The sequence below is a fragment of the Cervus canadensis genome, chromosome 3, assembly GCF_019320065.1.
Source record: "Cervus canadensis isolate Bull #8, Minnesota chromosome 3, ASM1932006v1, whole genome shotgun sequence".
NCBI lineage: Eukaryota > Metazoa > Chordata > Mammalia > Artiodactyla > Cervidae > Cervus > Cervus canadensis.
Genome location: NC_057388.1, coordinates 87550264 through 87618325, shown reverse-complemented (window position 1 = coordinate 87618325; position 68062 = coordinate 87550264). Strand labels below are relative to the sequence as shown.

At 48.5% G+C, this 68062-nt stretch overlaps 1 protein-coding gene across 2 annotated transcripts; it reads right to left on the bottom strand.

Moving 5' to 3' along the window:
- Nucleotides 1-23753: 23753 nt before the first annotated feature.
- On the bottom strand, nucleotides 23754-40375 carry LOC122438607 (leptin). Of its 2 annotated transcripts, none has more exons than XM_043463646.1 (3): nucleotides 40026-40375; nucleotides 28248-28419; nucleotides 23754-26476 (listed from the first exon to the last, which is right to left on the bottom strand). In XM_043463646.1, exons 2-3 carry the CDS (start codon nucleotides 28389-28391, stop codon nucleotides 26120-26122), a joined length of 501 nt encoding a protein of 166 aa, XP_043319581.1. In that variant the 5' UTR covers nucleotides 28392-28419; nucleotides 40026-40375; the 3' UTR covers nucleotides 23754-26119. The 2 variants fall into 2 exon arrangements, with proteins under 2 accessions (XP_043319581.1, XP_043319579.1); XM_043463644.1 differs by having other exon boundaries at nucleotides 23754-26479; nucleotides 40026-40341.
- Between the last annotated feature and the right edge of the window lie 27687 nt (nucleotides 40376-68062).

The following is a 68062-nucleotide window of genomic DNA, read 5'->3' as shown; positions in this document are numbered from 1 at the left end:
AAACTATCACAACATTGTTAACTGGCTATATTCCATTAGAAAATAAAAAGTTTTTAAAAAAAGGGTTAAAGTAAAAAAAAAAAAAAAATGTGCTCTGAGTCGCCTTCGCTGCCTCTGAGCAAACTGCCCTCCCAGCAGCTCTTCTGTCTGCCCTGTCAGTTCAGCCGCTCCCTGGGCCAATGCCCTCTGCTCATAAGAAATTTTTCATTCCCTTGGCACAGCTTCATTAAAAAATATATACTTCTGTGCAGTGTCCGAGAGATTCTTCTGCCATTCTTCTAAGTTCAGCTGTTTCTGAGTCATTTCCTCCACTTCTCTCCACCTTCCACCCCTGCCTGGCCCCCCTGCTGAAGCTCTTCTGGCAGTGAAATCTGGCTTTTTCCATCTCCGGCCTCAACCTCCAGAACCAGAATGTGATTTGGCACAAGTTTTGGGACAAGAGTGTTTATCCAAAGGATCACAGCGACTGAGCTCTGAGTTGGCGAGAGGAGAGCCACGTGCTGTGACTTCAGCCCTAGGGTCCGTGGGGGACAGGTGTGGAGTGACAGGCTCAAACTCTGCGGGTGAAGAAGGGTGGGTGGCCCATGCCCACCACTTGGCCAGTGGTATCATGCAGGGGCCTCTGGGAACCCAAAGATCTTGACTGATACAGTGGACATAACAGCATCCCTCCCTCCAAGGGCTGTGATGCAGCTGGAGCGGGTCCCGGGGTCGGCTCATTGGACAGTGCTAGTTTTGGGGGCCTGCACTCCTAGCTGCAGGATTAACTGAGTGGTGGCAAGCTCAAAGGCTCATTGAACTGACTGGTGGAGCAGCCACGCCCCTTGGGGTAATTCGAGAAGCAAAGGAAATGTTCTTTCCACCTTTTCTCCACCAACCAGAAAACTTTCCATTGAGAGCTGGAAGTCCACTGATGAAGACTTCATTGTGCTCATATCGCCTTCCCTTTCCCATTTGAAATTTAAAATCTATCTGGAAGGGAAACACATCAACCAATCGGTGGAAACTCTTTTTATTAATAATTATTAGTCATTAACAAATAAAATGTGCTTAATTCTACAAACACTGAGTGAGCACCTGCTGACTTACTATATATGAGACACTGGGCCAGGCACCATAAATTTGAGTGAGTAAGATATGGTTTCAGTGGGAAGGAGGCTCAAGAGGGAGGGAATATATGTATATTTATGGCTGATTCACATTGTTGTATGGTAGAAACCAACACAACATTGTACAGCAAGTATGCTCCAATTAGAAATAAATTTTTAAAAAAAGAAAGATATGGTTTCTGCAACTTGGCAGAACTTCCCACCATTCCTTCACTCCCAGAGCTTGAGGAGGGGTTCCTGGGTCCCTGTTTGGGTCCTTGGAGGAGTCAGACTTGTCTCCTTGAGATTCTGTCCCAGATCCTACCTTCTGGTTGATGCTCCCCTTTGAAGCCTCCTGCCTCATTGTAGCCCAGAGAGCAGACACTCACGCCTGGGAGCTGTGGTCCCAGTGCACTGATAGAATGGCCCTTTTCACTCCTCATTTTCTTGCTTACCCTTTGTCCTGTGATTTGGGACACATTCTGAAGCCTCTGATAATTTCCGACTTCTATGACTATTTACGAATTGCAAAGGCAGCAATTAAGCCTGGTCCCTGGGGTAATTTAGATTCTCAATCAAGCCTTTTAGGCTTTTTGATTAAAATAGAGACATTTAATATCATTAAATGATGCCCCCAAACATCCTCCAGCTTTACACATTAGTCTTCCTTTCTTGCCTTCTCAAAGAATACTTTTATTTTCTCTCTTGGGTCCTTTTCTCCCTCCCTCCCTCTCCATTTTCCTTTCTCTTTCTTCTCCATGTCCTGCCACAATCCTGGGAGACACCAGCGTCCAAGGAAATGACCTGTTGCACTCCTGGCCTCTCACATCCTTGACTCCTCACCCGCAGGGCCCTCTCCTCCATTCCAGCCCCTGCTGTGGATTTTGGTTGTCCCCTGATAACACCTGCAGTCAATGTGCCCACTGGCGGCAGCTCCCGCCCTTTCAGCTCACCTGCTTGGTCACCTGTAACACCCTACTCCTTAGGTCCTTTGGGGCCACCAGCCCATAATGCCTCTGTGCTATCTCCATCTCCCCATCCCCACTGTCTTCACATGCCTCCCTTCCCAGCTCAGATCCCACACTCCAGCTCCAAGCGCCAGACTCCCTCTCTCTTTTGTCCTTCCCTTGAAAGCTCCTGGCAAACCTCCAACCGTCAACAAAGATAGCCAAAGACTTTCCATAACGCTTGGCAGGCAGGCCGTGAAGACCTGGTCTCCATCACAACGGGGCCCAGCAGTCTCACTAGCCCATATTTCCAGTCAACTGTTGCTTCTGTCCTCCAGAAAGACTACTTCACCCCCTCAGACTCTGACAAGCTGGCCAGCCCAGTGGTATGCCAGCAGACTTTTGAAAAGGGGCTCTGGAGGGGGCAGGGAAAGCCCTGGTTTGTAGTGTTTCCTGACTCCCACTGTATAAATACTCCCATGGTGGCCTATTTCAAGCTACTGACAGGACACCATTTACCATAAATGTAAGATCCTTAAGAGCTGAGTATGTGTGTGCTTCGTCACTTAGTCATGTCCTACTCTTTGCGACCCCATGGGCTGTAGCCCACCAGGCTCCTCTGGCCATGGGATCCTCCAGGCAAGAATACTGGATTCCCTTCTCCAGAGGATCTTCCCAAACCAGGGATCGAACCTAGATCTCCTGCACTGCTGGCAGATTCTCTCCTGAAATGGAGTAAAATAATTAGGAAGTGATGAGTTTATAGTATTTATCTTTAAAAATATAGCTTATTTAATTGTAATATATATAATTTAATTTTTAATTATTTTTATTTTAAAACCCATCTGTCTATTTTTTATTCTTTGGTCACGCTGAACAGCATGTGGGACCTTAGTTCCTTGTCCAGGGATAAAAACCTCGCCTCCTACATGGGCAGCATGGAGTCTTAACCACTGGACCCCCAGGAAAGTCTTGATTTAATTTTTAAAATATTTTATTAAAAAAATTTTTATTTTGCAATAATTGTACATTCACACACAGCTGTAGGAAATAATACAGAGAGAACCCTTATACCTTATACCCTTCACCTACCTTGGCCCTGCTTCTTCTTCCTTTCTGTTTCGCATCCCTCCTCCCATCTGAGGCCAGAATACCAGATGCCATGAATTCTGGCTCCACCCAGTTCCTTAGAAATCTCTGCACAACTTTTATCTCTTGCCTCTTGGGGATCTCAGAATTCCCTACTTCCCTTAGTCCTCTCTTGGGTTCTCCCTGCTCCCTCAAACTTTTCCCAAGAATCACTTCCATGTCTTCCTCCTCCGTCTACTCCGGTCTTCAGGTCGTGGTGCCAATCTGACCTTCTCAGGGTCACCTGTTACTGACCTCTCCCGGGACCCTGTGGATACACGCATGTGCCCACTGGCTGGGCCCCCAGTAGTGTTCACATGGCTGATCACTCCCTCTTCTCAAGACACGCCCTCCCTTAGACCCCCATGTGCCCCTCACATCTAGTTGGCTCCTGATTTCCCCTTCTCAGGCTCCCTGAAAGGCCTCTTCCTCATTTAGTGCTCAGGTACTGGGTTCCCAAAGGCTCTGGCTGGCCTCTCCCTCTCCTTGGAGTGGGGTGGCTCCCTCACTCCCAAGGCCTCAGGACCTCGCATGCTGCTGCCTTCAGGGTCTTCCTGCCAGCCCAGGTTGCCTCCTGAATGCTGTTCTCCGAGAGCCGGTTGTCCCCCTGAGGACCTTGCAGGCTCCACCTGCTCCAAGTGGGTGGAATGCGGTTCCTCTGCCCCTGCTCCCCCAGGCTTCCTCCTCCCAATAAATGACCCTAATCTCACCTGCCCTGGCACCTCACCCTCAACTCCTTCCTCTCCTCATCCCTCCCTTCACAATCCCCAAGCTCTGTCAGCTCTGCCCCTCTCTCCCCCTCAAATCCTGCTTTTCTCCTTCCCTGCTGCTCCTGGGTCAGGTTCCCACAGTCCCTCATCTGGGCCGCAGCAGCCTCCTAACTGGTCTTCCCAGCCTCCATTCAATGCATCCTCCACTGCGGCCAGAGCCATCTTCCCAAAGCACCGATGGACCATGTCACTCTCCAGCTTCAAACCTTTGGCTGGTTTCCATGGTCCTCTGATCAAGCCCCTCTGAAGGTGGTTCTGCAAGGCTCTGGTCTTGTCCAACTCCCCCTTTTGTCTCATGGGAGCTGAGCTTCATTCAGATGCTCAGTGGGCCTCAGGCTGCCCCTCACCTTAAAAAACATTGAGACATAATTCACATACCTTACAATTCACCATTTTAAAGTGTAAAATTCAGTGGCTTTTCGTATATAAGTATCTCCTGTTTTTTGAAAGTTTGCTTTAGTCACCTCACCTTTATGAAAGAGTTGTGTTAGTACCTGTTTTCACTAATGGAAAGTAATCCCAAGTGGATGAAAAGAGGTGAAAAACAAAAACGGGGCTCAGCGTTGGTTTTGCAGCGGGTGGTTAGAGAGGCAGCGCACACCCTGAGCAGTGAGAGAGGCCCTGCCAACTCCCTTCCTGGCAACTACACTCAGCATCAAGCTGCCATAGCTCTACATTGTGTCTGTGAGCATCTGTGCTTTAACCTGATTTATTCTATGCATCCATTAGCTGGATGTGTCCTAAGGTAATTGCTTCTTTGCTTTATGCCATCTTGGCTAGCAAAAGGTTTCATAGGAACACTTTACTTTTGGATGTTGGGGGACACCTGCATTCACAAGGGTGTGTGATCATCCTCACTGTTTAATTTTACGACATTTTTATCACCCCAGAAAGAAACCTGAACCTCTCAGCAGTCGTTCTTTATAAGCCCCATCATCCCAACCACTAATATGCTTTCTTTCTCCATGAATTTGTCAATTCTGAACATTTTATGTCAATGGAATCATACAGGCATCATGTTTTCAAGGTTCTAGAGTCTCTCTCCTGCACTGGGAATTTCAGAACACTTACTCTGTCTCCTCCTCTGCTTGTAGACTCCCTCCTCAGCCTTCGGTTCTCTCTCACCTCGTCTTTGGGGGAGCCCTTCTCTCTCTCTTTTTTTAAAAATTATTTGCTTGGCCATGCCAGGTCTTAGTTGTGGCACTCAGGCTCTTCAATTTTCATTGCAGCATGAAGATCTTTAGTTGTGGTATGTGAACACTCAGTTGTGGTGTGAGGGATCTGGTTCCCTGACCAGGGATTGAAACTGGGCCCCTTGCTTTGGGCGCATGAATTCTTAGCCACTGGACCACCAGGGAAGTCCCTGGGGAGCCCTTTTCTGCCCCAGATACCAGACCCCTAGGTTTGATTGAGACCCCTGCTTTATGCCACAGTAGTTTCACTTCTCTTAGCATAATCCTCATCATGTTGTAATTACTTATCTAACTGTTATGACCTATATTGTTATTATTACCTAATTTATTATTAGATCATTATTACTTATCTGTTCTCACACTAGATCCACTGTAAGTTCCATCAGGGCAAGGATCGCTGTCCTGTTTACTCCTATAGCCCTAGGGCCTGGGACATAAAAGCCCTCAATAGACACGTGCTACATATAAAAAGTTAGTCCAGGTCTCTGGGGTCTTTGGCAGAGTCCATTGGTGAGTTAGCCTCACTGTGCAGCCATTTGCTCTTTTCCTGCCTTTCTCCTCCCTGACATCTGGATGGAATTAGGGGTGTGTAGGGAAGGGCTTTGGACAAGACCCCGTATCTCAGAGAATCTGGGGCAGGGGGAGGGAAAGCTGCCAGCCCCAGAGCTGCAGCAGGTTTTGTGAAGAGACGTTCAGGAGAGACAAAGCACGAGGGACCGGGCTGTAAGCTCCTGTGCGTCTTTGCCTCCCCATCTGCTGTGCTGGGGGAGAAGGAAGTGCCCAATATGTGTCTGGTGAATGAATTAATGGAGACAGACAGGTCTCGGCTTTGGGATTTGCAGCTCAGAGCACCCTGATTCCCTCTGTTTCTACAGAGCCAGGATGAGGTTCTACCCAGAGCCTGGCATATTGCACTGTATCTACCCTTCCTGCCCATGCTGGCACCGTGTGGGCCTCAAGGCAGTCCCCCAAAAGGGAGCTGTGCCCCAAGAGCTGTGTTGGGCCCAAGGAGGAGGGGAGGGAATCCTAGAGGCTGGGCTAAAGACTGCTGGATCCTAGGCTGAAAAGGCAGCCGTCACCCTGGGGAGGTTTACAGGATGTAGTCCGCCCCAAAAGCTCCCTTACAGGAGGAGGCATCTGCCCTTCACATCAGCGATGGCTCAGAAAGCAAAGCTGGGGACCTTGTTTCCAGAAGGTTCAGTTTTGTGGCCCATTTGAATCTTGATCACCGTTATTTAGGGTTCTGTCAAATGATCACTGGGGGATATTTCTTTAAAAGGTGTAAATGCTGCTCAAACAGTCCCTGAATTGGAAGGTGGGGGTGAGAGAGAAGGAATGGTGAAGATCTGCATGTTTGGTCAGTTATTCATTCCTGAGGCTTGTGCATCTCTCCTCTGACTCTCAGGCCAGTGGGGTGAGCTGTGTATTATCAGCTCTGTTGCAGATGAGGCAATGGAGGCTCCAAATGCCTGGAGTTGCTGAGAAGGCTGGGAACAGTATTCGACTGAGTGAGTGAGTGAAAGTTGCTCAGTCATGTCCGATTCTTTGCGACCCCATGGACTATACAGTCCATGGAATTCTCCAGGCCAGAATACTGGAGTGGGTAGCCTTTCCCTTCTCCAGTGGATCTTCTTGACCCAGGAATCGAACCGAGGTCTCCCACAGTGCAGGTGGAGTCTTTACCAACTGAGCTATCAGGGAAGCCCTTGTATTCAACTGGGATGGAATCAAAGTTTCCAGACTCTAAGTCCTTTTCACTTCTCTCTAGCAGCCCCTTTCCAATGTTGCTATGAGAGGGGGACCCCCTTGTCTTCCAGTGGGGCAAGAAAGAGGGTCTTAGGAAGTAGCCCAAACTGCAGAAGTCCAAGCTGGAGGGATTGGTTTTCTCAGCACCCTCACCCCCACCCCCAGCTCTTTGCAGATTACTGTCTACTGGGCAAGTTGCTCACCTGGGCAGGTTGGGCTGGGGTTTTGTGAGCCTGGGAAGAGGCTGCAGCACTGAAGGAGGAGAAAGAAGAGATCCTAGGTGAGCCTACTCAGTTGAATGAAAGAGAAACAAAGCCCACGTAGGGGGGCATCCCCCGCAGCTGGGGTGCTGTGGCTGTGCCTGGAGTGAGCATTTCTTGAAAAGGATGCTCTTCTACAGTGTTAGTTTAGGGCTCATGAGGCTAAGATTATATACCAAATATAGCAGATGAAAACCAGGGGGCCCAGTTACATTTGAATTTCAGATAAAATGGATCATTTTTAGTACAAGTATATCCCAGATAAACAATAGATAAATCTTTAGTATAAGTAAGTCCCAAATAGTGCATGGGACATAGACTTTTAGACCTAAGTGTAGGGTAGTATTTTTGTGGGCAGGATTCTTCCAAATGTCCCTTCAAATCTTCATGCTCAGATGAAAAATCACTGGTTTATTGTTACTATTTTATTACTATTGCTCAGTTGGGCTGCTGACGGTAACAAGTCGGGTAATAGGACCTACTGAGAGTTTTAGTAAGAACAAAGCGCATTGTAAAGCACTGTGTTAAAGGGTCCGAAGTGATCCAAGTCCAAAGAGCTGGAAATGAGCTTCAGAAAAGGGAGCCACGGGGCTGGCAAGCAGGCAGGCAGGCGGGGCGCCCGGGAGACCACAGGTGACTCGTGCCTGCTCTCCCCCGCCAGCGCCCTTGCACCAGCCCCGGGCAGGGGCAGATGTTTACTTGTCTGGGCAGAAAAGGGGGCCCAAAGCACAGGTCGCCATATCGCAGAGCTGGCCTGGGTGAAGGGAAAGTCGCTCAGTCGTCTCCAACTCTTTGGGACCCCATGGACTCTATAGTCCATGGAATTCTCCAGGCCAGAATACTGGAGTGCGTAGCCATTTCCTTCTCCAGGGGATCTTCCCAACCCAGGGATCGAACCCTGATCTCTCATATTGCAGGCCTATTCTTTACCAGCTGAACCACCAGGGAAGCTGGCCTGGGGGATGCAGTTATAGGGATCTGGGTGCGCCCCAGACAGTCTCTCTTTCTCTTCACTCCATCTGCATCGCTGGGCTCAACATCGCTGACTCAAGGGAAGAAGGAAAAAGAGAACGTGGGGGAAAGCCAGCAGACAAAACCAACAAGAAAAGGAAATTTGCTGATCGAGTGAAATTCTCTCCTGACACCCAGCAAGTTGAGCACGTGACTGGGCACCAGCGGGGGCCCGTGGCGGGGCATTTTTTTTGCGGTAAACCTGGCCATTCTCCTTGTTGCCTCCCGAGGCCCGGGGCAGGAATCTGGAAGACTCCTATAGAAGACAGGCCTGAGACCCTCCAGGACCAAGTCAGAGGAGGGGTGACGGCAACCAGTCTCCTGTCTATGGCCAGAGAAACGGGTACAGGGTGGGCTCCCCGAAGAGCAGGGGGCGGGGGTCACAAAGGCATTTCTGGAAATAAATTCCATCCAGGACAAAAGGAAAACAAAAGGGGCAGCTCAAAGTCTCACGAGGATTTGGGGGTGGGCTGTCTACTCCGACTCCGCTCTCCCTCTGTGAGGTGCCTAATCTCCCTCTGAGAGAAACGGCGCCCTCATCGCCATAAATGAGACCTGGGAAGGGAGAGAAAAGATAACGTGGCTGGTAAAGCCCCTCTGTCTTGCTCCCCACCCCCCTGTTCCATGCCCACTCCAGGCAGCCCTGGCTCTTCCTAGCAGGGCACTGATTATGCACCAGAGCCCATGAGAGCAGTTTTCCACGCATTATCTCATTCATCAGCACAACCAACCCTGGGAAGCAGGCAGTTACCACCCCCTGGGCTGGGGGAGATGGAGTAACTTGCCCGATTCACACAACTGGCAAAGGCGCCTGCCTGTGAGCCCAGCTTTTAACCCTCAACCATCCCGTTTCTCGTTGGACCCAGATGAAGCTTCAGCTTCCTTCTCAGCACAGCAGTGTGGATGGCCACTACCCACAGACCTAAGCTGGCACAAGAAATACAACTGTTTTCCAGATCTGTTATATTGGTGTGTTGGCTCAGATGCAAGTTGTGGCTGCTGGATGATTGGACCCAGGCTGTAGAAGGGCCTCACCTCTCACCTCTAAGTTTACGTATGGAATCATAGAATAATAAACCCAGAATAGACCTAAAATATGGACTGTAGCATGTGGATTTTTCAGATCAGGAAGCTGAGGCCCAGAGACGCGAATAGGCTTGCCCAGGGACGCCCAGCCTCAAGATTAGAATCTGGTATCTGGCATCCCAGGGCGGGGCCCTTGATTAACTCTTCCCGAAGTCTACACTGCTGCCTACGAGCCCAGACCTCACTTCCGGCCAGCCCCTTTTCAGCGGGGTTTGGAAGTCTGCAGGCAGAGCCGGAGCCCAGCGCCTCGAGCCCGCGGCGGCGCGGTTTCTGGACGGGCACAGGCCAGCGGGAGACGCGGTGGAGGAGCTCCCGGGGCCGAGCTCGGGTCTTGAAGGACCAGGTCGGACGACCCCGGCCAAACGCCCCCTGGCGGTGAGAACCGAGGGAGGGCGCTGGGCCTCGCCCGGCCCCAACATCTGGGCATGTTTGAGAGAGGAGAATGAGGCACCGTTTGTTGGGCAGCCACCAGGCGCTGGCCAAAAATCCATGTCAGATCAGCTTAGAGGATTGACAGCCAGACATCGTAGACCCACAGCCTTCCCAGCCCAGGTCCCAGGGCAACCTGGTTCCTGTCCAGCCAGGGTTAGATGGCCCCGAAGCTGCCTTTTCAGATGCTTGACACTAGATTACAAAATGTGTCAGACCTCCGTTCCACTCAAACTTCCTCATAAAAGCCCCTTCTCTGCTGTTTACCCTCATCAGATATTGTATTATTTCAACAACTTTTTACATATAAGGAAATGTGAACAGTGATCATATAAACCTCAGTAGCAGGCATACCAGAGAACGCAATGACACCCCACTCCAGTACTCTTGCCTGGAAAATCCCATGGACGGAGGAGCCTGGTAGGCTGCAGTCCGTGGGGTCACTAAGAGTCGGACACGACTGAGCGATTTCACTTTCCTTTTTCACTTTCATGCATTGGAGAAGGAAATGGCAACCCACTCCAGTGTTCTTGCCTGGAGAATCCCTGGGACAGGGGAGCCTGGTGGGCTGCCATCTATGGGGTCGCACAGAGTCGGACACGACTGACGTGACTTGGCAGCAGCAGCAGCAGCAGGCATACATCTGGGTATGTGAGAAGGGGGTGCTCAGGCTTGGGGTGAGGATAGGAAAGGCTCCCATGGGTGGGACCTCCAGTGGTTCCCCAGGTCTGTGGTTTCCTCTTTCTCACTATAGTGGGAGCAGTGAGTAGGCTGGAGAGCTGCTCTGACTTGACCCCGCTCACCCCAGCTAACGTGAAAGGGGACCATGAACCAGATATCAATATCCTGATTCAGGCCAGCCTGTGATTTATTGAGGGCTACTCCTCAGATTCTTCCCCCTAGATCCATCAATATTCCTAAAACATTGCTCTTATAGGCCCCCAACCCCATCTACTGCTGGAGGGTTTGGGTGTTTCCAGAATGTCCTCTTTAATCATTCTGGAAGGAACTCTTCACTTGTCACTATTACTTGTAGAGGATTCTGGCACCTGCAGAGGTGAGGGAGTGGGGGAGTTCTGGCAGGGACACTGGGACCCCAGAGATCATCTTGGTGTGTTTCCTACAGCTCTGGGAGGCTCTTCTTCCTTCTGTGCAGCTGTCTGCCCAGCTAGAGTAGGAGCTCCTCTGCTTGCTACTATTTGCTGTTGTTTCCCTTGAGTCTGCAACAGTGCCTGGCACATAGTAGGCAGTCAGGAAATGTTTGCCGAACAACTCCTTTTACCCCAGCTCCTCACATTTAATTTAATTGGTTTGACCCAGAATTTAATTGGCCTGACCCAGAACCTGCCAAGAGTGGCTAAAGAGCTGCCCTTCACATTCCTCCGCCAACCCTCCCACCCCGCCCCACCCCCACCCCAGGTAGCCCAAGGATGAGCCCAGTGGCAAGAGAAGCCACAGAACTCCTCTAGAAATGTTTTTTCATAAGTTACACTCCAGTGAGGGAGTTCGGAATTCCTGAAACAGCCAGTGTGCCTTTGGGCATAAACGCTTGGCCTGCCAGCTCCCCAATGTGCCTATGAAAGGCATCCATCAAGCAGCTCTCCTGGCCTGGTGGGGCTGGGCAGGAAGCTCCGCACCCCCAGGAAGCTTCCTAGAACCCCTTGGGGCTGCCTGTTCCGGGGCCAGGGCCGCCTCCTTCTCCTGGGGCCCGCCTGTGGGCCGCAGCTGGCCCCTGAGACAGCAGCTGCTTGTCCTTCCCCCTGGGCTGGGGACACATCTGCATTTGGCAGTGCCCAGACTGAGCCCTGTTACCCTCCTTGCTGACTGTGCAGGAGCAGAACATTTTCTCCAGCCCCCACCTCCCCTCCCCTGGGAAAACAAAGCCGGATGTTCCCACAGCCAAGGTCCTCACTAACCAAGGAGGTAATGGCCATGTCCAGTTCTTGGAAGAGTGAGGCCAGAGTGTGTTCTTAGGAGGGCAGGAAGGCACCAAGGGATCTCGAAGCTCCCCAGATGGGGCAAGTGGAGCAAGGCTGTGAGGCTAAGTGATGCAACCGGAACAACAGGAGACTGAGGGGAAATTAGAGAGAGAAAGGGATGGGGGAGGAAGAGAAAAGTCTGATTTGCAGATTTTATTTCTATTGTCTTTGAAGTTAGACTTCAAGTGAAATCAGGAGCACAAAACAACAAAGAAGCAGGAAAAGTTGAGAGAGCAGGCAGCTGGGTGTGCTCTGGGGACTCACAGGGAGACTTGCTCCATGCTCCACCCCACGCCAAAGGCAGAATACCAGGAGTCACCCCGCCTTAGGGACACCTCCGGAGACTATGACAGAGTGGCTTCCTGGGTGCCTGCATTTTGCTAGGAGACAGTAACATCTTGGAAGACAGGGACCTGGCTCTGGTTTATTTCTGTATCTACCATGCCTAGTACAGAACCTGACATGCATTAGTTGCTCAGTAAATAATAGCTATGTCCTGGGAGTTGTGCAAAACCTTTTGCACATGTAAATTCATCTTATCCTTTCACAAGGTTATGAGATAGATATTATTATCTTCGTTTTACAGAAAAGAAAATGGAAGCACAAAGGGGTTTAGCTACTTGCTAATGGACGCACAGTTAAAAAGCATCAGAGTTGGGATTCAGAGCCATGAAGACTGATTGGAAGGACTGCTCTTACTCACCACCATACTCTACACTCTTGAAAGAAAAAGAGAGCAAAAAGAAAGAAAAATATCTTAGTCATGGAATTGAAAGAGATCCCGGGGATCACTTAAATCAAGCTCTTTGTTTAATCAGTTAAGGTTTAAACAAGGGAAGAGACTTGTACTAGCCAGCTATTGGCAGAGCCAGAATTAGAACTTGTATCTCCAGACTTCTGGTCCTGGAGCTTGTCTTGGAAGAGAACAACCAGTGTCCTCCAGGGTTTGTAAACCAACTGTTTAATAGAACCAGTGTCCACTAAGCTTGGGGAAACAGTGGAAACCAGACCCTTTCTCTCTCTCCCCAGCCCTCCCCACCAACTTGTTCGTCCAGGCTGGCTCCCTAGGGCAGACCTGAGTTCTCCAGGCCATGGTCACCCAGCCCAGCCGGAAGATGGCGAGGCTGCAGGTCTCTAGGAGGCAGGCAGGAGGTGTCCCTGCGGAAAGATGTTCAGGCCAACCCTTGGGAACGCGGGCTCTGTCTGAGGCACAATACTCGTGGCCCAGCCCAGGACATGAGGATGTCCCGTGTGGACGTGCTGTGCTTAGATTGCAGCATAAATTCCCAGTTCTCTGGCATCCTGACTGCTTACAATTTTCAGGGTAATTTTTCTCCCAGGGCGTTTGTTCTGGATCCCTGTCTGATACATAAGATATCACTTTTGATTCAACATATTTAAAACTCATTTTTCCCCTAGACAAGACAAATTGAATTTGTCTTCCCATATGGGGCCTTTCAAAAAGATTGGTGCTGAGATGCGCTGGGTTCCCAGAGTGATATAGTTTGATTAGTCCTGACATTCTTTTCCCACTTATGGGGGGGTAGGTAATTGCAGATATTACAGCTGGGAGAAGGTGTGATTGGGTTTTTCTCCTATGGGGGAAAAACAAATTCTTTCACATGGATGAGTTTTTGGCATCTGCTGTATGTCTCTTCTGCGAGGTGGAACCTTCTAGAATAGAAACCTCCCAGCACAGCCTAATGGTCCAGGGAAGCCTTTATTTCAAGCTGGGGGTGGAGAGGCAGGGTGAGCTGACTGGCTTCTTCTTTTCTGGGCCACGCAGGTTTTGAAAAGCCTTGTCCGGGACTTCCCTGGTGGTCCCGTGGTTAAGACTTCACACTCCCAATGCCAGGAGCCTGGGTTCACTCCCTGGTCAAGAAACTAGATCCCACATGCTGCAACTAAGAGTTTGCATACCACAATGAAAAGATTTTGCATGCTGCAAGTAAGGATTCCACATGATGCAACAAAGAGCTGAGATCCTGAGTGGCACAGCTAAGACCTAGTGGAGCCAAATAAATAAATATGTTTTTAAAATGGGGGAAAAAAAGAAAAAGAAAAGCCTTGTCTAGATAGTGCTGGAAAAGCTTTCTGACCTACTGAATCCCACTGTGGGGTCTGGGGTTAACCCCAGATGCTCCTGATGCTGGGCTGCCTCCTCTCCCACCTGCCATCCCGGGACTTTGACAATGAGTCCCAGAGACAGGACTGGAAGGGCAGAGGCAGGGTCTGCAGGGTCAGGGGGCAGCCTTTATCTTGTCTGCCTGTGCTTTGCCTCAAACACCGGTAGAGGGTCTGGATGAGAGGGTCCCTCGAGGTTTCTAGGGGCAGGCCAAAGAACGGGGTAGGGGTGCCCAGGTCCCCAGAGTCTCTTCCTCTCATATCAGGAGGCACTATCTTCTCTGGCCACCATGCCCCCTAGCAGAATCCGTGAGTTGTGAGGAGGCCAAGGGGGATGGCCAGCTGTCTCTCTGACGGGGCTTGTCAAGAGAGGAGGAGAGGCCTTGAGGAAAAGGCCAGGGGCTGGGTGGGAGGGGGAGAAGCGAAGCCTTCAATGGGAAGCCTCCAGCGTATCAGGCTGGAGTTTCCACCCAGCCTGGGACTTCCCCAGCACTCCAGACCCTGCTAGACCCTCCCTCTCTTGTGACCACAGCCCCAGGCCTACCCCTGGTCCAGCTACCGGTCTCTTTGAGGAGAGAAGGAGATGGAAACTTGTGGAGTAGTTCCATAGCGGGCCCGAACATGCTTGCAGGTCACCCCTCGTGCCGACATGCCAGGCTGAGCTCTAGTCATGGCTTTTGAGGGCCCCGTGACCCAGTGTTTGTTCTTGGGTCCTTCCAAGCTCCTGCCGTGTGCATACTGCAAACGAACACCGCTAGGGTGTTAGCTGATTAACTCTGCAGCAATAAAGTCCAATCTTGTTAAATAAAGGAAGCCTTGAATAAATGTCTGCTGTTCCTGCCAGTATTTTCCTGCTGCCCCAGCCAACATAGCTCTGTGACCTTCAGCCAGTCACTTAACCTCTCTGAGTCTATTTCGTACCTAAAGAAAATAAGTACAATACTATACTCCTTCACCCTGGTTTTTGTGGGGATCAAACATAATAATGTGTGTGAAGGTCTTTTTCGGATGTCAAGAAGCTATTCCCCTATAAGGGATCATTACTGATCATCATGCTTATTGTAATGTGCCCAGAACCGCCGTACCTTACAACATAAAGTGTCAGCAGCAGGAGTTCCATTATAAGGGAGGAAAAAAGGAACCAATTTTCCCAGTGGAAAAGAGAGGCCCCAGAAAAAGCAGAGAGACCAATAAAATAACCCCAACAAGAGCGATGACAACTTGCATCACCTCATGTCAAGGCTCAGTTCAGTATAACTGATAAGAAAATGTTCCCCATTAGAGGAGAAATTTTCAGCACCAAAAACAACCATTCCACATTTTTCTAAGCCTGGGGTTAAAGGCTATTTTTTATCTGTTGTTATGTAATTGAAGTTAAAGGACTTCCCAGGTGGCGCTGGTGGTAAAAAGACGAGACCCAGGTTCGATCCCTGGGTTGGGAAGAGCCCCTGGAGTAGGAAATAGCAACCCACTCCAGTATTCTTGCTTGGAAAATTCCATGGACAGAGAAGTCTGGTGGGCTACAGTGCATGGGGCCACAAAGAGTTGGACACGACAGAGCACAGCACGCAGTTGAAGTTAAGAGCCAGTCGGAGACGGTTTTAGATCTTTGTACAAAAAGTAAGGGGTCAAAGTGAGTCTCCCCTCTTCCCTTTCTCAGAAAGAAATCCTAACTGGAACAAGGCTCTGGAAGGCTGTCAGGAATCAGAGAAGCCAGGACAGAGATGCTCAGAGCATTCCTGGAGGAGATCATCTATTGTTTCTATCTTCCTAAAGTCCATTCCTGCTTCTCTTTTTGGTAATAGAACCCCCCTTATGCCAACTAAGATTGACTTCTTCCCCATTTTCTGGAATGACTCAAATCTGACCAATCAGAATACTGTATCTTCTGGGCCACAGTGATTAGCTCAGCAAAGGGCACATGATCCAAGCCAGGCCAATGACAGTAAGTCCTGGGACTTCTGTTAGAACAATTAGGAAGATGGTCTCTTCTTTGGGTGGGTCCTCCAAACTGGAATATAGGAGCCTGGAGTTTTTGTGGTCAGCTTTGCTACCAATCTAAGAATGATGCCAATGTTGAAGGAAGCAGAATTGAGAGATTGAGAATGATTCTTGTTGACATGGTTTCAGCGCTCTGGTTCAGCTGCACAGGAAAGGCAAGGCGAGGCAGGGTAAAGGAGATACGTTCCAAGGTCCAGAGTGGGTGCCTGAAGTCACAGATCGTACAGGACGCTGTGTATACTACGCTTTTTCCCATCCATATATACCCATGGCAAAGTTTAATTTATAAATTAGGCACTGTAAGAGATGAACAACAATGATTAATAATAACATATAAAATTTTAACAGTATAGTCTAATAGAAGTTATGTGAATATGGTCTCTCTCATCATCAAAATATTAATATCTTATTGTACAAATTTAATGCCTTTTCCATCTTATCTAAGCACCAAACTTTCACTGTGGCCATACCTTTTGCAGTTTGAGGTATGCCAGCAAAACTAGCACACGTTTCTTTTTCCTTCTTCACCATTCTGTGGGTAGAAGATTCATTCTTCCTGTGGATCTTAGCAACCTCAGCATACAATTTTTTCCCTTTCCTTATTAAGTCTAGAACTTTCACCTGAAGGAAACACTGTACGGTGTCTCTTTGGCATATCTGAATTGCCAGCATCACTACTGTTGCAGTTTGGGACCATAGTTAAGTAAAACAAGGGTTCCTTGAACACAAGCATTGAAATGCTTGGACAGTGGATCTGAAAACTGAGATGGCTACTAAGAGACTAATCAGAGGATACTTGGGACAAAGGAATGATTCATGTCCTGGGCAAGAGATTTCATCCCACTACTCAGAATGGTGAGCAATTTAAACCTTTTGAATTATTTCTGGAATTTTCCATGCAGTATTTTCAGACCCCAGTTGACTGAAAGTAATTGAAACCTTGGGAAACTGCTGATAAGGGGCGGGGTGGGGGGTACTACGGTAGGTATATCCAGCCTGGGTGTTGCAAGTCTGAAGACTCAGGTTCTACTCCTCAAATGGGAGCCTTTGGGCAAGTCTTGGGATACCTCTAAGCCTTGGTTGTTGTTATTTAGTTGCTGAGTCGTGTCTGACTCTTTGCCACTCTATGGGCTGTAGCTCCTTGGTCCATGGGATTTCCCAGACAGAAATATTGGAGTGGGTTGCCATTTCCTTCTCCAGAGGGTCTTCCCAACCCAGGGATCGAATCTGTCTCTTGCTTGGCAGGTGGATTCTTTACCACTGAGCCACCTGGGCCTTGGTAGCATTTTCCAATACATGGGATAAGTAACAAACACTCTGCCACACCGCCCCAAGGATAGGACGGTCATCAATCCCTCCTTCCTGAAGTGTGGAGGGAGTTTCCTGGGCTGTTTTCCATGATCTCCAAATAATGTGTGGGTTTTGAAGGTCAGTTCCACATTTTGTGTGGACCAAGGTCCAAGCTCACATGAGGAAGGGAGGGGGCTTCCCTTTCTGTGACTGGGGTTGGCGGGAGGGTGGGGAGGCTCTGCTTCCTGTGACTTGTGCTGCACCTGCTGGGTCTCCCTCAGACGAATACATGCATTTTATAAACAGAAGAGGTGAAGCTGTGAGGGTTGGCGTTCCTTCAGGAATTATGGCCAAAAAAGGGGCTGTCAAGGCAACTTCCAGAGAAGGCAATGGCAACCCACTCCAGTACTCTTGCCTGGAAAATCCCATGGACGGAGGAGCCTGGTAGGCTGCGGTCCATGGGGTCGCTAAGAGTTGGACACGACTGGGTGACTTCACTTTCCCTTTTCACTTTCATGCATTGGAGAAGGAAATGGCAACCCACTCCAGTGTTCTTGCCTGGAAAATCCCAGGGATGGGGGAGCGTGGGGGGCTGCCATCTCTGGGGTTGCACAGAGTCGGACACGACTGAAGTGACTTAGCAGCAGCAGCAGCAAGGCAACTTCAGAATTGGTGGTGGTGGTGGCTTTTTTTCAGTTTATTTTATTTCACTGCACGAGGTCTTATAATAGTTGTGGAATGTGGGATCTTTAGTTGTGGCGTGTGGGGTCTAATTCCCTGACCAGGGGTCTAACCCAGGCCGCCCAGCATTGGGAGCACAGTCTTAGCCACTGGGCCACCAGGGAAGTCCCCAGGACTGGTTTTCTGACCTGTGATATTTCTGGAGGCCTTCTACCTGGGATGAAACGCAGGTCTTCAAGAGGAAGGCCCTGCCTGAGGTTTGGCAGCCCTGAGTGCCCAGGGCCTGGCTTCGGCCCAAGGACATCAGGAAACACACCTTCCAAACAGGGCCTGCCCCGCTCTGCACTCGCTGAATCTCCTGAAGCTTATATGGAAGGTGTGGGTGTGTGTTGGGGGGTGAGGAGTGTACTGGGGCGGGGCACAGGTCTAAAGGAAAAGGGATGAACCTCCCTGGGCTGTGACCTGATGCAGAGCCCTAGGGACAAGGTTCTGACGGTTGGGATGAAGAATCGTTTTGTTTGTTTGTTTTTTCTCAACTGGTAAAGAATCCACCTGCAATGAGGGAGACCTTTGATCCCTGGGTTGGGAAGATCCCCTGGAGAAGGGAAAGGCTGCCCACTCCAGTATTCTGGCCTGGAGAATTCCATGGACTGTAGAGTCCATGGGGTCACAAAGAGTCAGACACAACTGAGCAACTTTCACTCACTCACTTGTTTGTTTTGAACAAGAGTTTATTCATTAGCTTTCTTGGATCGTTCTACATAAGTGACCCCCCAGTTGGCTTATATTGGAGAAGGAAATGGCAACACACTCCAGTACTCTTGCCTGGAAAATCCCATAGATGGAGGGGCCTGGTGGGCTACAGTCCATGGGGTCACGAAGAGTTGGGCACGACTGAGGGGCTTCACTTTCACTTTTCACTTTCATGCATTGGAGAAGGAAATGGCAACCCGCTCCAGTGTTCTTGCCTGGAGTATCCCAGGGACGGGGGAGCCTGGTGGGCTGCCGTCTATGGGGTCGCACAGAGTCAGACACGACTGAAGCGACTTAGCAGCAGTAGCAGCAGTTGGCTTATATGAAGTGCAAAACGTCTGAATCTCTCTGCTGGTGGTTTGGTCGCTCAGTTGTGTCCGACTCTTTGCGACTCCGTGGACTGTAGCCCTCCAGGCTCCTCTGTCCATGGGATTTCCCAGGCAAGGATACTGGAGTGGGGTGCCATTTTCTTCTCCAGGTGAATCTTTTTTTTTTTTTTTAATGATAACTTAATTGGGAAAGAGACAAGAATCCTGTTTTCCTTCACAAATGGGCTGAGGGCTTCACTCTATATAGTATGTTTAATATGGAGGAGTAACTGAACAGAGGGAGGACCATGATTTCCCTGGGGGAGGGGAAGGGAAGGCTCATGGCTTTCTCTGCACCCTGGGGCCCAGCATGGAGGGGGCAGAGCTCACAGCCCTGATTTCTGCTCTTCTTTCTTTTTTTTAACCAGCATCAGAACTTGCCTTGCCAGCATCTTCAGCTGGCTCTTAACCACTTTCTCCTTGTTTGATTTGCTAAATGTCTGTTTTAGTCAGTGTTCCACACCTGCTCTGACAGTCTTCCATTCCCCCCAGGCCCTGGGACATCTGCCAGGTGGTGACATCACATGTGACGCTAAATGCAGCTCGGCCCCACGTGGCGTCCTCACTCTCCCTCCTCCCCCCACCACCTCCTTCCTTCCGAGAACGCAGATGCCCAGGCAGTGGAGGGGCTGGGCTGAGTGACCCTTCCCCTGCAAATATTTATTCTGGAAATTTTACCCCAAAGTAGAGGACCTGGTATAATGAACTCTTATGTACACACCACCCAGCTTTAACAATGATCAGCATTGTCCTGATCTTGTTCATGTAACTTCATATGTATATATATGCATACTATACATGCATGTGTACATAATGTATTATTACACAGCTTGCTTATTTAACTTCATGTATATGTATATACATACTACACTTATATATGTATATACATACATAATAAATAAAAGGATATATTTCTTCCTGAAGTATTTTAAAATAAATCCCAGGTATCACTGTATTTCACCTTAAACTACTTCAGTTTGACTCTCTAATGAATAAGAAAACTTGAAAAAATAATTAATCACCATGCCATCATCAAGAGCTAAGAAAATTAATAAGAATTCCTTGTCATCATCTAAAACAGAATCCACAGTCAAATTTCTGTCCATTGCCTCAAAGCAGTCTTTCACAGTTGGTTTAGATCTCTATCTTTGAACTCAAAAAGAAGTTTGCTGAGCAAATTCAGAGTGAGCAGAATTCTAATGAAAATTCTAATTTAAAGGATAGGACTGTCTTCAGGTTTTTTGCAGAATTGGTTTACATGTAAATAATGGGCTTAGTATACGAGAACCTCAATTTCTTTGGTCACCAAGCAGGAAGGGGAGGCCTGCATTGTGTCAGACGCTATAGCCAGGCACTGAGCAAGGTGAGCCGGCCCTCAGAAGCTCACTCCTCAGAGTGGGATGTGGCTGTGAAAGCCATGAAAAAGGGTTCCCTGTGAACTAGTGCAGAGGAGCAAAGAGGCTGTGAGGGTTCTGTGGAAGGAAGAAATGCCAATATTAGCTCCTATTTTTGTAAGAAGACATTTTACCCAGAAAATATTCAACAATCGAGACTCCTTTGATTTGGCCTGATTGTCCCTCCAGCCAGTTATCATCAGGTGATGCCATGGGTTGAATGTCTGTGTCCCCCCTCCCCCACATTCATATGTTAAATCCAAGTGCCATGTCATGGTGTTAAAAGCTGGGGCCTTTGCCTGATGATTAGGTCGTGAGGGTGGAGTCCTCAAGAACGGGATTAGTGTCCTTATTAAAGAGAATTCAGAGAACCCCTAGCCCCTTCTCCCATGTGAGGACACAGTGAAAGATGTGGTCTATGAACCAGGAAGGGGGCCCTCACCAGACTCAAAATCTGCTGGCACCTTGGTCTTGGACTTCTAGCCTCCAGAACTGTGAGAAATAAATTTCTGTTAATTATAAGCCACCCAGACTATGTTGTTGTTTAGTCACTGAGTTGTGTCTGACTCTTTTGTAACCCTGTGGACCGAAGCCTCCAAGTCTCCTTAGTCCATGGGATTTCCCAGGCAAAAATACTGGAGTGGGTTGCCATTTCCTTCTCCAAGGGATCTTTCCAACCTATGGATTGAACCTGCATCTCCTACATTGACAGGTGGGTTCTTTACCACTGAGCCAGAAACTCAGACTATGGTACTTAGTTATAGCATCCTGGACACGCTAAGACAGGTGATGCTTAACTTTATATATTTCTCCTCTTTTCATTCCTCTCCTTCCTCCCTCCTCCCCTCCCTGCCTTCCTTCTTTCTTAATCTTGTAATCCTTCCCTCTTAGTGGATTCCCCTTCCTGTCCATACGCTCTCAAGTCAAGCTTTCCTGAGGTGGAGTCCCTTCTTCCTGAGGACCTCTCACTTAGCCTTGCTCCCCGGGGTGGCCCAGGGTTCTCTGAGTGCAGATGCGTGGTTCCTGCACCTCTCCAGAACCTTGCTTCCCAGTTCTCCCAGAATCTGAATCCACTCCATTCGCTCCGCAGTTGTCTTACTTTGAGTTCTTCCAAAAGCAGCGCCGGAGCTCTTGGTGCAGGAGGTGTATTTAATGTATTTTGGAGGCAAGAGGGAGGCAGGAGGGACTGAGATGTGGAAGGGGAAAAGGTATTGAGAGTGCTTTATTGATGTGACTGGTGTGAGCGCCAGCGCCTCAATCCAGGTAGAAGGTGGTTCAGAACTGCTTCTGCGGACCGTAGGAGGCTGGCCCCCGCGCCCACTGATTGAGGCTTGCTTCTCTGAGGTCTTCACTCTCACTTTCAGGCTGACCTGTGTGAACTGAGAAGGCTGACTAAGGCTTCAGTGTGGAGCGAGGCAGGGAGGGCTATGTAAGGCTCAGCTGCACGGCACAGCTGCATTGAACTCAGAAGTGGGCTGAGGGCATCCACTGTGTCCGTTACTGCAGTCCTCATTCCTTTTTCTGCCCTGACTCATTAATACTAATGACAGCAACATAATTTGTTGAGTGCTCTTTGTGGAGCAGTCACTGGGGTAATAGCTTCACTCAATCTTCTAAAAATCTATGCAGACAGTGTTATTATGCTCCCATTGTACAGATGATTAACTGAGGCTGAGGCTAACAGAGGTTAAGGCTTCCCAGGTAGCACTAGTGGTAAAGAACCCACCTGGCAGCGCAGGAGACATAAAAGATGTGGGTTCATTCCCTGGGTCAGGAAGATCCCCTGGAGGAGGGCATGGCAACCCACTTCAATATTCTTGCCTGGAGAACCCCATGGACAGAGGAGCCTGGCGGGCTACAGTTCATAGAATCACAGAGTCGGACACAACTGGAGTGACTAGTGTGTTTGCAAGAGAGGTTAAGTAGATTGCCAAAGGGTTAAGCACCCCACTGGTGAACTTAACCCAGATGGATTTGTGTGGTCAGATGTCACTAGACTGTTAAAAGCCTAAATTTAGGAATAAATTGCTCTAAATTCCTTTTGGAAAAATAGGGTGTGATTTTTTTGGTTGTGTGCACAGAAAGTTTCTGGGTTGGGGTCTTCAGAAGGCCCTCCTGGGCTGCTCGCAGGTTTTTCTCACTAGACTCAGCCAAAGTCTTGCCTTTGGAGGTTGAACACGGCCACCAGTCACTGCTCCCAGACTCTGCCAGCTGTTTGGCAGATATGAGCTGCTGCCTCAGGGGAGCACGAGAGAATGCCTGAGGAGGGAGAATGTTCTGGAACAGCTCTAAGAACAGGCCTTTCTTCTCTGACCCTGGGAGTCACTTTACAGAGGAAGGAGTGTCATCCCCAGGCCTCTGCCCGGAGACCCCTGCTACTGCGGGCTGGCTTCCCCAGCTGCTGGCTGGAGGTGGGCAGACTTCTCAGGCTGCCCCTCAGGCAGGAGGGGAGGTGGGGTGGGTCATGGCAGAGCACCTTCCAGGTCCCTGAGGAAAGTGTTGTAAGAGATGGACTGAGGTCTGGACTTAGCAACACGGGCCAAAAATTTTCTTTTTTGTTTAAGTTGGTTTGCCTTAGGGTTTCTGTCATTCCTAGCTAAAGGACTCTTGTCTAGTCTGCCAGGAGAGGCCAGACACTTCCCCAAGCTGCCAAGTGGTCCACTTAGGCTGCTCCAGCCACATCTGACTGCCCCACTTCTGTAGCCTCCCTGCCATCAGGAGCTTTGCTCCCCACTCTCCTCCCTGATCCAAGCTAGTGGAGGTGGGTTTGCACGAGTGTGTTCCCTGGGCCTGGATCACTGACATTTAAAGCCTGCTGCTAACCCACTCCAGTATTCTTGCCTGGAGAATCCCAGGGACAGAGGAGCCTGGTTGGCTGCCATCTATGGGGTCACACAGAGTTGGACACGACTGAAGCGACTTAGCAGCAGCAGCTAATTGTGATGTGAAGAGAAGATTCATTTAAATCTGTTTTAAGGCAGACACTCTGCTAGGTCATTATCTCATTAAACTCTCCAGAGAAATCAGCAATTTTTGGAGGAGGAATTTTTCACCTGTAGAAGTGACTGCCTTTGATGGGCCAGCCCCTGGGTCCTCCTCGGGGCTTGAGTTTTGAAACTCTCAAGTCCAAACTGCACCACAGAGGTGAGTGTCTGTGCTCTATGTCCTGGACAAGACAAGTCTGGTCTTTTCCAGTCTGTGTACCTGGCCCGTTACTGGGCCACATGTTTTTATGTATGGTTTTGTTGCGGTTGCTCTTTTCTCAGTTTTTGTTTCTGGAATAGTGGAGAGCTTGGTTTTTCTCAAGGCTGATCTGTATAGCCTCTGGTGCAGCAAGTGCTCTGGGCTTTGGGAGAATCCTTTAGCCTGAATAACTGGTGGCCGGCTATGGCCAAACCCGGGCAGAGCTGATCCCAGGGATGGACTGGAGCCAGCCAGGCGGTGCCCTGTCACACACAGGCAGCCCTTCTGGAGCCCCTCCACAGCGGATGACCAAAAACAAGGACCAAGGGGCAAAGGTCATTTATTTGGACTTTTTGGAACAAAAAAAAATTGTTTTAAGTTACAGAAAAACACAATCGTTTACATTTTGGAAGTTTCGCACTCTGGGAACGAGCCCTAGTGCCATGCCAGGTTTTGTGAGCAAAAGGCTTAAAACATCCCGGCCTGAATGGACTGTGATCATCGGGACATGTCTTCTCGAGCAGATCTGACTCTGCCCATCACATGAGTCTCGTTCTAGAACTTTCACCCTTATATGTTTCAGTAGCAAACGTCTTTGCCCCTGAAGTCTGCTTCAGCATAACCCTTCCCTCCCATCTTTCCTTTCTCTGCCTTTCTTTGTAACTAGCTGCTCACCCTATCACCTCCCCTCGGTGTCTCAGACCGAAGCTTCAAACAAAACAGCCTCCTCCCTCCAGGCAATTCACTTCCCTCACCGCCTGCAAAACTCTCTTCCAGCAAACACTCCTCTCTCCCTGCCCTACTGTGTTCACGTCTCCAGAGACTACCACCTGGCTCAAGGGACACTCTGGAGGTCAGAGGGCCCGGATTCTAGTCTTGGTCCTGCCCTCTGCCTGCTGTTATGGTCTTAGGTATTTTCTTCTTATTAAATTCTTAGCTATCCCGCTTCAAAGGGATGTGGCATCACAGTAATAGATGCTGACGTGCCCTGAAAAGTAAAAATGCTACCTAGTGCAAGCACAGTTAGCCTGTGGGCCCCTGGGCACTGCCCTCCACAGCTCAGCATTTCCCACCTGCTGAGGACTGCACTGTCTCAGCTGCTCCGTTGCCATGGTGAAACGGCAGCCTTTGCACGCTGGTGAGTGGGATTCTACAATCTGAAATGCAAGGTCCCTGAGGGCAGGGCTTGCATTTTAATATTTATTTGGTGAGCTTCTCAGCCCATAGCACCAGTTGGGGGGCTGAGCACAAGTAGGTGCTCAGTCTTAAAATTGGTTGCTTAGATTCCAATTTCCTTGGACTGATCCACCTCCTGTTGTGTGATGGCTGCATCACAATGGCAGGATGGTGGGAAACCCAAGCCTCCTCCTTTGTTCTACTGCAGATGACCACTAGTGAGAAGGAGGATCCTGGGGGCTGGTCCTGGGGTCTTGGGCCGCAACTGACCCATTGCTGACCCAGGTCTAGGGACCATCCCCTGAAGCCCATAGACTTCCTGAAGACTTCCCTCTCCCACTGGAATAAAAATCCTTCCCAAATGGATGGGAAACATGGCCTTGCTTTGGGTGAGCATGCAAATCCCAAAGAAGGTCACTACCATGTTATCAACACAATGTGGGGTCAACCCAGACCATTCACACCGAGGACCCCTGCTCTGGGGATCACCATCTCCGATGTGGGGCCCTCACTTCCTGATGAGCAAGACCACTCTCTAACAGTCAGAGAAGGCCAGAGCTCACCACTACCCTGACGGTCTTCAGCTTCAGTGCCCCCACCACTCCATCCATGGATGGTTGGAAACCCCCACATCCCCCCGAAGGAGTCATCTCCTCTTCATGAAAACCACAAAGATGAGAAGATGACCTCACCCCATCCAAAGAGTCCATCACACAAATGTTCTTCAGAAAACACATTCTAGATCTTCCCTCCTCCCATCAACACATTTCTCACCTCCACGTATACCCAGCTATATATTACACTTGACAAAACTCATCTTCTCTTTTTTAAAATAACTTGGTCCTTCGAGATCCGTTCAGAGCAATGCCATTGCAAACACTGTAATTTAAAGTCAGTCACAGTAGAAGCAAAGCCAGTCCCCAGAGAACAAACTCGCGAGCCCTCAAGTCACTCAAAATGGGTTTGCCTTGGCAAGGCCTGTCGATGGGCACCCCAGTAGCATCCCTTACCCCAGCTGACCCCAAAGAGCCTGGAAAAGCTGGTGTTTTGTTTCAAATCCATCCAGAATAAAATGCATAATAAATAAATAGATGCTTCCATCATGTGTTGTGTGGGAACATCCAGCTGTATGTGCCCGTAGCCTTCATGATGCTCCCTGGATTCTCAGAGGGAATCTTGCTTGATGGTCCAAAGGCTCTGAAATCACCCCAGGTCATGCTGAAGCATGCAGTGAGAGGGAGCTGGAACAGGGAGGAAGACTGCTGTGAAAATCCCAGCTCCGGTCTATTGTTTGCTGGATGGGCCCCTCTTCCCGGTGGGCATGGAACCTGTATTTATATCTTTGGTTTCCTGCCTTGCAGTTTTCTGCCTCTGGAAGAGCAGCTGAGAGGAGCGAGAGAGAAATGGCCCGCTGGCCTGCATAAAGGATGCCCACACAGGCTCTCTTCTCCTGCAGACAGCCAGAAGCTCAGGTTTCTTCCCTGGACTTTGGGAAGAGAGGCTTTCAAGGCTTCAGCACCCAGGGCTGAGGTCCAGCTGCCTCAACATGTCCTGTAGAGACCCCTGCAGCCGGCTCAGGGCCACCACCTCGGTGGAGTAAAGGGAGGCTTCCAGGACGACGCCCAGGCTCTCCAAGCTCTCCAGGGCCCTGACCTGCGGCAAGGGGCAGCTTTTGGAGGCGGCCAGCAGGTGGAGAAGGTCCCGGAGGTTCTCCAGGTCATTAGATATTTGGATCACATTTCTGGAAGGCAGACTGGCGAGGATCTGTTGGTAGATCGCCAATGTCTGGTCCATCTTGGACAAACTCAGGAGAGGGTGGAGCCCAGGGATGAAGTCCAAACCAGTGACCCTCTGTTTGGAGGAGACGGACTGCTATGCAGGAGGAAGGGGAGAGTAAGAGCTCAGTGGGAGACAGGGCAGCTCATCAGAACCCCCCACTCCGCCCTTCCCTCGAGTGTGGAGGTGCCTCCTTCCCCCCTTCCACACCATCCTCCCTGGGCCCTTATTTCTTGTGCCCACGTGGTCGCCATGCTTCCAAGCTGGTCTCCTGGGCTCCTGTCTTTCTGCCCTTCCCAAACCACCCTGCTCTTTGCTTCCAGACCAGCCTTTGAAGGTTGTTCCCTTTTCCAGATGACTCTGCTATAGAACCAGCCATGACTCCCTGTTTCTTACTTGAGTTTCTTCCCCAGGCATTGAGGTCTTCCATACATGCCCTGTCCCCAACTCTTCCACCCCAAGCAGACTCCTCCCTCTCAGTCAGGTTCTCCAGGAAGTCTCACTCCCTAAGGGATTCAGGCCATTACCCCAGCGATGCCCCCCCGCTCAAGTAACCCTGGTTACCAGGAGGGGCTCTCCCCTCCCCCGCCACCCACAGCAATCAATCCCGGCACCACACAGGTTGGGGCTCCCTGGGTCTAATGTGTCCAGCTTGCTGAATGACTGTTTTGAAAGCAAGGAACTTAAGGGCTTTTCCCTAGGAAATGCAGACGTTGTCTATTTCTGATCTGTCCCCTTCTGGCCACCTAACTGCTCCCTGGCTGCCCAAAGCCACTGTTAGAAATATAGAGTGGTCAGATGTGGAAGTCTCCAGATTGCTCCATGCAGGTTAACAAGTTGACTTTTAAGGTGGGAAGCTATCAAAAGTCATGACTGAAAACCTTGGAAGAGGGCACGCACAGTTCTGGTTCTGCAAGGGTATGCAGGGAGGGTCACTTGCTTTATCTAATTTAGTCTCATGAAGACCTTATGAAGACTACTAAGATAGTGCTGTTGTCTAGATGACTATCTTAATAGTCTTCACAAGGTCTTATGGGTTTCCCTGGTGGCTCAGATGGTAAAGAATCCGCCTGCAATGCAGGAAACTCAGGTTCAATCCCTGGGTTGGGAAGATCTCGTTGGGAGAAGGAAATGACAAGCCACTCCAGTATTCTTGCCTGAAGAATTTCATGGACAGAGGAGCCTGGTAGACTATAGTTCATGGAGTCTCAAAGAGTTGGACATGACTGAGCAACTAACACTTTCCCACTTTCATTTTCTAGATGAGGAAACTGGGATTTAAAGACCTTGAGGAACCTGACTAGCTTAAGACTTTACAGAGAACAGAAGGGTGAGAACTCACACTTCATCTCCCTCATTCTAAATACAGACCTCATCTGTGGTTGCAGGTCTGAGCTTGTGGACCTCAGAAAAAAATGCCCCAAGAGACATTGATAACTGTTTGCAAAAACACAGAGGGTTGTATCTGAAGAGGGCTTGATGGGCAGGGCTGGCAGTAATGAGGAGAAGCTTCGCAGGGTCAGAGCTCAGCTACCAGCCAGGAAGAATGCTTAACGACTAAAACATTCTAGAAATGAGATGGAGGCCCAGAGGGAGAGCTGCTGGGGTTCTGGCCACCTGCCAAGGGGACACCGGGACCTTTGTGACTCCCTCTAGGCCTGGGCACTAGGATTCCAGTCTGGGAGGGAGGAGAGTGAGAAGGTGAGAGGCAAGGGAAGTGGAAGAGGAGAGGAGCTGTCTTTATGCTGGGGGGGCGTCCAGGCTGCTGGGGCCCCTGTGCAAGGCTGCACAGCCTCCTCCGCCAACCTCTGGGGTCCCCCACGGGACGGCCACGGTTCTACCTCGTCTCCCAGTCCCTCCCTACCGTGTGTGAGATGTCATTGATCCTGGTGACAATCGTCTTGATGAGGGTTTTGGTGTCATCCTGGACCTTGCGGATGGGCACAGCCTCCATGTAGGACAGATAGGGCCAAAGCCACAGGAATTGGTACAGGGGTCCACAGCGCATTTTCCTTCCCGGGATGGGCTTCTGGGGCCTGAAAACAGAAGAACCACACGTGGTACGTCGCTGGATCTCCGAGAACACCCATGTGCTCTGTTACCACCTGCATTCACGTCTTTGGATGCGGATAGCAACGAGGTTTGCTGTCTGCCGTAGCTATCATCTCCTCAAAGACAATTCATTATCTAGAAATAACAGTAATGAAATGCATTCCCCTGGGGAGAGGTGTGGCGAATCAAGAAAACCACAGCGAGGTGTGCTGTAGACCACACAGCAGTGAGCCAGGGCATGAGCGGATGGACGGCAGGCTTTTAAGGTCTGGTTTCAATCCAGCCATTTAATAGCTGCAGGACTTCAGGCATATCCCATAACCGCTAAAAACTCCCCCTGTATCCCCTGCAATGTACCTATCTCCGGGCTTTTATGAGGATCAAATTAGATAATGTGCGTCAAAGAGCTTTAAAGGAGTTGTGAGAGGTTCTCTATTACTACCCTATTATTAAAGATTATGTGACTGTCCTCTTCATTACTCTCTCACAGCAGCGTGCTGATACCTCTGTGATGGCATTTACCACTGGCTTTATTACTTCCTTTCTCTCCCATTGGGAGCCTGACTCTGACAGACACTTACAGAAGGTCTGATAAGGTCAGATGCAGTGCTGGGCACCAAGGATGCCACAGTGAACAACGGATGTTTTTTACTCTCAAAGTGTTTCCAGTTTAATAGGGGAGAGAGTAAACAGGCCATAACAATACAGGAGGAAAGAGCTCTGCAAGTATGGCTGAAACCAACACAATATTGTAAAGCAATTATCCTTCAATTAAAAATAAATTTTATGTATATATATATATATATACATATATACATAAAATATATACATAAAATATATATATATATTTAAGAAAGAGCTCAGCAAGAAGGGCAAGATATTGCGGGATTACAAAGCGGGCTCCCTGGAAAGAGGCATCTCCTGAGCTGGGCATTGAAGTCCAAGCAGGTGTCTGGAAGAGTATAAAGTGGTTGCCATAAGTGGCCAAGAGAGCAGCTGGTGCAAAGACCTGAAGGCCAGAGAGAGCACATACACTCAGCCCACCGTGTTCGCTCAGGATGTCTGAAACTTCCAAAGTCATGGAAATGTGAACTCTAACATTCATAATATGCGGATCCTTGATTAAGCTGTGAAGTTTTAATGAGATACATGAGGCAAAAGGTAATCAAGTTAAATGCCTGCAAGTCTGTGGCCAATGATCCATGCTAAGTATGTGTGGATGAGCCTGAAAGAATGATCATGGGTCAGCAAGTATTAACATGAAGGTTTGGAGATGGCAGAGAAGTTCATCTCTGCTTTTTGTGTTCTGCTTCGTCTGGGTCTTGATTAAAAACAGGTAACGCATTTTCTGCCCATAGGTGGCAATATTAGTATAATTCATATTCTGACACTATAATAGAAGTAAGCAGTCTTGGGAATTCTCTGGTGATACAGTGGTTAGAACTTGTGGTGATTTCACCATGGTGGCCCAGGTTCAATCCCTGGTTGGGGAACTAATATCCCACAAGCAAGAAAAGAAAATAAATAAGCTGTTGGAACTTTCTTGGTGGTACAGTGGATGAGAATCTACCAGCCAATGCAGGAGACACAGGTTGGATCCCTGGTCTGGGAAGATTCCACATGCAGTAGAGCAGCTAAGCCCATGAGCCACAACTACTAAGCCCTCACTCTAGAGCCCTCGAGTCACAAGTGCTGAGCCCATGTGCTGCAACTACTAAAGCTCATGCATCTAGAGCCTGTGCCCTGAAACAAGAGAAGCCACAGCAGTGAGAAGCCCGCACGAAGTCGCCCTGGCTCTCCGCAACTAGAGAAAGCTCACACACAGCAACGAAGATCTAGCACAACCAAAACTAAATCATTAATTCATAAAAAGAAAGAAGCAGTCTATTTCTATATTATAATGCTTGATCAAAAGTATGGTTTTTTTTTTTTTAAATCTGAATTTTATCCAAGGGGAAACGTGAAACCCAAGAAAACATGCTAACTTGTCCAAAGTCAAACAAGTAAGCTGCAAAGCTAGGATTCACAGCCAAAGGTGCCACAGCCAGAAAAGCTGGAACACTTTCTGCCCCACCCCACCAGTTTCTCCAGGCTTTAAGGGAAGCCTGGAGAAAAGCCCAAATTATAAGCCACCCCAATGTCTGACCCAGGGCAGTTCCTGGGACCATGGCACTCGGGAACAAACACCCTGCTCTATTCTAGGATGAAGCTAAGAGATTGTACCCCCATACCTATTTCATGTATGAAAAATATAAGTAATTCGAGAGAGGGTACTTCAAATGGTTTTGTGCTTGTTTTGGCTCCTAAAAATTCAACACTACCTCTATTAACTCCTTATTCTCTGAGTAAACATTTCCACCAAATGCTTGAGGAATGGAAATAAATACTGCTAAGCCCTCAGCACAAGTCCATGAAGCCCTAGCAAAAGTGGAAGCCAGTGGTTAGACACCAAAACTTCATCACTGGGCTCCGCCCTTATTTACCGAGTGTCTCTGGGCAAGATTTAATTCCCTAAAGCATCAGTTCCCATCAGTGAAATGGAACAAATAACATCACTTGGCTCAAAGGGTAACTGAAAAGCACCTGTAAAGTCCCTGCCTGCTGTGTGTACATGTGTGTGTAAGGGTGTAGGTGGGGGATGGAGGTGGGGGACAGGGGAAAAATGTCAGCTTTTTTTTGAATTGTGTAATTACTTGGCAGAACTTGAAATGCTTGGGCAACACTACCTGTAGGCAGCCCTTAATCTAGCATTTGGCCCCTTGCCTTCCTTGGGCATCTCAAGAGGGTGCCTGGTATTTCGGGGTCCTCCCCCTGAGGCACAAGATTGGGTGGTAACCTTTTCTAGGATTTATGTATTAATGACACCCTCCTTACCGAGAGAATTTATTACCAGATTAACTCTGATCATAGTCACTCGCATGTCATGGCCACCTTGTAATACCTGAGTAGAAAAACAGTTTTACTAGCCCCCTCGATCACCATGGATAATATGCTTCAGTGGGCACTGAAAATAAATCACAGTTCCTTGAGATGTGGAATTGAGAAGCTGCTGCTGAGTAAGCCTGCCTAAGAGGAAAGACCAGGGTTAGGGGAGCTCCCTGGGGTCGCGGCAGAGAGAACACGTTAACAGGCCCATCTGAGATCAAAGTGATGAAGAGACCCCCGATCCACCACACACACAACATGAAACCACTTGCTCACATGTATAACACATCATACTCAAGTGTGCACACACACACATCAACACATCTAACCCTTTTAATTAAAATAATTTTTTTTTTTTTTTGCTGCACTTTGAGGCATGTGGGATCTTAGTTCCCTGACAAGGGATCAAACCCTAGTCCCTTGCATTGGAAGCATGGAGTCTTGACCACTGGATCACCAGGGAAGTCCTATCTACACATCTAACCCTTTTGCTAGAGACTGATGATTCGGCTCCAGGGTCTATTCCCTTCTTCCCAATTAACAGAACATCCAAGTTTAGATAGAGAGGTGGCCATTCAGAATAAATACTTTATTTCCCAGGTGGTGTGGCCATGCAGCTCTGTCTGGCCAACTGAATACAAGCAGAAGTACGATGTGGCAGTTCTCGCGCTGTGTGCCTTTGCTCTCCCTTTTCTGCCCCCTCCTCCATCCTGATGCCTGAATTACAGATTCGGTAGTCTGTGCTCCTGGGCTTCCTAGGTGGCACTAGTGGTAAAGAGCCTGCCTGCCAATGCTGGAGATGTGAGAGATGAGGGTTCAATCCCTGGGTCAGGAAGATCTCCTGGAAGAGGGCATCGCGCCCCATGCAGTATTCTTGCCTGGAGGATCCCATGGACAGAGGAGCCTGGCGGGCTACAGTCCATGGGGTTGCAAAGAGTCAGACACAACTGAAGCGACTTAGCACGCATGCACAGCCTGCGTTCTTGTGCCTCTCGGATCATGAGGACGACCGCCTCACTGTGTGGATGGTGACACAGGCAGCTGGAGGTGGCCACGCCCCCTGAGCACTTCCTGGGGCTGAGATGAAACACTGGCGTGGGCCACCTATCTCTGGACGTGTGCCGAGTGTGTGAGAGACATCACCTCTGTGTTGGTGAAGCCACTGTTCTTTTGGATCTCTGCTAAACATGGCCAAACTTAATACTAATTAATTTACTCACCTGGACACAGACATCAGACTTGATCAGACGTCAAGTCTTTTTTGGTTCACTTCAGCGTCACTACCAGGGTGGGGCCTGGCTGTGGCCTGAGATTTTCAGTTCTTGGGGAGTGTCTTACACCTTCCCTGAGCACAGTGCTGGACACATAATAGTTTTGCTGTTGTTGTTCAGTCATTGAGTTGTGTCTGACTCTTTGAGCCCCCTTGGACTGCAGCAGGCCAGGCTTCCCATCCCTCACTATCTCCCAGAGTTTGCTCAAATTCATGTCCATTGAATCAGTGTTGCCATCCAACCATCTCATCCTCTGTCTCCTCCTTCCCCTTTTGCCTTCAGTCTTTCCCAGCATCAGTCTTTTCCAATGAGTTGATTCTTTTCATCGTGTGGCCAAATTATTGGAGCTTCAGCTTCAACATCGGTCTTTTCAATAAATAGTCAAGGTTGATTTCCTTTAGGATTGACTGGTTTGATCTCCTTGCTGTCCAAGGGACTCTAAAGAGCCTTCTCCAGGACCATAGTTCAAAAGCATCAGTTCTTCAGTGCTGTCTTCTTTAAGGCCCAGCTCTTAATCCATACATGACTACTGGAAGCATAATAGTTACTCAGCATCTATTTGATGGTTGACATCTAACATGTATGGATGGCCCACTGTGGGCCAGAGGCAGAGATGAAACAGACATGCAACCACAGGAAAGTGGGATCAGGAGTGGGGATGGTTGGGGCTGAACTGGTGGTTTTCCCAGGAAGTCCAGGTAGTACACCACAGTATTCAGCATTGTCAACTACTTACGTATATTATTTGTTAAAAGTAAAGAACAAAACTGTTATGCTCTTCAACAACAGGTTTCAGAACTTACCTAATTAACTATCAATACAATGCAAGGAAGAATGTTTAAAGAAATAAAATGCCTTGGATAACTCAAGGGAGGGAGTCATGAGTAAAACTATGAGCTCTAGAGCTCAGCAGAGCTAGGTTTCAGTTGGAGCACAGGGCCTTGGGAAAGTTTGCTGATCTCTTGGAGATTCAGTTTGCTTAGCTGTAAAATGGGGATGAAACAAATCATAATTCCCACCCGTAACTGTTACGTGATGGAAAACGCTTGCTCTGTGCCTGGCACACGGTCAATCCCAATACATGTTAGCCGTTGTCACTGTTATTTCCAGTGAGGGAACGGAGGGAGCATCTTGGAGGAGGTGGCATTTAATAAGGGCCCTGAGAATGTGGGGGCTTCCCTGGTGGCTCAGATGGTAAAGAATCTGCCTGCAATGCAGGAGACCTGCGTTTAATCCCTGCATCGGGAAGATCCCCTAAAGAAGGGAATGGCAACCACTCCAGTATTCTTGCCTGGAGAATTCCATGGAGAAAGGAGCCTGGCAAGCTACAGTCCATGGGTCACAAAGAGCCAGACACAACTGAGCGACTAACATACACTGAGAATGGAGGAGTGGGATTGTGTCTGTAAGGTGGAAGAGCGGAGACACCCCAGCAGAGGGCTCAGAAAATGGTGGCTCCCAGCTGGCATGGGAGGTGTGATGGGAGGGGTGGAGCTGTGAGTGCCAGCCAGGGAGGCCAGGCTTATTTCTGTGGAAGTGAGGTGCTGTGATCACTTCCAGGCTTAGGCTTGCAGCCCAGGTGACAAGAAGGGGGCAGCTGGAAACTGGGAAAGGCACGAGGAGAGGTTTGATGAACAAGCGTTCATGCTGATTCACTAGTATTGGTGGGACCTCAGATGGGCCTGTCCAGCTGACAGCTGGAACTGGGGGGGTGGGTCTCAGTTCAGGAAAAAAAAAAGGGGAGGGGGTACTTCAGACACAGACCCAGGAGCTCTGGCTGGAGCTACTGACGAGAGTGAGTAGAGAGTGGAGGTGGGAGGAGTCATGAGGGGAAAAGGCAGGTGTCGGCCTTCAGCCTGGGCTGCAAAGCCTTTTCCCTCTAGAAGTTTTAAACATTTAAGGAGCTGTCATTTTCTCAGAAGAACTGCTGAAATGTTGAGCCTGGAGAGGAAGGGGTCACTACTGGGAGAGGGTAGGGGGTGGCTGGACTGTGTGTGCAGCTCATGAAGGGGGAGGCTTGCTCTCCACCCTGAGGTCTCCCCTCCACTCCGCTGGCTCCCCCACCACCCACTCTGTTCTGTGCATCCTCTAGACGCCCTGCCAGCTAACCTGTGCTGCAGACTGCCTTTCTTCTCCTTGAATTAAGACCTGACCATGCCCCATCAGGTATACCAGCATCCCCTGCCAAGGAGGCACTGGGGAAGAAAAGAGAAAAACTAGTGAATGAGTTCTACCCACTAACCCCAGCAGAGCACTGGAAAATGAAATGTAATCACAGAAAAAGTCTTGAGGCTAATGGAAGAGGCTCGTGTAACCTTGCCCTCAACCCCCCTATGACCCCTACTCTGACTTCACCTGGGTCCTGGATACTGGCCCCCCTCTGTTCATCTGGGGTTGACTGCAGGCCTTGTTTCCCCACTTGGCATTTCCCTGAAGCACCCCCTTCTCCACAGACAAGCTTGCCTCCTGGTTCCTCAAGAAGCTGGTGGCCCCCAGACATAAGCTCCCTCACCTTCCCTCTTGTCCTGGGGGACGCAGCAGACCAAGTAGGGACCTCCATGTCAAGGCAGGAGGTGTTTCTCTAGATCAAACACATACACACACACACACACACACACATGAAGTTTAGCTGGGCCCAGGGCAGGCCTGCCCCAGGTTCCAGCAGTGGAGAGAGTGGTGGGGGAGATAGGGAAAGCTCCAGGTCACAAACATTTGCTGGCAAAGGCCACTAGCTTTGAGCTATGCAAACTCCTCTGCCTTCTCCCTGTAGAAGGTACCAGAGGTAAGCAAGGGGCCCGGAACAGCTTTCTCTCTTCCTTCTTCTCCAGCCAGTAGGTTTTTATACCCCTCTCTCCAGTAATCTCTCTTGAGAGTCCCTTGGACTGCAAAGAGATCAAACCAGTCAATCCTAAAGGAAATCAACCCTGAATATTCATTGGAAGGACTGATGCTGAAGCTGAAGCTCCAATACTTTGGCCACCTGATGTGAAGAGCTGACTCACTGGAAAAGACCTCGATGCTGGGAAAGATAAGGATAGAGGATGAGATGGTTGGAGGGCATCACTGACTCAATGGACGTGAGTTTGAGCAAGCTCTGGGAGATGGTGAAGGACAGGGAAGCCTGGTGTGCTGCGGTCCACGGGGTCACAAAGAGTCAGATACAACTGAGCAACTGAACAACAACTCCAGTGATCTTTGGTTTGTTAGTGAAAATTAAATTCAGGTAATGTGGTATTTGACAGAGGATGATATGGTTGGATGGCATCGCCAACTCAATGGACATGAGTTTGGGTAAACTCTGGGAGTTGGTGATAGACAGGGAGGCCTGGCATGCTGCGGTTCATGGGGTCGCAAACAGTTGGACATGACTGAGCGACTGAACTGAACTGAACTGAATGTGGTATTTACTATTCATTTTAAGGAAAAAGCTCTGGCCAGTCTATGCCCTCTCTCTCCTTGTAGAAATCTTGCCTGTTGGTTCCCTTGAATTCTTCCCTCTCAGCCTTCCTTCATTCCTTTCTCCCTAACTCTAAGTAGGAAGGGACTTGGGGATGGAGAAAGGACAAGGGATGAAGGAGACAGAGAAGTTTGGGTCCTCTGAGTTCTTCAGAATCCAGTGGAACAGACAGAAGCTTAAACAACTCATTTTAATACAATCTGGTGAAAGTTATAAGGGAAGGAACCTGGAGCTGGGGGAGCACAGGGAAAAGGGCTGACTCTGGGCAGCCGAGATAGCTTTGCCTGAGACCTGAAGGACAGGAGTTCCCCAGGGGGAGGGAAGCAAGCAGGGCATTCCAGGCCAAGGGGACAGTGTGGAGCTGGGATACATGGGTGGGTTTGAGAGAATTCAATATGGTAGAAGAGTAGTGTATATGAGGCTGGAGAGCTAGAAGGTCCTGGGCTTGATTCTATGGGTGGTCGGGACCTTCTGGGGGATCTGCCCTGTGCAGGACACACACACACACACACACACACACACACACGAATCCTGGAGGCGATGTTTGCGTGAACAATAGTGGGCAAGAGAAGCAGAATACTCTTTTCTCTTCCCTTTCCTCCTCCACGTCCTGACTGGGTCAGTTAACATCTCTCCCAGGAATTTAAAGTATGCTCTGAGGAGTCCCGTTTGCTTCTGATGAAGACTCAGCAACTCAAGTGTAGCCATGGCTGACATCACATGCATGGAGTAGTTAAGAGAGACCAGGGTCCATCTACCCACCTGGGGGAGTGGGGGCATGTGGATTATGGTCAATGCTTGTGCTTTTTCTTGACCTTCTTTCTGGTTCCTGTCCTTGTTGGTTCTAGGCTCGCCCTGTCCTTAGCCTTAAGAGTGAGATACTCTTTCACATATACTGCTCACTTGAGTGGTTTTCAACTTTCTGAATATATATTTTTTCATCCAGGAGACATATAGATACACATCTGTAAGAAAAACAAGTGTCAGGAAATGAAATTCATCTTCACTATGGGTGACGCACACTGGAGAGTCTCCATTCTGGTTTTAAATGCTGGTTGCAATATACAGTTGAAAACACAGAGTTAGCATGAGTGATTTTCTCTTATTTGCAAGTAGGAGCCTGGTTGAGAAATTAGGTTAACATACTTAATTGGTAGCCAGAATGTGGGTGCAAGGGTTATAGTTTTTCTGTTCATCAGAAACTACCCTTAGATTCAATCTCATCAGAAACAACAAATAGGTTTCAATTCCTGTGTCAACTCGGATCAGTTTTTAGTGGTTTCTTGGAGTGCTGAGTGGAGAGGAATCTGAAGCTCCCTCCAGTATGAGAGGGACAAGGTGCCGTGATCAATTATTGATGTCTGCTGGGTCCAGGAGTGGTGGATATGTCACTTGTTCAGCATTTCCCCCAAGGCCTTGGCACAGAGTAGGTCCTCACTGAATATTTGTGGAATGAATGAATGAAATATTTCCCATCTCTGGTTTTCATTATCTAATGAAGCTAACCTACCTCTAGATGGTTAGGCTGCTCCCATTTTAAAGTCTATCTAGAATTCAGTTTTGCTCAGCAGGAATTCCTAAGAAGCGTTCTTAATGAAGACAGAATATGCTGCAGAATCCTGATCTCCTTTTCATGGCTTCCTGCACCGCACAGGTGTCCTCTAACATCACTTGGGCCCCTATTCCCTTCAGCTTCCTGAATTCTGTTCCATCTTAACTATTGTCCCAGATACTCCCTGGCTTGATCCCACTCAGCCTGGCTGCTCCTATTGCGCTCTCGGCCTCCTGCCCTTCCCAGAGGTCTCTGCTCTGCCCAGCCTGTCTTCTCTGGGGCTTCTCTACTTCTTCCTTAGCACACCCAGTCTGGAGTACCCCAGAGTACAAACTCAGTGTGTGCACAGATGGGAATGAAATCTTCTGTGGGATGGATGAGCTATCGGCATCGACACCGATCATTCCAGAGAGCTGAGGAATGGAGCAGGAAAGACTGTAAAATGCCGTTTGCTGAGAAGCAAGGCACATCTGTTGTCACACATGAAGTGCAAAGGATTCCGTGGGTCCAGGAGGCAGGTGTGTTGTTTTTAAGCTGAAACATCCTCTCTTTCTACTTCTCTGAGACAACTGTGTGGACAAAGAAGAATTCCAAGGCTCTCACTGGCAGGCCAGGAGGGAGTTGTCACCGCTGGACTCCTGCTGCTGGTGGGAACAGGGCCTACTGACTGACTGACTGCAGGAGAAATTGGCTCGGTTTTCCTTTCAATTACATGCATGCGGTTGAAGGATACACACACCATGAGGATTCCCCATCCCTGGAGCCCTAATCTCTCTCTGACTCCCACTGACCACCACCACCACGTCCCCCTAAGTGGCATCTAGGCCAGAGCGGGGACAAAGACCCAGGTTCTCCCAAGCGGTCACCTCCACACCCTGCACAGGCCACTCAGATGCGAGAGGCATCCGCCTGCGGCTAATGGGCAGGAATTCATTGCAATCTCCTTGGCTCTGTCCTTGGCACTTGGAGCCATTTCCTGGAATGGAGGGGGAGGAAAATATTTCCCCCAAATACCAAGAAGAGTTATTTTGGGCATAAGATGTACAAAATGTGAGAGGGATGCTCCTTTGGCCAACATGGAAACGTTCCCCTCTGCCCAAAGTCCTCAACTGCTTGAAAAGGAAAGAACCGAGTCACACCCACTGCTTTTCTCATGCCTTCTCCCCCTGCCTACATGAGAGAAAAGATCAGCAAGACCTTCCTGCTCAGGAGGGCATTAGAGTGGGAGCGAGTATGGTTCTGCACACTGTCCTGGTGGGAAGAGACTGGATACCCTCTGTCCCACCTGGTCCTAGCTGCCCACTGCACTGCTTCCTTAGGCTCTACAGAGCAAACACCAGAGCCTGACAGAGGACAGCCTGGGGAGTCTTTGAGCTCTTGCACCCGGGGTGGTGCCTTCCAGTCCCTGCCCTCTGCCTCGCTTCCCCTGCAGACTATCTTCCCATCCCCTCCAAGGCTGCTATTCTCAAATGACAACCAGGCCACCATCAAGTGTCACTTGGATCAAAAACTGTATTTAAGAATTCACTTTTCCAAAGTGCCACATCTTTAAGCTATAGAAACTGGAGTGTGAAGGCAAACCCATCCACCATGAAATTGAAACCAAGCCAGGAGAGATGGCAGGCCTGGTAGGTGTCACCCGGGGGCCCACCTGCCAATAGTGTGCATTTATCAGTTTTGGCTACAGAAATGGTTACAGTGGGAAAAGTTTAACAGGTCTTTCCCAGGATCCCCTGTTTGGTCGCCCCAAAGGAACCCTATTTTATCCATAGTGTAAAAGGCAATTCTCATGACTTTGAGGCCAGATGCAGTGAGATCTTTCATAATTTCTTTGGGAGATTCAGGTTCTCCCAGTTTTTCTGCTCATCCCTACTTCCTCATCTCCATCCTATAGCCTGGGTTTTATACAGTCCTTCGCATTCACAAGTCAGGAACCCTGCTGGGAAATGGTGCCTGAATTCTCACCCGCAGAACAAGACTCCTTGTACACCCTCAGAACTCACACTCCTCAGAAACTCAACGCACGTCCCCTGCACATGGGGGCGGGGTATCCCGATCTTTGGGGGTGTGCTCAAGGCCATTTCTAAAGCATGTCAAAGGCAGGGCTGGAGGCTCTGGCAGTCTCCTGGGGCCCAGGCTGGCTCCTGGAGCGCTGATTGCTGCCCCGAGGGCAGGCACAGCCCAGCCGCAAAGCTAGCGTTCCCCGGCTCCCAGCTGCCTTCCCACCAGTTAGAACTCTGGTGCAAAGTTACCCCAATCCAGAACCAAGCCGTCCGCCCTGCCCTTCGCCCGCCTCAGTTTCCCCACGGTCCCGGGTGGGCTGGGCTGGGTGGCCTGCCAAGAAATACCGGCGGAGAAGGAGAAAGAAGAGCGCCGGGCACTTACCTCGCCGCTGCTGGGCGCCGCGATTCCTCGATCCCTCCGGGGCTCCATGCCTGCCCGCCCCTCTTATAGCCGCCGAAGCTCAACTTGCGCAACTGCCCTGCAGGCCGGGGCGCACCCGCAGCGCCAGCTCCCGCCCTGCGGGGCGGCGGGGCAGCGTCGGGCCGGGCGGCCGCGTGTCAGGGCCTCCAGGGAGGGTCTCGGATGCGCCAGGAGCCCCACGCCCACCCTCCGGTATCGCCTGAAAAGTTGGGGGCGTCTGGGGAGGTGTGAGAAATCCTCGAGGTGGCCCCAGGATCTGCCCCTCGGGCCTCGGGGAACGGCCGCCTGGGACAGGGTAGCGGTGAGGGGTTCCTCTGAGCCGGCTGGGGGCGGTGGCGCCCCGACAGTGAGGCCGGAGCAGCCAGCTCCGCTGGGCGGCGGGACCCGACGGCTCTGGGCGCCCGGGGAAACCCGGGGTTGGCGAGAGCGACCGGGCGTGCTCCTGGCCTGGAAAATCACATCTGCCTTGATGATGGTGTGGAGGGGATGGGGAAAGTCAGGCTCACGCAGGTCCTGGAGGCACCGGTCGTATTGCATCGGAGACTTCCTATCGGGAACGTGCTCCCCCAAAATTTGTGTGCTCCGCCGAGTCCCACAGGGGTCCGTTTTGTTCACATCTGTATCCCACATTGATAGCCTGGTGCCTTGCGCGAAGAATTTCATTTTTAAGATATATTTTTTAAATGAAAATGGCAAATTTAGGCTTAATGTACTATTTTTGCATATTTGCATCATTAATTTTTTTGGCTAAAATATTCTAAAGCAAATTACAAACATCATGGCGTTTCATCCTTAAATACTTCAGTGTTTATCTCTGAAAAATAAGGAAGCATTTCTTTCTCTATCAGAAGACCATTACCACACAAGAGTAATTCTTTAACATCATGAGCTAGTCTGCATTTGAATTTTACCCAATATCTTTTAAAATATATTTTATAATTACTTTGTTTGTTTGAGTCTGGTTGTTTTGCTTTTAATAATTATCTATTGAAGAAAGGAAGGATATTGTACTATATGTTTGTAAAATCAGAAATTGTTAGCATTGACCATGATTTATAATTACATGGCCACTAAAAAGGTGGGACAACAACTAAATGTTCAGCATAGGACATTAGTAAGTTATTGAAAATCACATAGCAGCAATATGCACACATTAAAAATTATGTTGTAAAATAATATTTAATGCTGTAGGAAAATAACTTTATTTTGTGAGCTGGAAAGAATCAGGTTATAAAATGGTATGTGTTTTCTGATCACACACATGCCAATCAATACACACACTCTCACACCAAAATATACATTATCACTACTGGGAGTAGGATCAGGAATCTTTAAGCTCTTCTTTGTGCTTTTTTGCTTTTCATAAAAGCATCTACAGGGGACTTCCCTGGTGGTCCAGTGGCTAAGACTCCCTGCTTCCAAATGCAGGGGCCCCAGGTTCAATACCTGGCCAGAGAACTGAACTGGGTCCCACATGCCGGAGCTAAGAGTTCTCATGCTGTAACTAAACATCCTGCATGCTGAAACTAAGACCCAGCACTGTCAAACAAAGAAATGTTTCTTTTAAAGAAGTGTCTACAATGAAATTACATTTTGAAGAAAATCTGCCCCCCCCACCCCCCGCTGGAAATGGTGTTTTGTGTTGTTTTTCATATAGAGACAGTAGCATCCACTACCACCAAATTTTTCTTGTCCACAACATCTTTGTAACTTGATTCTAAGCAGAGACTTAGCTCACAGGCAGGGGCCTTGACAGCCTCAGGTTACTTGTCTTACCATCACCTTTTTAAGGGTCAGAGGTCAGATTGGGACCAGAGTTATTGCCTGAACACCAAGTAGCACTTGAGACCACAGTGTGAGGGTGTGGACTGCCTGTCTGCCTATCTACCCATCACCTACCTATTTTTTACATTTTGTGTTGATTAATAATTATTTTTAAATAAATTATTATATATTATTATTCATATGTTTATATAATATAATTATATTTATATTATACAATATATTTTATATATTATAATTATATATTATATAATAAAGTATTTTTACTTTTAATTTTTTAATTGAAGTATAATTGCTTTACAATGTTGCAATGTTGTGTTAGAATAATGTATTATTTTTTAAAAAATTCAAAAGAACAAAGATATGAAAACTCAGTCTCTCCCTAGTCCTCCTTTTTTCCCTACAAGTAGTTGTTCTTCTCAGTTTATGGTGTGTCCTTCCATGGATATTCTTTTTCTGTCCTTCATATACACATTTCCTTAAAAAAAAAGTGTGCAGGACTTCCTTGGTGGTACAGTGGATGAGAATCCGCCTGCCAGTGCAGGGACGTGGGTTCAGTCCCGGGTTGAGGAGGATTCCACGTGCTGGGAGCAACAAAGGCCATGTGACATGACTTCTGAGCCCAAGCTCTAGAGCTTGTGTATTGCAACTACTGAGGCCCTGGGCACCTGAAGCCTATGCTCCATGACAAGAGAAGCTACCACAGTGAGAAACTTGCACATTGCAATGAAGACCCAGCATAGCAAAAAATAAATTAATTAATTTAAAATATGTATATTTAAGAGCATTTAAACAATGTCATATTATTCACACTAATGTTCTTGCCCCTTGCCGCTACATTTTTTTTTTTATTTTGGAAAAATCTCCACAATACACTTATAAGGAAAAATGGCATTAAAAATGTCCATGTACCATTGCCCAATTTCAACCATTATTAATCTCACTTCTTTCACCTAATATATCCAGAATACAATGTCTTACCAATACACAGGGTTGTGCCAGTCTTTTTAGAGTCAGCATATATTTCATTTTACAGATGCACCATAATCAATCTAACCATATTGTTAGATACATAATGTTGTTAATTAATAGACTCAAAAGTACTTATTTGAGCACAGTGTGAGTATATTTGTGGGAGATTTCTTGATAAATAGAATTGTTGAATTCAAGGGTACGTACATTCAAAATAGAAATACATTGTCAAGCTACGTTCATCAGAGATTGTACTGGTTTACATATGCAGTTGGCAGCAAGTAACACTGACTCAAACATTAAGGGCATTTCATTGTCTCTTATAACTGGAGGAGGACGGTTGCAGTAGCTTGGATACATCATCAAGAATCCTGTTTCTTCTAATTCTCTGTTATTTCATTTTGCCCTTGTGCTCATTGCTTCACTGTTGGAAGACAGAAGCTACTCCTCCAGGCACCAGGGCCTCACAAAGGGCAGGGCAGAAGCAAAAGATTTTCTCTCTTTTTTTTTCCCACCAAGCCATGTGGCATATGGGATCTTAGTTCCCGGACTAGGGATTGAATCTGTGTCCCCCTGCAGTGGAAGCTCAGAGTCTTAACCACTGGACCACCGGGAAGTCCCCCGATTTTCTTCTCTTGAGATTGGATTTCAAGTTGGGAAAGAGAAATCACAGTTTCCCTTATTTCTCATGGCTGGAACTGGGAAATATCCTTAAACCCATCACTGGCCTAATGGAAGGTGATTGCCATGACTGATAAGACAAATCACAGGACTGCCCCTGGGTCTGGGGGAGATCAAGGCAGATGAAAGGAAGCTTTGTTCTTTCCTGAAAAAAAATCGGGGTTCTGTGAGCTCAGAAGAAGAGGAGAAATGGATCTTGTGTATACAGTGAACAGTGCTTGCTATACCTCCCCGGTGGCTCAGTGGTAAAGAATCTGCCTTCCAAGCAGGAGACCCAGATTCAATCCCCATGGTTGGGAAGATCCCCTGGAGAAGGAAATGTCAACCCACACCAGTATTCTTGCGTGGGAAAGCCTATGGACAGAGGGGCCCGGTGGGTTACAGTCCATGGGGTCACAAAGAGTCGGACCTGACTTAGTGATTAAACAGCATACTCAACTATGGTGTTTTATCAAACTTCTGATACACTTGACTTCATTCTTAAATAGTAAAACTTTAAAATCCTTTTTGTTTGAACCTTGAAAACCCTCACAGTTAAAATAAAAACGGTAATTCTAACCCTTTGAATTTGAATATTGCTTTTTCTTTTTCAAAGCACTTTCATGGTTTTTGATTGACAGTAACCCACAGAAAGAGATAAAATGGGTCTTATTTCCCTGTTATGGATGAGAGCCAGCGATTCAGCGTGGTCAAGGGACGGGCCCAGCAAGTGGCATCATTAGAGACCGCAGTTCCCAGCTACCATGGCCCCTGTGGTTTTGCACTGAGATCAGTCACAAGCTGCAGGCTCACGTGGGTGCGCCAGGGTCTGAAGGTGTCCTCACAGAGCTCTATGCTTTGCAGAGTCACTACTGGTGCCCTGTTGAAGGAGGAAAAAGGGAGACAAAGGTTAGATTTCTGTTCTGATCTTAGGCAATCCCAGGCACCTTCTCTTGTGTGAAATGTGCCTTTCAACCCACAGTGAGGAGGACCTATATAAGCTTATAGATTGGACTAAAAAGGTAACAGGATAATTCAGTCAAATAATGGGCTATTTTTCTCTAAGCTAAATATTTGTGTGAAGGTGGGAATGGGTGGGTGGGTGGACTGGATTGGTTCTCCTGGTATATATGTGGCTTCTCAGGGGTGAGCTCCCTAAGGGCAAAGACTGTATCTTATTCACCTCACTGTTGCCTGCCCCTGGCACAGCTCCTGATGCATAGTAAGGGGTCCATAAATGCCTATCAGATGCATGAATGGTCTGAGTTACTTCTGCTAATGACTGATGTCCTCCCTGTTGCCATCTGTCAGAGCACCGTGTTGCTTTCTACATAGCATGAATCAAAAACTACAATCAGTTAATTACTAATTTGTCAATGATTTTATCTTTGTCATGAGAATGTAAGTTCCATGAGAGTCAAGACTGGGTCTGCTCAATTCTAGCCCAGGGTCTGAAACATAGGAAGGACTCTAGAAACGGTTAAATGAAGCTTTGAGCAAATGCTTTTAGCAGTGTCTGGCACATAGTGGGCCCTCAATAAACATTCCTGGAATAAACCCTGACTACAAACCATAGAGTCTTCATGATCACACACCTCTGACAGCTGAGCTGAAGACTCCAGTTTGACAAAGCAGAGCAGGGCCAAGGAGCCAGGCTGCCCAGCAGTACCCGGGATGGACAGACGGCCCACCCGAGGTCCACTGGCTTCCACAGGATCATAGCTGGAGGAGAGCCCAGGGCACGAGACAGCAAGTTCTTTATAAAGAAAAGGAAAGAGGGGCTGGATTTTTTAAAATTATTTTTTATTGGAGTATAGCTGCTTTACAATGCTGTTTTAGTTCCTGATGTATAGCAAGGTGAATCCGCTATATGTGTACCTGAATCCCCTCTTTTTTGGATTTCCTTCCCATTTAGATCACCCCAGAGCACTTAGTAGAGTTCCCTGTGCTGTATACAGTCAGTTCTCATAAGTTATCTATTTTATACGTAGCATTGATAGTGTATATATGTCAATCCCAATCTCCCAATTCATCTCACCCCCCCCCCTTGGTATTCATATATTTGTTCTCTACGTCTATGTCTCTAGGGGGGCTGGATTTTGAAGAGAGAATTCTCTCCCCTTGCAGAGAATGGGAACCATTGAAGGCACCAGAGGGGAATCACATGGTCAAGTCACCATTTGGGGAGATTCCACTGGAGAGCAATATAAGAAAGATTGCAGGGAAAAACTGAAAGATTTAAGTTATAAAAGATTTCTTTTATACCCATTTATTCATTCATTCAACCAGGAAAGGATACACTGAGAGTATACTGTGTGCCGCGGACTATGCTAGATCCTGGTGAGTATGATTTGGGTTTCCCTGGTGGCGCAGAGGTTAAGAATCTGCCTGCCAGTGCAGGGGACATGGGTTCAATCCCTGATCCAGGAAGATTCCACATGCTGCAAAGCAACTAAGCCAGAACACCACAGCTATTGAGCCTGTTCTCTAGAATCCAGCACCCGCAACTACTGAAGCCTCCGCTCCACAACAAAAGAAGCCACCGGCTAGAAAGTAGCCCTTACTCGCCACAACTAGAGAAAAGCCCATGTAGCAATGAAGACCCAGCACAGCCAAAAATAAATAATAAAATGAAAGATGTGTTTAAAAATGAGGAAGATTTAGTCCCACACCTCAGCCATAGTCCAGGAGCATGAGTGAGGAGACAGAAGAAGGAAAGACCCAAGAGACACTTTGAATAAAAGGACAGCAGCCTTATTAACTGAATTTTTTTCTGGGGAGAAACTAAGCATCCGTCAAAGTTCCATCAGCTTTTCTACCTAGAGCTCAATGATGGTGTCCCTGGCAGAGATAGAAACTGAGGAGGTGTTTGCATGTGGGGGGCGGTGATAAGAGTGGGACTAAAGGTGTGTTGCTAGTGTGGTTGTTTGGAACCTCTGGTTGCAGATGTCCAGCAGTTAATTGAGGCTGAATTCCAGGTGGAGACATGGTTCTAGGCATCCTCTTCAAAGACAGGAAAGATGACTTCTCATGAAACCAGGGTTTGGGGGACCAGCAGCCTCAGGCCTGTGAAACACTATGTCATTTGCAAGGTTTTGAGTAGATTAGTGTGCAGTGGAGGGTGTGGAAGAAGAGGGCGGTGATGGGAATTTGTTGATGTGAAGGACAAAAGGGGCTTTGAGGAAGCCACATATAGTAGAGGGCACCTTGAGATAGCTGTCTACAGACGTCTGGGGAAAGAGTCCTGCGAAGAACAGAACAAGGACAGTGACTTTTGCTCCCTTTAATGATTTAATTGCCCAAGTAATCATGTTCATTTCAGAAAATTAGAAAATGCAAAGAAGCAAAGCTATGACAAAAAGTCATCTCTAATTCCACCATGTGGAGATAATTTGTTAATATGGTTGTGCTGATTTGCCCAGACTTGGTAATGGCTTCTTACATCCCGGGCTGGAATCCAGCCTGGAATCTCTGAAGAAAGAGATGACAGCCAAGAGACTGACTCCAAGAGGCTCAGCCTCCTGCATGCTCTTTCTCTGTCCTAATCTGTCTTCCCCACTGGAGTGGAAGGACGCGGGCCATGATCCTGCGTAGAGTTGGACCCTCCCCAGGTACCCGGGGCTGAACGGGCATTTGGGAAGATGCTGTGGAGAAGTAGCAAGAAGCCTTCAATGCTACAGAAAACCGAGATCTAATGCATTCCGAGGCTTCCCAAGTCACCAGCCCAGTTTTGTCCCTAAAGGTGTTTTATCAGACAACTTGCCCAGTCACCTGTAGATGTGGTGGCAGCAGCTGGAAGCAAGCTCCATAGGCTACCCCTACTTCTCCTGCAGTTAGAATAGTAAGATGGTATCCAGCACCTTCTTGGTGACCCTGGAGGAATTCAGTCTTCCAGGGAAAATCTGGGAGCAACTCAAAATCATGGAAACATGACTGTAATATCGGTCGTCTGCCAGAGAGGCTATAAGGTGTGGTATCTCTGAGGGCTGGCTCTGGGGTCACACCGTCTGAGTTTGAATCTTGGACTTGTGATCTAGAAGCCTGTGACATTAGGGAAGGGGCTTCCCTGGTGCCTCAGATGGTAAAGAATCAGCCTGCAATGCAGGAGATCTGGGTTCAATCCCTGGGTCGGGAAGATTTCCTGGAAAAGGGAATGGCAACCCACCCCAGTATTCCTGCCTGGAGAATTCCATGAACAGAGGAGCCTGGCGGGCTACAGTCCATAGGGTCGCAAGAGTCAGACATGACTTTAGGGAATGAGTTTCTCTCTGCCTCTATTTCCTCATTGGTAGTGAGATCCTTATAGTACCTTCTCACACCGTTATCATCAGGGTATTCAGATTGTTACAAGTAAAGCAGCTGGTAGCCACTCTACAAATGTTAGTTATTAATTAGAGAAGGGGACATTCAGGGTACACTGCATGGTGGGGTTAGTCTGGAAGTCTTCCTGAAGAAGGCTCCTGGCTTGTATGGGCTGAGCAGTCAAGGAGGGGAAGTTTGAATACGCCTGCTCAGTGGAGTGGAATGCAATGACTGGAAGCTCCATCCATTTATCCTTCTTTTATGCAACCACCAGGCCTGAGTCCTGGTTTGTCCCATCATGGCCTGTAATGAGGCCAAGGAGTGGGCAGATCTGTTTGCCCAGGGCTGAGGCCAGACTTCCAAGAGCATTTTTCCTGCAATGTGTTGCATAAGCAGAAGTTGCTGTGTGGCACCTGCCTGGCTGAATCCTGGGCACCTGGAGGTCTGGAGGACCCTCCTGGGCCAGGCCAGCTCCCAAGCAGTGTGGTTCCCCAGCACCCAGCCCCTAGTACCCAGCTCCTGCCTGGGTATATCTCAGATGAGAGACACTGCCCATTGCCCTGTGTCTGGGAAGATGTCACTTTAATAAACAGGGTATCTTTGGGACTTCCCTGGTGGGCAAATGGTTAAGACTCCATGCTTCCATTGCAGGGAGTACAGGTTCAATCCCTGGTCAGGGTACTAAGATTCTTCATGGGCAATGCTGCCAAATAAATAAATAAAAAGAAAGAAGTAGAGTATCATTTATTCTTATTATGTAAGTACTGAACATTCTTGTAGACAACATCCAGAGAAGATGCTTTAAATTTCTTATAATTCACTATCCTGAAATTACTAATGTTTTATGTTTTTATGCATAGCTCTTCTCTTTCCTTTGTGTCTCTGTAGACGCGTATGTGTGTGTGCTCAGTTGTGTCTGACTCTTTTTGACCCCATGGACTGTAGCCCACCAGGCTCCTCTGTCCATAGGATTCCCAGGCAAGAATACTGGAGAGGGTTGTTATTTCCCTTTCTAATAGATGTGTGTGTGTGTCTGTGTGTGTGTGTTTGTGTATATATACATATATACTTTTTTCTATCATAAATAGAATCATAAAGTAATACCATTTTGCAATGTGATATTTTCAATTGTCTTCAACTTTCATTTCATATTATTAAATATGCTTTTACCATGTAATTTATAATGCTGGCAATGTACAACTGTGCCATAAATTATTTAAACAATTTCCTATGGTTGAAAATTTAGATTGTTTTCACTGTTTTTTTTTTTTTCTCATGAACAATGTTCTCATGCCTAATCTTGTAAATAAATCAAATATTCATGCTTAGTTCCTTAGGCTCATTTAGAAAAGCTGGGTCAATAGGTATGTATATTTTAAGGCCTTGGATGCCTATTGCAAAGACTCCCCCGCTGAGACTCCCAATGGTGGCTGTCTTACCTGTGGCCCAGGGAAGGGAGTCACCTGCAAGGAGCTGGGCAGATGCCACCAAGCATTTTGGAAATTCCCCCAAGGCTGAAGGGTGGTGGCTGGGGTAAGGACCTCGGTAGAAACCTTGAGCCGCCCCTTGGAGAGCAGGTAACCTAATGAGAACAGGTGGAACCAGGTATGTAACTCTGCAGAGGTAAGCGAGGTGCCTCAAAGAGGAAAATCCCAGAAAGGACACTCTTCCACACAAAAACCTGCTTGTAGCTTTCAAGGGAGCCCCGGGGTTGCCCACAGTGCCGGACTATGGTCTGTCTGTCCTGCCAGACTGAGCTCCCCAAGAGCAGTGATGTGTATGTTTGTCTCTGCACCCCCACACCCAGCCCAGTGATCCATAAATATTGATTAAACTGACTTGACAGCCTGCACCCCAACTCACAGCCCCTGCATCTCCTCGTCCCCCATGTTTAGATCAGTTTCTGGCATCTCGCTGCCTTAGAAGTATACATTGAGCACCCTTTCCATAGGCCACTTGAGCAGTTTATACCTAAGGCTTTAAAATACACATTCCTTTCGACTGGTGATTTCACTTCTAGGAACACCCTAAAGAAATCCAAGACCCCCAGGAACTGCCTGCTCGCCTTTCGCCTCTGTTTCCCGGGGATTCTGTTCCTGCTCCCTCCACTCACACACTCTCCATTCACATCCTGGGTTCCTCAGCATTCTTGCTATTTCCTGCCCCATTACCTAAATTCTTCTCCTCAAGGCACAGTTAAAATACTACCTTCTCTAGCAAGCCTGCCCTGACCCCCAGCTGGACATCTTTTCTACTCTGCATTAGAGTCAGTTACATGCATGACTTATCTGAACCTCCCAACCACAATCTATTTGAGGGCTGGCAGACAAAATCCACAGCTATTTTATCTTCATCCTTCTCTACATCTGGCAGAGTGCGGTACCAATAGCAGGTTCAGAAAGTTGGATGGAAGGGTGCCCTTCGGAAAAGGAGGTTCTTTTAAAGCCTTGAAGTGACTCTCTGTGGTACTTTGAGACCACATCTTCTGCCTGTAGATATCAGCATGAGAGATGAGCTTCAGAATCAAACGCCCTTTGTAGCAGCAGCACTATTTTCAACCCCAATTTTTAGAATCTCCATCTAAAATTTAGGTGAGCCAGTGGAAGCCAAGAGAGGTGAAGGGCATTGGCCAAAGGCATACAGTGATCGAGAATCCATCTGATCTGATTTCAAGTCTGAGGCTCTCTTTCTGAGCTCAATCACTGCATATTTATATTATGATACAAATGTGATTATTTCTAACAGAAAAGCATTCACTTCTTTACAATAACATCTAGCGTGCAGAGCTTTAAACATATGCAGAGAGTTCCCCTTGGGAGTTCCAGGGAGATTTTAATGAACTAAAATTTGATTCAGAAGTGCCAGCGCCCTGAACAGGGTTTTATGAGATAAGAAGCTGCTGACACTTACTAAAGACTGGCAGGATGGGCAGGCTCTGGCATCCTCTTTCTCTCAACCCTAAAGCAGCACTCTTTTATTAATAAAATTTGAATTTTTATTGGTAGCATGGTTAATTACTGATAGTAAATTTGCATAAGGGAGCATTATTTAACCCCTTTAACCCCTGCCGTACCAGGAGGGTGGAGGAAGACTCTATATGTGTAGGCTACAGTCAACCCTTTAACGTGGGTAACAATTCCAGGGTTGGGAATGAGAAGGTTGAGGCTCAGAGAAGTTAATTAATTTGCTCAAAGTTGCCCAGCAGAGCCCCGATTCTTGTTCTGGTCAGTCTCAGAAGCCAGGCCTCACTCCCCTGTCTGGGTAGTTCTCATCGTGGGTGCACACCAGAGGCTCTTGGTGCCCAAATCTCCACTCCAGCCTAATAAAATCAGAATCACTAGGCTCAGTGCCAGGTATCTCTATTTTCAAAAAGCTCCTCAGGTGCTTAAATGAGCAGCCAGGGTAGGGGAGGAGGGGCCCGGGCGGTGCTGCCTCTCAGCTGTCACAGGGCGGGAGGAATCTGACCCAGGTTACAGAGCTCCTCTCCATTCACCTCAGGGTCACCCAGGATCCTCTAAGACAGATGCTGCCCTGGTTCCACTACAGATCAATGAAGGCAGAGATGCTGGGGTGAGATCCATGCATCAGCATATACTCTTTTTTAAAAATTTATTTATTCACTTTTTTGGTTATGCTGGGTCTTTGTTGATGTGCAGGCTTTTTTTCCAGTTGCGGCAAGCAGGGACTACTCTCTAGTTGTGGTGTGCTGGCTTCTTATTGTGGTGGCTTCTCTTGTTTTTGAGCACAGGTTCTAGGGTGTGTGGGCAGCACATGGGCTCAATAGTTATGGCTCTCAGGCCCTAGAGCACAGGCTCAATAGTTGCGGTGCCCAAGCTTGCTCCGCAACACGTGGGATCCTTCCGGATCAGGGATCAAACCCATGTCTCCTGAATTGGCAGGCAGATTCTTTATAACTGAGCCACCAGGGAAGCCCCAGCATATATACTTTTAAAACTCCCCAGGTGTTAAAAGTGTAGCCAGTGTTGAGAACTGGACTCCAAAGACTGGAACCAAATGGCCTGGGGAAGCAGCTAGCAATCCCAATCTGACCAAGGCAGAGACCAGGTGAAAGGGACCTCTCCTTTGCTAGCTTCTCAGCTAGCTCTGGGGAGGGAAAACAAGAAGAAAAAGAATCAGCATCCAACAATCAGTATGCAAAGACGTCGTTAAATGCTCAGAAAGAATTCCTGCTCTCAAATCAATTAAATGCTTTCCAGCAAATTCCTTGACAAATTTACTTGACAGATTCTTTCTTCATGGAGAAAGCAAAGTGCACTTTAGTCTTTGCCTAGAAAAGTGATATAAAAAAATCGTCATGAATGGGGTCCAGATGAATGAGGTTGACTATGGGACAAAGGAGACTCAGCAGACGGACAGCAATGGAATCTGTGCAGTCTATTATACACCGGCTTTTGTATGCAAAGCGGAAAAGAGCTGCGGAATAGGATTGCTATGCTGACGGGGAAAACAAAAGAACTTTAACACTCAGTGCCTGAAAGAGCAAGGTGAACCCGGGGCCAGGAGCCCTGTGAGGGCAGGCTGGGGGCTGGGAAACACGCGGCCAGTCCAGGGTGGAAAGGGCCTGGCTCTTCCAGGTGACGTCCAGGCTCCCGAATCCGTGCTGGTTGTGACCTTGGCAGAGCCTGCGTACTTCTCCCCTCTCCACTCTGCGCCCTCCCTCCTCGGGCAAAGCCTGGGCAGAACACTGCCATGAACTCCCTTTAGGAGAGCGTGGGAATTTCTGGGGACCCAGAGTTTGAAACAAACTCTCCTCCCAACCTGGCAAACCTCTCTCCAGAGGTAGTAAAGAAAAACAACTTCACTATTGAATTATCATTAAACCAGAATGTGAGGTGATCCGCTCAGAGAGTGCAAAGATGGAAAGAAATCACTCGTCTTTTCTCTAAACAAGCAGCAGCCACCCATCGGGGGAGAGAACTTGACAGCACCATTGGTCACACGTAGTTCGTCCTAGATTCATTTATTGCAGTGGCCACCTGTGTTGGCTAACTGCCTTTACCCGAAAGAAAAATAAACTCATCTCTTTATGGCAAGAGCTAGTTTTGCAATGGAAGCCGAAGTTAGGGTCCTATTCTTTCATAGAATCTAGGAGACGGGGCACTTCTTCTGGGATGATTCCATTTCAAAGAAATGAATGATTCCCGGGTCTTTGAGAAAGACATGCCTGGGTAGTAAAGCCAGCAAGAGGCTTATTTGGCTTTTGAAAAAATTTACATACATTTCCAAGAGACTGAGAAAGCACTTCCAATTACAAGTTTTCTAAAGTAAATGCTCTAAGAAAAGAGAGTGAGGTGAGGTGGAAAAGTCTCTTCTATTATTTTCAACAGAGAGAGTTAAGCTTCTTATTTTGAATTTCTATTTACCCTTACAGAACACTGGCCCTCCCGCAGAGCCTGCTGGGAAGTGATGGGAATGTTTAACTTGAGGGAGTGTTGTCGGCTCAAGACCTAAGGGCTGAGTTTGTGTGTGCTCAGTTGCTCAACACATACATGTGTCTGACTCTTTGCGACCCCATGGACAGCAGCCCACCAGGCTCCTCTGTGCATGGGATTCTCCAGGCAAGAATACTGGAGTGGGTTGCCATTTCCTTCTCCAGGGGAATCTTCCTGACCCAGGGATTGAACCCACATCTCTTGAATTTCCTGCATTGGCAGGTGGGTTCTTTTACCACTGAACCACCTGGGAAGCCCTGACCTGAGAGGTAGTGTAGACTTAAGCTGGATTTGGTCTTGCGACCTGGACAGGAAGAAGGGTGGACAGTGCCTCCAGCTCTTGGGAAGTTTCAGATTTGGCTAGATGTTAGCAATAATAAGTGTCACACGAATCCCCTGACCGCTCTGTCTTTCTAGACTCATTCTGTGCGCTGCCCTTCCCCCATTCTGCTTTCTCCCTGCTCCCTGCTGGGCAGGAGGGTGGGTTGGGGACCCCAGCCAGGGGTGACTCCTGGGCTGTGGCTTCATGCCTCTCTCCTCCTCCTCAGCACAGATCCTGGCTTCTGCTCCACTCCAATTAGACTCTAACCCACTAGAAGCTGCAGCCAATTCTGCGGAAAGTTCAGATCTTTAGGGACTTCATAAATAAGCTTTTCCTGCTAAGTGTTCTCCAGAAAAGAAAAAAAAAAAAAAGAATTATTGAGGAGTGAGGGGCAGGTTGCAAAGCACAGCACAATTGCTGCTTAGTCTTTCCAAGCCCTCAGTGTTCACGTTGCAAATGATTGGGCAGAACCATCCCAGGAGAGGGGGCTATGGGGTTGAGGGGATGGATGCAGGGAGAGCTGACTGGCTGAGGGCTCATTGGGTGGCTCTGGGCAGGTTGTGGGTACAGGTCGGGGAGGGATAGTTCTGAGATGCAGGTAGTGGGACCAGGCTTATTTTCTGTTGGCAAATTCTGAGCAGGACCTTGCATCTTTAGGGCGTATCTGTGAGCGTGTGGCCTCATATTTATGCTAGAAAATGCAGAGGGGAATCCTAGATTCTACACCCCTGTGTGTCCCTGAGCAAGTTTTGCTGTGTCTCTGCTTCTGTCCCATGTGGTCCATGTTCTTGTTCGTGGTGCAGATGGGAGGTTTCCATGGGATCCCACCTTGCAAGTTGTGGCCAGAGATAAGTCTGGCAGTTTCTTAGTTATAGGCAGTGTCAGCAGAGAGGGAGGGTCACCCACTGAGGCTAGAATGATGTGTTGAAGGGCCCAGTGCCTAGGGAACCGGGGAGCAGTCTCTACCTGCTTTGCCACATGCTCCAGGCTGCACCTGGTCCACTATTCTTCATTCTCCTGGCTCCACACTTGGTTGTGAGCCTGGCTCCAACATGTAAACTCTCCCACGCCCCTAAGCCCTTGCACCTCAGGTCCCTCTGTCTGGAACATCCTCCCCATCTTTCTTCATCTGGCTAAACACGACTCATCCTTCAGTGACGTCACCTCCTGCAGGAAGCCTTCCCCGCCTCTCTGGGATGAAGAGGGAGTCCCTCTTTTGTGCTCCCATCTCACCCTGGACATGCATCTATTAGAGCACTCTTCACACCTTGTGATTCACACCCTGGTAAAAGAATCTGCCTGCAACTTGGGAGACCTGGGTTTGATCCCTGGGTTGGGAAGATCCCCTGGAGAAGAGAAAGGCTACCCACTCCACTATTCTGGCCTAGAGAATTCCATGGACTGTATAGTCCATGGGGTTGCAAAGAGTCAGATATGACTGAGCAACTTTCACCCTTTGTCTCATCCACTAGATGGGGAACCTCTTGAAGACAGAATGCATCTGTCATCCCTGGCTTCCCACCACCCAGCACGGTTCTGAGAAGAAAGTGAGTCTGCAACATGAACGAATCTTGAGTGACAGCACCTCATAGTTGAATAGCACTCACCAGGCACTCTCCCTACAGTTTTCTGCCCATCCTGCCATAGGTCAGAGCACAGGAGAGGTGGACGGTGTTATTCCCATTTGACTAGGGAGGGTCATGAGCTTGGCTGGTTAACAGGTGTCTCCTGACTGTCTATGTCCCCACTTTCCAGCCCAGAAGCAATCTCCACATTAGGAGAGCAGCCACAGAGCGAAGGGGGCTGGGACCTCAGGCAAGCAGTGTTGGGAGAGTTGTGCCCTGAAGCCTCAAGCCCCTTTATTTAATTTAATCTTGGTCTTCCTCAGGCTTGAGTAGCATTCATTGACTCTGAATCTTCTGTCTTAGGTGTTTGCCAAATCTGGTTAGATCTTTTGAGTCCTGGTCTGTAGCTTTTCTCCAGCCCTGATCTCTCCTCTTTAATTAAGAACCCCCTCCTGACCTCTTACAATTTCTCAGAAGAAAGAATCAGTTTCTTGTAGGCTTCTTTGTCTCATCCCTGCTTCCTTGCGGAAAGAAAGAGTAAATTATACAAAAGTGTGATGTTTCCAGGATGTTCAAAACTTGTGACTGCATTTTTCTGAATCAGCAGGAGAATTTTCCTCACCTGAATCCCTTCCTCAAGAATCAGCTCTTTGCTGAGTTTGTTATCACCAATCTCCATCGAAAGATCCCTTAGCAACCAGGTCCTGACAAAGTGAGATTGTAAGCTGACCCCTAATGTCGCCTGATTCTGCACAGCTGGCTCTCTTGTAGGTACAAAGCAGTCCGTGCCAGAACATGATTTTTAAAGCCTTTTTAACGAAAAGTGGACACAAAGACAGAAAAAGATTTCTATCTGAGCGTCCCTGTGTGCTCAGCACGATCCCAGGGGATGCTAAAATAGAAAAGGGCTGGAGGAGCTGGCAGTCACTTTAGGGAGAGCCCTTTGGGAGTCAGATACAAAGCACCCTGGCCAGACTGTCAGCCCATCGAATCTGACTCAGTGAGGTGAACTCCCCGGGGTTCAGACCACCTGTAAGTTGCGCTGTTTCCTGCAGCTCCCAATCCTCCTGCAAATCTAACTCTCAGCCCAGGACTGGTGTTGGTTTCGACTCTCTCCCAGATCACAAGAGCTCTCGCTCATGGGGGAGGACACGAGCGTGGGGAGTTGAGAGGACAGGAGTTCAGTAAAGTCACAGGGCTCAGCTGCCCCTCAGCAGGCAGGGTGACAAGGCCCAGAGCATCAGGAAGGATCACTGTTGGGCTTTGCTGTGTCCTGGTGGGGGTTGTGGGAAGTTCAGCCTTCCAGGGACATTTGGGAAAGGCCTGGGGAAACCTTTGACACCAACAGAGCTTTTCGCCTTAGAACACCTGAGCCAACTTGGTTAATAAAGTTACCCAATGCCGGTCTGATCCAAAGGGTCCACATTATGCCTTAATCTTGAGGCCACAGCTCCATGGAGGGGTGGTGTGGAAACTGCCTGTGGGCCACGTGTAGATAGAAATCATTAACATTTATTGAGTGTTTGCTGGGAGCCAGGTTTTTGGTGAAGGCTTTTCTTCATTACCTTATTAATTAAGATGCACAGGGTTCTCCCGAGGAGGACGGTCTCCTCCTATTTGGAAACAGTCAGGAGAGAGAAATTTCCACTGGGGACAGGTGCTGACGTCAAGAGCAGCTGCCCTAGTAAGATGACTTCCTCCTGGACACTGCTGGTCTCCTGGAGAGCCAAGACCATGCTCTCTCGGCGCGCCCTCCCCTGGGCTCCTCTGCCCACCAGACCCAGGGCGAGCAGACATGTGTCCCACCCAGGCTGCACCCAGGCTACCTGTGCTGAGAGGAATTCCTCGCTGAGCATCACGCCATGTGTTAATCATTACGTTATCTCGTTTCATCCTCATTATAATCTTATGAGAGAGGTAGTATTTTTGCTCCCATTTTACAGATGAGGACACTGAGGCACAGAAGGGATGAGGATTTGCTCACTCTCCCACAACTAGGGGTTAACAAGCAAGTTCTCCCCATGTTCAATCTCAGTCTCCTTAAAGTAGTCACCTGCCATGGTTCGGACTCAGTCTATAGGGTTCTAACCTTTGGCTTCACACTTGGGTGAGTGGGACCACTCAGAATCTCGAGCAGGATGAAGAGGGTCTGAAGAATTGTGGAAAGGTGTCTTATTCTGCAAAATTGATCAACAAACAGACAACAGAAAACAAGAAATCTGCATTGTAGACTGCAACAGTTGGCAAGACCTACCAAAACAATACCACAGACCAAGTGGCTTAAATACAGAAATTTATATTCTCACAATTCTGGAGGCTGGAAGGCTAAGATCAAGGTGCTGGCAAGACAGATGTCCAGCAAGAACTGAGGCGGCCGCCTTCTGGCTGTGTCCTCGCGTGGCCTTTTCTCTGTGTTCACACATCCTGATGTCTCTTCCACCCTCTCTGTTGGCTTAGGGCCCCACCCTTATGACCTTATTTAACTTTAATCACCTCCTGAAAGGTCCTGTCGCCATATACAGTCACATTAGGGCCTAGGGCTTTAACATTGGATTTTGAAGGGTACAATTCAGTCTTCCATGTAGATGATTCAAAGTTCTGTGTCCCTTCTGTGGCAGCCCCCACAGCATGGGCACAGTCAGGTCAACCCCAGGTATCGCCCCTCTCTGCAAGACCTGGGGGCTGAAGACTGCTCTCCGGAAGTCACACCCCTGAGAGACCACTGCCCCACTGAGAATTCAATAAAGACTTATATATATATATATAAATATATATACACACACATATATAAACAGCATGTTACTACAGACCCTTTGCAGCTCTATAAAACCCAACATTTAATTTTCACCTCAGCTAAAGTTTTTACGTGTACCATCTTGACAAGGGGACTGAAGCTACAGCCCCTTATCTGGTCTAAGTTTCTATCAATATTCCTGTTTTTTTTTCTTTTTTTGAGTTCTCATAGCTGTCTCGGGATCCAGAGGGCTATGATTTTTCCATGCACAAAATTGGTTTCTCTGGTCCTATCTTTAGAACATTTTTTCCAATGAAAGGAATGACTTTGCAAGAAGCCATGCATACCTTGGAGCTTCCCAGGTGGTACAGCAGTAAAGAACCCGCCTGCCAATTCAGGAGAAGCAAGATACTCAGGTTCAATCCCTGGGTCAGGAAGATCCCCTGGAGTAGGACCCAATCTTATTTCCATTCTCATCACGCTGTAATCCCCTGAGCACAGATCCATGTACATCTAACACATGCTTTTGCTAAACCACCTCAACTTAGAAGATTGCTGGGGATCAGTCACCTCACTGGCCATGGGAATTTTCATGGGGCCTTGATCTGCCTGGGAGAAGTCGAAAGTTCACCAAGAGGACTTCCTTGGTGGTCCAGTGGTCAACAATTTGCCTGCCAATGCAGGAGGCATGAGTCCGATCCCTAATCCAGGAAGATCCCCGTGCCTCAGAGAAAGTAAGCCCAGGTGCCACAACTACTGAACCCAAGCTCTAGAGCCTGTGCTACGCAACCAGAGAAACCACCGCAAGGAGAAGCTCACTCACCGCAACCAAGAGCTGCCCCAGCCTGTGGTACTTTGTCTGGAACTGGACATTTCTTTTATTTTTCATTCAACTAAGGCTGTGGGGGGACCTCAACCAGTGTTTCCTGCCTGACCTACTGCTAACCAAGTAGTCGAAGTGGTGGTCAAGTTCTCCTTGGGCCCTGAGTGTGGCTGTCTGCATTCCATGTGTGAGAGTGTGTCTAAGGAGCTTCCATCCCAGAGAGAGGCAGAACCGAGGCGTTTATGGGGCAGATCACTGAATATTTGTAATTCCAAGTTCATGGCCACAATGTGGCATTTCAGAGGAAAACAGAGGTCTGGGAGCAGACAGTGGAGAAAACAAGGCTTGAAGGTTTAACATGCTCCACTTTGGTGGAGTTACATGTAACTGGGAGTTGCAGCAAGCATTAGCCCTGGAATGTGATGGTTTCCAGAGTGACTGAGGTGGGGAGGAAGGGATGGGTTCCCTACCTCCTTCCCTGGCTGTGCCCCTGCTGCTCTATCAGGCCAGGCATGGTGGGGAGCAGGAGGAGGCAAAGGGCTCCCCAGTTACCCCTGTCCCATGCATGGTCTCTTCTCCCTTCCTCTCTACTGTCCACAAACTTTTTCTTATCCTGGGTGAGCCAGTTGAAGTGGGCATGATGCTACTAATAAGCTGATTTAACAGAAGTGTTTAGCTCATTGGGCCTTTGGGATAGATCTCAGCTGGCCCTTGCCTGGAAAGATAACAAGCTTCTGTGAAACTAACAAGGATACTAGCCCACTCCGCTGCTATATTCTTACTTTATATGCTGATGGTATCGATAATCACTTCTGTAAGTGGAATTCATCTTTCCTCTGGCAATAGAAAGACTGAATTGTAAATGGTATCCTGGGGGCCTCCTCTCTTTTCTAGAAAGAGCCTCTCTGAGCTCGGGGGTAGAGGGGTGGGAGGGGGTGGGAGGGGATAGGCACAGATGACTCCACAGGTCCACTTACCCTTGGGGTCCCTGGTCCATGTTGTCCATAGCATATAAAGTCATTTGAAACATCAATAACGAATTGTCCTTTCTCTTACACTCCCATGATCTCTCTTTACTTACAGGCTTATTTTGAGAAATAAATGAAATTAAAAATAATTATGGTCAACCATCTACTACATGCCAGTCCTAGGTATTTGATAAATACTGTTTCCAAACCTAATGGCAAGATCATGATAAGAATCATAACTACCATTTTATAGATGAAGAAACTCAGAGAAGTTATGAATTTGCTCAAGGTCAGTAAGTTAAGATTCCAGCCTCGGTCTTTTTGACTCTAAAGCTCACATTTTCCCTCTCCGGTACTATGCTATATAAAACATTGCTCCAGCCAGCACAAAATTAGGTCGTGCTGCAATAATGAGCGACCCCCAAACCTTAGTGACTTCTGACAACCGAGTTTTGCTTTATCGTCACATGTGATGCCTTATTCATATGCCTCACAGTTGGCGGGGGGCCCTGCGCTGTAGTCCCCCAGGACTCTCGCTGAAGATGTAACAGCCACTGGACTGTTGCCAGTCCCCATGGTAGGGGGAGAGGGCTCTCTGGAGGGTCTAAAACTAGCAATTAAATGCCCTGGCATTGAATCGACACACTTTGCTTCTACCCACAACTCACTGGCCAGAATTTTACGTGAAGATTCCAAACCATAAGGGGGAGGAAGCGCGATCCTATTGGACAGCAGAGACCGGGAAGTATACATGGCAAGTAGCGTTCAAACCCGCCATGAGTGTGTGACACAGTACTTGGCACCTACATGCTCAATAATCACTACTTCATACCCCTTCCCTTCCCCCAGCTGTGAACAGATTATGATGAAACCCCGCTTCTCGGGAATAAGAGACTGGCATAATGAACAGGCCCTTCATTTTGTGCTTTCTTCAACACTTTACTGACTTACAGCTGAATCATAGGATGCTGGCAGCAGCTCACATCTGGATCAGATTGCTCCAGGGCCTGAGTCTCCAGTGACTTGATGTCTCACCATGTATCAAGGGTCTCCATCAGTCAAGGTCAAACGCCGTGTTGCAGGTGATGGGCAACACTCACATGCATGACACGTGACACCCTCCCATGGGTGTTGCCATCAGCTCAGGGCTACACGCAATCCCCGGCTGGCAGCTGTAACTCCACCCTTTCTTCTTTTAGACAGGGAGGCATATCAGAACGCAAGTGACTGACAGGAGCATCATCACAGGGATATGTTGGATCTGTTCTAATTGTTTAAAAAGTGAATCAAATTGTTTGAAAAATCTCAATAGTTAATTATTAATAGCAAATTGCCTATGACACACCTCATAACTGCTTGAGATATGCAGCATGTCAGGACACCACCGTGGATGAATTACTGGTCAAGATGATGCCAGACCAACCTGTTGTGAAATGAAAAATTGTGTCAATTAACTGGTTGTTTTATCTATATGGTGCCAAGGAATTGATGGGAGAGAACATTTTGTCCACGCTAACTGAATTGGCTAGTGGCCTTGGCATTGTGTGGACCCAGCCTGAGCATTAAGAATGTGAGCATAGTATCAAATCATGGAATGTTAGACTGAAAGGAATTTCCAGAGACAACTTTCATCTGTTACAGATGAGGAAACTAAGGAACAATTGGGTTAAAAGATTTGCTGCGAGACACACAGTCCAATTGTTAACTGCTGTTTTAGAAGAGGTGGATGTGTGCACATCTTCACCCACAACATTTTTAACATTTTCTGTAGCTATTTCAGAACTGAGAGGCTCAACCAAATGGCATTGCATACTTTCTAAAAGTAGACAAGAATTTAAGAAACACCCCGTGGTGCAATTGTTTCATTGCTTAAACTTGCTGCTGACTCATCTGCCTTCCACTTCTTTACCAACATGGTCGTGGCATCCGTCACTTACATTGGCTCTTTTCCCCAGCTGGTCCCATCCTCCTCCACTGGGCTGGGAAACAGGATGTAGTCAGGTCACCTCCGTGAGTCCTCATTAGTTGGTGGGCGGGGCTCAAAGGTAAGGACTCCAGTGGGAATTCCTTGCCAATAGGGGTAGGCCTCCTGTCCTCCAGCATGAAGAAAGCCACCTGTTGCCCAGGAGAGTGGGCTGCTTAAGGCCAAAAAGAATCCCTGGAACAAGGAAGCCAAGGGTTTCAGGCTTCATCTTTTTGAGAAAGGACAAATTCCCCCTACAACAAACTCCTGTGGCTGCACCTAAAGTGTTGGGGAAGAAATGTCTCATCCAGAAATAGTCCTTGAATCCCTGCCCTCCCTATTCCCACTTAACTGTGAATTGTATTTTTTAATTCACTTTGGGTTCTTGTCTCTTGAAAGGCCTTTGGTTTGAGGCAGGCGATTTTGTGGTGTCCCTTTCTCAAGTCTACTTCCGAGGCCTTGAAGACTGCCTGCTTCAGGGCCTGGAAGGAAAGGAACCAGAGCAGTTCCGAATGGCCCCAGGGTCAGTGACCAAGATCCAGGCTGTCCACTGTCACTCCCAGTCTAGGATTTTGGCAGCTCTCCTAATCCCACAGGCCCAGATGCAAGAGGCAGCCCTTGGCATGAACATAGAACTCTTAGGCTCAGGGCCAAGAAATCAACCCTTTCCCCTAAATGGAGCTGCCCCTCCTCAGAAAAGCACACTTCTTCCCCTCTCTGGTGGGTTTGTGTGGCTTAGAGAAGTATCTGGAGTTGGGTGGGAGTAGGCAAGCTGGGAGCTCCCAGGTGGTTCAGTGATAAAGAGTCTGCCTGCCAAGCAGGAAATTCGAGTTAGATCCCTAGGTGGGGAAGAGCCCCCGAAGGAGGAAATGGCAACTCACTCCAGTATTCTTGCCTGGGAAATCCTATGGACAGAGGAGCCTGGTGGGCTATGGTCCATGGGGTTGCAAAGAGTCGGACACAACTTTGAGTCTAAACAACAACAAGGACAGCTGGGCAGATGCGTAGTAGGGTGACATCCCGGGACAACTCTCCCCTCACCCATGCCAAGTAAGAGGGAGGGATGGAGGAAAAGAGGATTCTCCATCACAGTGGGTACCCCCCACCCCTCAGTTTTGATGGATTATTGAAAAAATGTTGTGGGAAGTCTTGCCCTTTTCAGTCCTTCTTGCTGGCTTTGGTACAAAGCTGCAAACACAGCCATACACACACACATACCACTCCACCTTATAGCACACATACTGGTCACGCCTTGTGGGCCACTAGGTTCAGATCTTGGAAAACTCTACTGGAAGGAGAACTGATGACTGAAGAATTTAAGCCTTCAAAGGAGAGTAAAGTTAAGAGAAGAAAGATCAGGAATGAACTAGAGAAAACTCTTAGAATGGGTTTTTTGTTCAGAAAAGAGCACAATCCAAGAGCATACTGAATAAAGGGTCTTCTAGGATATATCATATCCACACCTGTGGAAGCGTCAACCAGTTCAGCCAAGCTAGTGAGCAGTTGAGCAACGTGAGTGTCACTGGGAATGCACCCTCCCTAGAGTGGCAGGACCATTTCTAGGGAAGTGTCCTAGAGAAACAAGTTCAAGGATGTTCACCACAGAATCCTTTGTGATAGTGAAAAATTGGAAGCAACCTAAATCAGTATCAGTAGGTAAGTTGATAAATTGTGATCTATTTGTACAGTGTAATGTTATTCATCAATCAAAATGAATGAACTAGGTCTCCACCCATCAACTAGAGTAGATCTTGGAAATGTAATGTTAGGTTAAACAAAAAAAAAAAGCAGGTTCCAGAATGATACATTCAGTGTGACACCACTTATGTAAATTAAGAAGCACTCAAAGCATTGCAGGGTGTGATAGATGAGTAATTCATATGTAGTAAAGTATGAACACATATATGAAAAGAAAATCCATCGGTCTCAGGACAGTTGCTATTTTTTAGAGGGAGGAAAAGTGGTGCAAAGGGAACTTTGCCAAAACTTTTGCCAAACAAAAGTTTTTTCTTTTTTTTTTTTTTTTTTTACTGATCTGATATGGCTGTGGAAAAATGTTCAACTTTGCTATTTCTGGGAGTAGGTGCAAGGATTTTGTTGTATTACCCCCTTATATTTTTCTGTACATTTGAAATATTTAAAAGTTGGACAAAGAAAATTCCCATGGCATTTTGCACCCATTGACATGAGCAGTAATGAATATGGTATTGTGATTTTCCATTTTTATCTTGTATCTGAAAAAAATTTTCCAAGACTTCCTTTCCTTGTATCTCTGACAAAATGCTCGTAAATGTGCTTTTGTTGTTGTGGAAATATCAAGAGGCACACTTTTCCAGCCAGTTATTCTGGCCCCTCCTGATCTCAGGTGTGGTTCCCTCATCCAGATACCTGGAGGAGGCAGACTGCTGCAGGCAGGCTGCACCCAACTGCACAGAAGGGCTTCCTGCTAAAAGCCTTCTGCCCTTCTGCCTGGAGGGAAGACTCAAGGTCTGGTTTACTTTCTCCTTTCTTTACCTTTCCCAAGGTTTTCTACTTTGGGAATGCTACTCCTTGGTCACCCTCAACATCCCCCTTTTCTTTCTTCCTTTGTTTCTTTTTTAATATTTTTATTTATTTGTTTGTTTGCACTGAGTCTGAGTTGCAGCACTTGATGAGATCTTTGATCTTTGCTGCAGTTTTCAAACTCTTTAGTTGCAGCATGTGAGATCTAGTTCCCAGACCAGGGATCATACCCAGGCCCCCTCTTTTTGGAGTGCAGAGTCTTAGCCACTGGACCCCAAGGGAAGTCCCAACATCTTCCTTTTCTATCCCAATCTCAAGATTCATGATTCCCACTGAGGGCTTCTTCTTTTTTTTTTTTTTTTCCCACTGAGGGCTTCTTAAACTTGGATGTGTATCAGAGTCACCTGGAAAGCTTATTCAAACCTAGACTGCTTATTCAAACTCTAGACACCTCTAGAGTTTCTGACTCAGCAGGTCTGGATGGGGCCCAGTGGTGTGCTGGAAGCTGCTCTCTGAAGGGATAATAGGCACTGATTTGCAGTGCTTGCCAGTTCCCATGGTGTAAATATTCCCATCACAGCTGATTTCAAACTCCCAACTTGACTGTCACTAAATGTGGAATTAGGGAGGGGATGGGCACTTTTCTTTCTCCCAAGGTGATGCAAACCATCTCAGCACGTTTTTGTCACGGGACCTGAGAATCTGCATTTCTAATAAGATCCCAAGTGGCACTGAAGCTGCTGGTCCAGGGAGACCAGGCTTCCGGAATCACCGTTCTAGAAGGCTGAGCACAGGGGCATGGAGTTTGGGATGGGATTCCTGGATTGTGTGAATAACTCTGCAACTTTGACCTTAAAAATCCCACTTCCTTAAAAGGAGCCCAGGGACCTGGTGGTCCAGTGGTTAAGACTATGCTTTCAGTGCAGGAGGAAGGGTTTGATCCCTGGTCAGGGAACTAAGATCCCACATGCTGGTTTGATCCCTGGTCAGGGAACTAAGATCCCACATGCTGTGTGACCAAAAAAATTAAAAGAGCCCAGGAGATTTCCTGCTCTGATAGCAAAGGAAGCTTTATACCCTGGGGACCGTCATGGGCTCCCCTTCAGATAAGCCAAGCCCAGGGTCCATCATAAGGGGTACACTGGCCCAGATGTTCTGTCCCCTGTCCTGAAATCCCCCTGTCCACAGACCACTAACCATGCTTCTCCCACCTCAAGCAACGGTCTGCTCCCCCTTCCCACCCCAGATCCCACAGCTGGGAGACAGAGCCCCGCAGGGGGGGGATGGGCTAGTCCTTGGGGGCTCTCGAAGGACAGAACCATGTCTGAGGGTGTCCTTGGCAAAACATGCCATAGATGCCAGGAAAAAAAGAAGGGAGGGAGATGGGAAGGAAGAATAAGAGAAGAAAAGGATACAGAGGAAGGGTGGGGAAAAGAGAGTCTGGAACAGAGAGGCTGAAGGTGGGGGCTCAGCAACTCTCAGGGACTCGGGTTCCAGCCAGATTAGGCATAAACCAAATGACAACTGTCCCCTCCCTCCTGGTGAAACAACTGCAGTCTTCTGGGAGTGCTCTGGTCCTCCCACTGTCCCTCTCCAGGCTCAGCAGGGATGAGGCCGCCTCTGGGGAGAACAAAGGCAGCTCGGCAGATGCTGTTGGGAGGAGGAAGCTCTTTTGGGAGGAGGAAGCTCTTTTCTCGGGAAGAAGGCAGGATTAACATGCAGTCGTATTGCCATACATGCTCATGATATTATCAAGTTGGTATATAGGATTAGATGTCATTAGGATTACAGGGTATAATAACTCCAGGTGTGGTTGACATTTCTATTCAAACTGTACTTTGGGGAAACCTATAGGTTTCCTTGCTGGTAATTTCTCTGACTCTTTCTCCCAGAGTTTATCTCAGCCCCCCCTTGCCCCCCCCCACCCCCAACCCCTTGGCCGGTGCACCCCCAAGTTCCTCCAGTGCCCTCACGGCTCCCATGCTCCAGGAGAGCTGGTGGGCCTTGGAGGGGAGCAATGGTAGCTAAGAGAAGGAATCCAACTTCCTCTGGTTTTTGGAGGCAGAAGTCAAGGCCCAGAGAACGACCGGTGCAGGGACACTCCATCAGTGCCAGCCCCCAAAAGAGGGGGACCCTGGCCTCCTGGAGAGACTTCCCATGTTGCCATGAACTCTCCCCCTTTCTTCTCTTCCTTTCTTGACTTTCTTTTGCCCCTTCTGTACCGTCTCCCCTCCCCCTTCCCCCTCTCCCTAAGACTCAGCCTTGGTCCCTCCCGCTCTGGCAGCCGTGCCCCTCCCATTGCCCCCATTCCCTCCCAGCTCCTGGCGCCTCTGGACTTGCTTCAGCGCTGGCCACAGCCCTCGGGCCCTTAGCACACCGCCTGTCTGTTGGGGTGCATTAGGTGGGGGGCATGCACATGTGGCTGTTTTCAATCAAACAGCTTGCTGCCAAATGAACACAAACACACAAAAGCAGAAAGACACAGCAACGCTTGGGCAGCCCGGCAGATACTCCCCAGAGCTGACACCCCTAGACTCAGAGTCAGGGACCTTCCCCTCCATGGTTTTGACCACTCACTGTACCGGCACTGACTCCTCTTCATGCCCCTGAAAGGTGGGCATCGTAGCAGGGTCACTGATGAGGCCACAGGTACCCACAGGGAGGGTGAAGGAGGTGACACAGCTCGTATGTCGAGGACCTGAGATGTAAATCCAGATCCGATCCATTCTGCAGTTGAGATTCTTTCATTCATACCAGAAACAGGAGTCTTCTCTGAATCCTCCCTCTCCCTGGGGTCCACTCTATTCCCTGGGAGCAGCTTCCCTAGGGTGCAGGGATCTGAGTTGCAGCCTGAGGGGCTCAAGTGAAGGGCCAAGGACAGTCAAATGCCTGTGATGTGGACCCAGAAACCCACTCTGAAAGGTGGCCTAGACCCAGGAGAGCAGCCTTGGGGCAGACACTCTCCCTGAGGGGCTTCTTCCACCCAGTAACATTTCCCCCCACCTCCCTCTCTTACTCCATCTCTTTTTCCTCTACACCACCCCTCGCAGGCTCTGAGCCCCTCAGGACAGCACCTCAAAGAACTCCGATTCTGTGGGCAAGGTCTATAGGCCTTGCCCTCCTAGAACAGAGTCGGACTCAGAGCTGGGAGAGTGACCCATGGTTGGAGCTCTTGGGAGGCTGTGGGGTGCACTACCTCAAAATGACCACACGATGCCACCCTTGAGCTGCATACGCATTCCCCACCTGTGTGCCGCAGGCAGGTGGCAGGGCATGACCTCCTTGCAGCTGGCCGGGGTTGGGAGATCAGGATGGCACCCGGGGCAGGAGCTCTGGCAGTCACAGGCACTAGTTAGCCCTGCAGGCTTTGTCAACATCCTGTCATTTCCCACTGATGTCTGACTGTGTTTGGGTGGGTGACCTCACACACCTACAGTTAATTGCTCCGGGACCCAAGCCTGCCTTTCTTAAGCCTTCTGCCCCTCCCAGTGAACACTGAGCCTCATTCAGGTTCCTCCTGCACCTTTGATCTCAGTATGGGTCAAACTCCAGCTCACCAGACGTCTCCGACTTGCCTCTAGTGGCTTCTGCATGGGGAGGGAAACTTCCAGCTGTTTTGTAGGCTGTGGTTCTGGTGTGGCCTCTAAGGGTTATGGGCCTGGGGAGGCCTGACACGTGCCCCTCACTGTGGGCTGCCCGGGCACAGCAGCCAGCCAGGGCCCCTGGAGGTAGGATTTCAGGTACAGAGGGGCAGGGGAGTGAGCCTTTCCCGGATGGAGAGTGCCTCAGGACTTCTCTGAGTGATGGAGCATGACAGCGAGGCCTGTGCTCATTGCAGCCACAGAAGCCGTCCCCAGAAACCCGCAGCCGGTGGGAGGGACAGCAATCCACAGCCACCTGTGGTTGTCATAACCCATCCTGTCCCCCGGTTAGAAAATGAGGACCCTATTTA

Excerpts from the sequence above, each read along its gene's own strand:
- LOC122438607 (XM_043463644.1), bottom strand. The coding sequence starts at position 28,391 with ATGCGCTGTGGACCCCTGTACCAATTCCTGTGGCTTTGGCCCTATCTG. Across the intron at positions 26,480-28,247 it reads TCAATGACATCTCACACACG|CAGTCCGTCTCCTCCAAACA; the intron begins GTAGGGAGGGAC and ends CCTCCTGCATAG.